Source organism: Leptodactylus fuscus, chromosome 2 (genome assembly GCF_031893055.1).
Source record: "Leptodactylus fuscus isolate aLepFus1 chromosome 2, aLepFus1.hap2, whole genome shotgun sequence".
Taxonomy (NCBI): domain Eukaryota; kingdom Metazoa; phylum Chordata; class Amphibia; order Anura; family Leptodactylidae; genus Leptodactylus; species Leptodactylus fuscus.
Genome location: NC_134266.1, coordinates 166404635 through 166476723, shown reverse-complemented (window position 1 = coordinate 166476723; position 72089 = coordinate 166404635).

The following is a 72089-nucleotide window of genomic DNA, read 5'->3' as shown; positions in this document are numbered from 1 at the left end:
ACCAGAATGGAAACTGCTGTGGACGGATCTTAGACTCCGCCTCCTCCAGCAGAACCAGTGTTGATTGGCCGAATGCTTGTAGACTGGCCAATCAACGCTGGTCAATGCATTCCTATGGGAAAAAGTCAGCTCCGGTATATCGCAAGCTGACAGGGGATCCCTACATAATAAAGGTACTTGATGCCCCCAGACATGCTTCCCCTGCTGTCCCAGTTGCTTTCCAGGGTGTTGGCATCATTTCCTGGGGTGTGATAGTGGACTTGGTGACTCTCCTGAGTCAAATGGTGGGATCCCCTGTAGCGAAGCATTTTCTCCCATAGACTATAATGGGGTTTGATATTCGTTTGAATAGTCGAATATTGAGTGGCTATTCAAAACGAATCTCAAACATTTTACTGTTTGCTCATCTCTAGTCATTAGTATTCTTAAAAATGTGTTTACTCTAAACAGTCACAACTGGTAGTACTGATTGACTATGACAGACATGTCTCCATCTGGAAACACCCAGTTGTCAATGTATCCATAGATTTCAAGCAAATGTAACAAAACATTAGTATGATACAGATAATTTTTCCAGATATGACACTGTCAATTAAATACTTGTTGATGGGCTCCCCCATAATTACTAGCTGACAGATGGGGGTGAGGCGTCACTCATTACTAGTAAGTACTCTGCAGTATCGACTAGCCTTCAGTTGTGCGATTCCTTACAGCTGGTTTATGTCTGTGTGGGCTTGTACTGTGATTTTGGCCATGACCCTGTCCAGCAATGATTGTCATGTCGCCCTGGAACTCTTGAAGTAATGCAAATAAGTGCGGTCTTGTTGTAACCTGGAGTTTGCCACAACCACAAGAATGAAGCCATAGCTTAAGCCTTAGGTGTACATTGACTACATCAGGAGTTTAAAGCCTCGGACCAACATATTAAGGTGGTTTAGGTATAATATTAACCTCACTGGATGTATTATGGCGAATAGAACCATCAGTGCCAAAAAACAACATTAATATTAAGCAGAATATTGATTCATCTCATCAATTATTTACTGTTAATTGAAGATAAATAACTCAAGCATGACCCAATGTCTTCACAGAGGTCCCTCTGGTTCCTCCAGAAATGACACTATTGAATACCAACAATAATAATTTATTTATTTTTTTTTAATCTGAAGCTTACAAATTTATCTTGTGGAATAATAAGTGATTGATGAACTGTTGGCATTCCTACCTTATTTGTGGCTGTCATAGATGCCCAAATAAAGTTTCTAAGATTTGGAATGTAATAAAGATCAATACTTTAATAGCACAATATTAGCTTTGATGGTTGATAGGTAATTTAGGGAATTTCAATGGTGTGAATGATGCCTTTTATGGCTACTTTTTTAATCTAATTGTTATAACCAGAATAAACAAGGCTTTCAAATATAAGCTGTATTTTTCTCCTTCTCTTGCATTTTCCAAGGATAATACTCCTATGAATTTTACATTACTTGCTTATTCTTTCCACCATTACGTTTGCACCACAACAAATGCAAATAACTAGAATTTAATTTACAATTGAGATTTTTAAGATGTTTAATAAAATTATTAATGAGAAGGATCTGTTTACAAATACTTAATTCCACACATTGCCATTTCTATACTGTCCAGTGGTTTGCTGTTTTCTTGGAGTATATAATGTTTAATGTGACATCTACAATAACCTGTATAGAATGACTGATGATGTGCCTGGGCTGAATATGTATATTTCATATGTTTACGTTCCTTTTCGACAGGTTTAATAAAGGATGTCACAACATATAAAGAAATCCATTTTCTCTGAATCCATTCGCAGTGTAAAGTCTCATCAATTTTAAAATAACATGGTGCCAGTCTGTTCAGGATATTTAAAGACTTGGGTAAGTCATCTGTAGCCTGGTACAGGACATCTTTTAATAACACTGTTATTAGTTTTTAGTTTCCATGTTATTGCTATTGTGGGGGAGGTATGCTCAGCGGTAGCAGCAACGGACCCAGACAGTCAGAGACAGACACCAAAATCAGGTTCAACAGGGTTTTAAACCTGTGCATTTATTTTGCAAAAATAAAAGGAGTTGACAAACAAAATAAACAGGCCTTAACTTCAGGCAAAAATAGTCAACACAAATACCTGCCCGGCTGGGCGACTAACTAAACAGCAGCACTGTAGCTATACGTGTGGCTTGCTTCAGCCACACGGAAAAAAAACCAAAACAACCAAAACAGTATCTGTGGCACACAATGGTCTCACCAGATATCAGCATGTGTGGACAGGACCTGGCTCCACCACTCTCCCTGAAGAGCTGGTCAGGTAGTCTTGTCAGGCTTTATAGGCCTGTAATGAAGCCCAGCTCCCGCCTGTGCGTGAGAGCTCCTTCCTGCAGTGGCATAAGAAGGGTTAAATTCACAGGTGAGGTTTTGATACAGCCACATGAAGACCTCACTTACTACACATAAGAGAGGAATTAGGAGAGATATATATCGTCTCTCCAGAACTTTCCCTGTCACTTTCTCACACAATATATTGTGCTTTCCATAGTGAATATATATATATATATATATATATATATATATATATATATATATATTGATGTATGGGGGATTCAGAAGCTCTGGTTTCTTTCCCAACAGCAGTCTTTATTGCAGCAGACAAGCTTAAAGGTACAGGTAGTGCTGCTCTGCAGCTCAGCTTGTCAAAACAAACACATGAAAATAAAGACCTACTCTTGTCCAGCAGCTTACTAAACAATTTCTGACAATTTTTGACCTCCTAACAAAACAGGGTTTACACGTAAACAAGGGGTACACATACCTGGCACTTTAACAGCGTCCTTTTGGCAGAGTTTTTCTCAGGCTGGTTGACTGTGTCAGTCTTTCAGTCTCTCTCCTCTCTCTCTCAGTAACCAGCAAACCTGTGCTACTTACAGAGCTCTGTTGGTCTATTCCCAAGACTGGAATGGATTGCCCTGCAGGACTGGCCCGAACTTTACTCCAGTCCGGGACCTACAAGCTAAACACCTGTGCATACTGCAACAGGCTTGGGGAAAAATAGCGGTTCTCCCACACTATACCCCTCTCTACTTCACAATATGATGAGATAATAGTTTAATAGTCCCACAGTGGGCAAATATATATATATGTAACTATATAGATGAAAGTGATTTACTGTAAAATACATTAAGCACAATATCATAATAATATACATAATAACAGGGTCGGGCTGGCCCACCGGGGAACCGGTGAATCCCCCGGTGGGCCCCGAGCCCTGACTATCAGTGCTCACTTTCCCAATGCTGATGCATTGGCCAGGGACCTGATCGGGATGTCAGGGGCTGGGTTGGGCCCCTGTCCAATACATTTGCATTGACAAAATGAGCACTGATAGTGTCTAGGGCCGGATCGATAACCTCGGGGCCTCAGAAGTAATGACTAAAGATGGCCGACTGCCGACAGTTTCCCAGGGCCCTAACACACAGGGGCTGTATACATGTAGGACTTTGTGTCTGGTTAAAAAAAAACGGTTTCAGCCTATAGCACTGTACTGAGAGAGCATGGAGAAACGCCTCCTCTCTTCCTGATAGTGCTCGTCCATAGACGAGTACTGGAGAGGGGTTCCTCACCGCTCAGCGTCATCTCCAGGCAGTAAGCAACGCCCCCTCTCACAGTACAACGCAATAGACGCTACAGTGAAGAAGGGCGTTACTGACTGACTGTCAGAAACACCCTTCACAGCTCTTCACTGGGGGCACAGAACGGGAAAGCCGACAGTGCACTGAATTCAGCACACTGTTGGCTTTCTAGCGGTATATAAAACTGCATGTGCCCCAAGTGATGAAAGGTCCTCTTTAAGGATTAGGCGCAACAGCGAGATGCAGCTAAAAACACTGTGGAAAAAAAATAGCAGTGAATCTCAATTTATTTTTTCCACAGTGTTTTTTATTGCGTTTTGTCCTGAGCACCCTGTTATCCTCCCATCTGTGTCTGTTCGGTCTCATGGCCTCATTTCTAGAAATCCTGTACCTAAATAGTCTCAGCGATCATATGAGGTGCAGGACTCCCAGCAAGGAGGTGCCGGCATGAGACTAAATGGACACTGGCGGCGGACAACGGAACAACGGGGACAAGTGAAGGCGCTTTTTATTTTATTTTTATTTTATACCTCCCGCCCAGCACATGAGTTTCTCCAATTCCTGGACAAATCGTGAAAGGATTTATCCTTCTTTATAATATTTATGGTGTGTCCTTAGGATAGGCCATCAATATTATATCTGTGATGATGCAACAGCCAGGATCTCTGCAGATCAGCTCTTCGAGGACAGCGTACAGCTAAAGGTAATGGTAACATTTCTAGGAGCCATGCTGATCACTTTCCATACAGTATGTAACAGTAGGTTTAGGTAGTGCGTTATTGCACATCGTATGATGGGTGATCAGCATGGCTCCCAAGATGTTATTACCTTTAGCCGCTCTGTCTTGGTATCGCTGGTCTGCAGGGATCCTGATGGTGGGCCCCTAGAAACAATTCCACTGGTGGGCCCTGAACATCCCAGTCCGACACTGCATAATAATATTAACATGTATAAAGGATATTGCATCTTACAGGCAAAAAGCATTGCCCAAGTTAACACATATGCTAGATAGAGTCATAAACTATTTCCGTAACCAGTCATTGTTAACCCCTTAGGGATGCTACCTATTTTGGATTTAGGATGATTTTTTTTTTTTTTATCTCTGCATTCCAGAAGTCATAATTTTATTATCAATCTGGGTAACCCTGGATGTTAGCGCATTGTATTCGAATATTCCACATAAAAAAGGCCTATGGGCAATATCGGAACATTTAAAAGAAGATGTTACTTTGTCAAAGTTACAGAGAACATTTATTCTAGAGAGTATACTATTTATTTTGCAACACAATGTGTTTATGTTTGAAAAAAACATATACCAACAATATAAAGGCACTGCAATGGGTACCAAATTTGCACCCAGTTTTGCGAATCTGTATATGGGTGAATTTGAGAAGGAATACATTTATTCCCAACATCAATGGTCACAGGACATCATTTTTTATGTACGATATATTGATGATCTATTGTTTATATGGAATAATACATCTGAAGCCCTGTGCAATTTTATTGATTATTTAAATAATAATACCTGGGGACTCAGCTTCACGAGCAATTTTGCAAAATCACAAATTGAATATTTAGATTTAGTACTTAGCACTATAGACAAAAAAATCATCACAAAAACCTATTTTAAGAAAGTAGATGGTAACAGTCTACTTGATTTTTATAGTGACCACTACCACAAATGGAAAGAAAATGTACCTTTTTCACAGTTTAAAAGACTAAGGAGAAATTGCTCCCTTACTAAAGATTATGAGGAACAAGGGGAGATAATGAAAAAACGCTTTGCAGAAAAACGGTATCCCCCAAGTCTAATAAAAGGGGCTGAATTAAGAGCAAAAAAGTTAACACAAGCGGAGTGTTTGGTATCTAACCCCAATAAAGATGAGGATGGGATAGATAAAGAAAAATGGCAAATGAACTATTTGACCACATACAATAGAGCACATAATACTATTAAAAAAGTGTTAGGAAAACATTGGTACATTCTAAAAAACGATCCCATTTTGGGTAAATTTATACCAAAAGAACCAAGAATTACTTACCGCAGAGCTAAAACACTAAAAAATATTTTAGCACCAAGCAAACTGCGGTCTCCTAGAAAAGAGGATTCCTCTCCTATTACGGATATCAGAAAGGGTGTTTTCAGATGCGGCAAAAGTCGCTGCAAATGTTGCAAATCCATTAGACATAATACAACTAGCATTACCAGCTTTAGCACGAAAGAAAACTTTCCGATAAAACAATTCCTCACATGTGAATCCAGCTTTGTTATATATTTAATCTCCTGCAGTTGCGGCCTACAATATGTGGGTCGTACCACTCTATCTTTGAGAGTAAGAATTAACGGACATAGACACAATGTACAAAAAGGTTATCAGAAACATAGTCTATCAAGACATGCTTATGACAACCATAATTGCAATTTCGAACATTTTCAGGTATCAATAGTTGAACAAATTCCTGATTCTGAAATTAATCGATTTGAAAAGCTGAAAAGAAAAGAAATGTTCTGGATTTTTAAACTTAATACGCTTAATCCCAGGGGTTTAAACGAAGCAAAGGAATTGGTCAGTAACTAATATTATCTTTTATTTCTATAATGGTATCCTTCACAGTACTTTATTTTGTACCTAACAACATCATAATCAATAATTACTTTGAATTTCCCATTAATAGTTTTCCATCTTTTGTATACTAGAATCTTTAGATATAGATTATATCCTTGGTACTGTTTAGTTACCTACTATTATTGTATATAAATCTACTTTGGTATTAAAGTTGCTACATCGTCATTAAGTTTACCGTGTATAAATTAACTAATAACATCCCTATCGGTCCACCCTACATATATATTTTCTTTGTAAAGAGTCAAATGTAATTGTTTTACTCAATCTTAGTATTAGGTAATATAGGTATTTTGTTATTTCATTTTAGGTAGTAGAAAACTTAGTCCAATCATGTTAGGTCACTTAGCATATCAATATTAAAAACACAAATATAGACCATCTAATACTTACTCTTTATAGTTGGTTCTAAGTCCCTACGTGCATGCGCGATGTAGATTTAGCCCGTGCAAGTGCGTTCACTCCACAGTAGCTGTGAATTTCTTGTTGTCGCGGTGCACATAATATGCGCACGCGCGATGGAGAACCTTTCTGCGCATGCGCACCCGGCTAATACTGGCCGTGAACTCCTTTCGATACTACGAATACGACAATGGTTTGCTGGAGATGCGCATGCGCGTTGTAGATTTTTTCTGCGCATGCGCACCCAGCTCCTATTGACCGTGAGTCCCCTTCCCCACTGGGTATATGGTGAGGAGAGACACCACGCATGCGTGGAGTGCCGACCTCGCGATGGCAGCGAGGCTTGGAACCAAGCGTGTGGTGTTTTCGCGGCTTTTCTGTAGGATTTAAAAGATGCTGACCAGCGTGCAACCAACATTGCATGCTGTTCAGCAGAATAATTCAAGGTATTTATATGTATATCTTAATCTACTCTATCCTAGGTTATATTTCAATTGATGTTGTAATAGTCTTGACTGACTTTGCTTATATCTTTTTTACTGGTATATATGTGTTCATACATATGTTTTTAAGGATGGTGAAAACTACCTAATATATGGAAGTCTTTTTATTGTCTGAAAAGTTTTTTATATGACATATGTTCTTTAAGGGCAATTTAGTCCATCTAGATAATTGGTCCTACCTGTTACATCTAACTAGTCAATATTTCTAAGTGTGATGAATATGACAATATATGGACCAAAAGGTTAATTAGAACTACCTTTGAATTGTTTTTTTAGGAAAAGTTCTTTTTATGATTCTATTTATAACTTTTCACTTGTTATAAAAAATTTTTTAGTGTAAAATATATATTTTCTGTATGTATCTTTTTTAGATCTGATGAAGGGGTAGAATCCTGTGTGACTCCAAACAAACCCCGAAACGCGTTATCTGAATAAACTACAATAATTGTTTTAAATTGGTCCGAGTGAGCGCGTTCTACTTTATCTCTGGTATATCCAGTACCCACTATTATCAATCTGGGAAAAGGTTAAACATTACTTCACCCTATCTACTCTTTCCAGGGCTTTTTGGTGGATGTTACCTCCCCTTTTATATTCCTGGGTTGTCCTCACTACTCTCTTCTTTGTTCCTTGCTCAAGAGAAGCTCATCTGCATCATGGCAGAGGAAGCTCAACTCCTTTAGGGCCCTTGTTTAGGTGGAAGATACTGGCTGGCTGGCTGACCGTTCTTCTAGAGAAGCACCAAGCTCCTCCTAGATGATTAATGAATCTGAAAAAGAGGAAACAAAAAAAATGATTTAATAAAAATTTTAAACATGATCAGCAAAAACTGTGAATGTAATAATCCCTATTAAGACTCTTAGATTCTAAAGTTACAGACACTGTGCCTGGTGATACACCTCTGTCCACCATGTCTCTACTTCATCTTCTGGTCACTTCTCAGAGACTGGCTTCTGTACTAGCTCCTCTAGTATTGACATGTCATGTGAGAGCCGTCATTGCAAAGGAGATTCCAAGTAATCTCAGAGATTCCAAGGTGGTTGTACTTCACCTTCGGCCCCACCTGCAATACCTGACCTCAGTCCTAGGCCTTCCCCAGTCATCACTCTTACCCCTGGTTCACATTAGTGTTTGTATAACATCCGTGGAGGCATGGAAACCCCCTGAATGGAATACAAGCGCTGGATGTAGATGCTGATTCCAGGTTGTGTAGCGCCCCACAGAGTGGGTCACTACAAATGTCATCTTATGTGATCTATACTGTGTACTGTGAAGGTATAGTGAGATCCAGTCACCCTGTTAGCATACACAAAGTTCCACAGCCATTATCTCTTTAAGAAAAGGGGTGGAGCTACAGACTGGAAGAGGGTCTCTCTCTTTTCAGTTCCTGTGCAGGAGTGCAAGAGAGAGGAGCAGGTGTGTTGAGGTGCAGTGTGTGCTGCAGCCTCATGGTGTGATAGCACAGGAGGCCGGAGACCTGCAGAGGTGAGATGAGACCTCACAGGCACGGAGCTGCAGTTATAGGACCATCAATTCCTAACTAGTGTGAGGAACACTAAGAACATTGAGAAACTCACTGGACTGAGGCCTAGTGAATGCAAGATTCCTGGAGGCTCAGTAACATACAGAGTTGGGGTGAGTGTATCCAGCATCCCAAGGAACTCGCGTTACCTGCTGTCCAGAAGGGGGATCTACCCAGTTGTACTTAACTTCTGAGCTCCTGGAACCCAGGACCAGAGGAAATCTATTAGAGAGTTTGAGCAGCAGTGGAAGGCTGAATCATACTGGTGGTAAAAGGGAAGACTGGCATCTCACTATACTGGAGCAAGGTGAATCCTCCTGTAACATCTGTTATCTCCTGCTGACTACAGAAGTAAACTGTAAGTGTTTGGTTAACCCCTGTCTGGACTGTGTTCTTTCATCGCTCCTCTGTTACTCCTCCTGGAAACATCCCTTCTTCACCTATATCATCTGGCCCTGGGACCTGCCCTGGTTGGGGAGGGTATAACATCTGGCACTGCATCACCACCTATTCCCAGAGGCCCTATCTACAGTGCCCGGCTTCACCTCAAGCTGAAACCCCAACTGGCGTCACGACAAACTTTTATTTTTCTTTATTTTTCTTTCATCCATTTTTGCTTAAAGCTCCCCTTTTTCAAGGCGCTGCCGCCCCCGTGTCAGGCCTGCTCGCACCGTGAATCTACATAGGCCGAGCTGGGGCGACTCAGTTGCAAATCAAAATTTTAACAGCAGACCTCACCATCCCTTGTGATGGGGTAGTTTGAGCACCCTAAACCCACAGAAGGTCAGACTCACCAGCACCAGTCAATGTAAGGGTTGGTTCACATTTGCTTTTGTATTCTGTCCATGGAGAGCGCATGTAGACCCCCCGAACGGAATACAAGCGCAATTGCAAGAGCTGTGCTGTGAAAGTGCACTGACCCCATAGACTATAATGGGGTCCTTATGCTTGCTGCACACTGCCCACATGAATGATTCATGCGGGCAGTATGCAGCAAGCACACAGGGGAGGATAGAAACTATTCTGAATAAAGGTGTGTAATTTTTAGAAAACAAAGCTGAGCTTGGATTTGTGAGGTTAATCTCCAAATATTGAAGGGATTTTTTTGCCGTTTGTATGAAAATTGGCTCTCTATAGTGGCACGGGTGGCTTTCTCCAGGCCTATATTTAATATTTGTGAATAATTGGAGTTTACTCTGTAATAGGACACACTTCCAAACTTGTGAAGGGCTAATTGAATAGGGGGAGAGAACTGGCCATATTTGTAATAGAGAGAACAATAAATGTCAGCACATAAGGCAATCTTGTAAGAGCTAGAGTCTACCAAAATGCCATGGATGTTAGGATAATTGCGGATAGATTCCACCAGCGGATCTATGACCAGGGAATATATTATCAGGGATAGAGAGGACATACCTGTTGAGTACCATTGCTAATATGGAAACGGTTAGCAAGAAAATCAGAGAAAAGCACGTATGCAGAAGATGCAGAATATAAAGTCATGGTTGCTGATTGTATTTGTCCAGATAAAACAAATTTATTTAAAATACCTGTGATCTTCTCCCAATGAACTCTGTCAAACACCTTCTCCGCATCTAAAGCAAGGAGCAGGGAAGGCGCTGGAAAAGTTTCAGTTCACTGAATAAGGTTCATAACCCTTCATGTTCCATCAGGGGTCTGTTTCCCCACTACAAATCCTACTTGGTCAGATCACACTAGCCGAAGTAAGAGCCTATGTAGCTAGTACTTTGGTGTAGATTTTAATGTCACTATTTAGAAAAGAGATAAGGCGGAAATAAGGGAGAGTAGATGGATCCTTGCCCAGTTTCAGCAGTCACTATTGTTGCCTTTAGTATTATGGCGGAGAACTGGCCATCAATAGCAACTTTACAAAAAGGAGCTATAAGATGTGGGGATAGAATATCAGAAAAAGGTTTGTAGTAAGTATTAGATTATCTATCTATATTCACCCTGATTTGATGCTCTAAATGTCTTTTCTGTTTTAGGTGGCTGCTCTACGGTATAGCACATTGGACAAAGCTACATTTACTGGGCGGAGCATTGAGTGATTTCACTCCCTGGTGCTCATTTGTTGGGTTTTTTACATGCTGACAAATTCTGGAGAGGAGTTTGGGGTCTGCAATGGTTGGTTTCTATAAGTCGCAACTCCCTGGTACCCACGATCTTGATTGGTACATAAAAAGGGGGGGAATGACCTTTGTCAAGTTTTTTTCAACACAGCTGGAGTGATTTGGTCGGAAATTATCCCTAAAGTGGTGTGGCACAGAGCACACTAACCAGCTGCGGAGGAAAGAGGTAGGTGGTTATTGAATATCCAGATTTTGTGCTTTGTGAGTCCCAGGAGGGGAGTGTTGTGTTGTCAGTTGGAGGGCAATAATTTATATGCTAGAGTATACCCCAAATGTTTATAATAAATGCTATGGCCAACCCCAGTGTCAACCCAATGTTGGTGTCAGTCTCCTTTATTTTATTATCTATGGTTATCTGTTACTTAGTTGACTTCACGATGGTGCTACAAATTACAACAGAAGTAATGATATATCAATGCTGTCTTCAGGGACCACAGTTGTAAAATCATAGGTCCCTGGACTGCGGACATCGCCCTTTTAAATGTTAAAAGCAGTGAGGTTTCAGTCTGGGAAAGGGTTAAGCATTACCGATCCCTTTCTCCTCATTCCTGGACTTTTTGGTGGGCTTGACCTCCCCTTTTTATATCCTGGGTGGTCCCCCAAAGGCCTCCTCTTTGTTCCTTACTCAAGAGAAGCTCCCTCCCTCCCTTTTGTTTAACATTCTTTTTTTCATACTTGCAGTTTAAGTTACCACATTTTCACCCTATGGGTGACCCCGGCATAACTGTAATATTATTCTGTTTAATAAAGTTATGTCTGTTTAAATATTTATATGCAAGAATACAGCTAAAATCTTTATGATAAATGATGTGGCCAACCCCCAGCGTCAACCCAATGTTGGTGTCAGTGCCCTTTCTTTTATTATTCATGGTTATCTGTTAGTTTACTTCAGGCAGATGCTACAAGCCACAACAGAAATAATGATTTATGCATACATCCTTTCTGTCGTGATAACTTAGGTCCAAATTCAGCACAAGTCCATCTGGTTTTGCGGCTGGGGCTGGCAAAACTGTTTTGGTGTCCAAAATCTCCCAGAGCTGGGTGAGACTTATTCTACTATTATTAGGCCATATTAGGTATCCAAGATTTTCTTGCACTGAATACATGTCCACAGTTGTGCTTTTGGTATAGACTATGAAATGCATCTGAACTTTATATTATTCTACACTATGTGATCAAAAGTATCCGGACAGCTGGCTGAAAATGACTTACAAGTTTGTGGCGCCCTCCATCGGTAATGCTGGAATTCAATATGGTGTTGGCCCACTCTTAGCCTTGATGACAGTTTCCGCTCTTGCAGGCATACGTTCAATCAGGTGCTGGAAGGTTTCTTGGGAAATGGCAGCCCATTCTTCACGGAATGCTGTACTGAGGAGAGGTATCGATGTAGGTTGGTGAGGCCTGGCACTAAGCCATGACACTTCTCGCTGCCATGCTATGTACTTGATCTATTCCGATGAAGATCTAACGACCGAAACGTCGAAACATTGATTGATCTAGTTTGCCTTTTTCAATTTTTTCTTTGCACTGTGTCAATGGCGTTTGTTCTATTGTAAAATAAATCATTACACTTTCCCAATGCAAATATAGTGTGTGCAGCAAAATTTATTTCTACTAAAACCTCAATGTAGGCCTGTGCTATGATAGTGCCACGCAAAACAACAAGGGGTGCAAGCCCCTCCATGAAAAACACGACCACACCATAACACCACCGCCTCCGAATTTTACTGTTGGTACTACACACACTGGCAGATGACGTTCACCACGCATTCGCCATACCCACACCCTGCCATCGGATCGCCACATTGTGTACCGTGATTCGTCACTCCACACATCATTTTTCCACTGTTCAGTCGTCCAATGTTTACGCTCCTTACACCAAGCGAGGCATCGTTTGGCATTGACCTGCGTGAAGTGTGGCACCCAATCACCTAACCACGTTTGAAGTCTGTGAGTTCCACGGAGGGCCCCATTCTGCTCTCTCACGATGTCTAATGTCTACTGAGGTCGTTGATATGGAGTACCTGGCAGTAGATGGCAGCACAATGCACCTAATATGAAATATGTATGTCTTTGGAGGTGTCTGGATACTTTTGATCACATAGTGTATCTGCCTTTATCTTCTGGGTCAATTACTTTGACTTGGAGTTTAGAGAACTTCTCTTTCAAAGAAATGTGGGAGTCTACCAGCTGGTTGTAAACCTCAGCAAAGGCAACCATTTGTTTCCAATACTGTTTGTGACACCCTGTCTTCAGAACAGATGTGGCAGAAGCAGTAGGGTCAATTGAGAAAGCAAGGCTTTCATCATTACTGCCTGCTGAGGTTGGATTTTGTACAGATGTTTAATTGGGATTATGGTAGAAGTAATAAATCCCACAACAGGAAGATATAGAAGCAGAAAGTCTCACAAATTAAATTGGAATTTCAAGGGAGACATGCTTTCCTGTAGGAAAGTATGTGTGGCTGCATTGTCTGATTTAGGAGAAGAGGTCAAGTGAAACTATGCTGGCATATATGGAGACTGACCTTCTATTGGGTCTTGTGTGTTAGTTTAGATGTAACAACCAGCGGAAGCTTTGGTGGCATGTTTTTCCTCAATGGCTGGATCTCAGCTTCTAGTGAGAACATGAGTTGCTACATTGCATGGGTGGGTGGGGGTTGAAATGCAAAAATGCTACAGTCACAATTGAAGCAGGGCTGTATAATAATATGCTCCCAGTTGCCATGAGAGCTTACCTGTGAGATTATCATACAACGTTTACAGGGACACAAAACTGCCGTTTGCTAGAGAAAGATACAACAGCTAAAACAACATGTCACCAGTTTTCTAAGTAAATATATTTCTAAAAAGCTGCTATTGACAATGAATTCTCACCAGATGTTGGTAACAACCCATCCAATCCACACAGGCAAAGAAACCAAACCACAGATTAAAGGGGTTGTCCAGGCTAAAATATTTTTTTTTTTTAACTGGGCTGCGGAGGTAAAGAAAAAAAAAACAAAAAAAAACCATACCTGTCCTTGGTGCTCCAGTCTTGCAGCTCGTTGTCTCCCGGCAGAAGTCCCCACTGCACATGACCACTGAAGCCAATCAGAGGACTAAGGAAGTCACCCAGGGAGAGTCACTATCGGTGCAGCTTCAGTGGAATGTTACGGTACATTTCACTATTCATTCTTTCTTCAATTATATGAAGCTTGCCAGTGCCATATGTTGAAAAGAGCCCCACGCTATGATGTTCCCACCTTCGAAGTTCACTGTTTGTATGGTAATTTTTGGGTGATATGCAGCGCCTTTAGGCCTCCAAACATGGTGTGCATTATGTCATACAAAGAGTTCAATTTTTATTTCATCTGACCAGACCATATTCTAACAGTATTTCACAGGCTTCTCTAAATGTTGTTGGGAAAACGTTGAACTTTTTGTTCAGCAATGGAGTTTTGTGTGGTGAGTGTGCATCCAGCCACCTTTGCAATAAGTTTGTAAAATGTCTTGAGACAGCTCTTTGGTTTTACCCATTATGAGATGTTTCTTGTGCAGCACCTTAGTAATGAGACCTTTTATTGGCCATCAGTTGACCTTCTGATATTATTTGTCACTAAGTGACGGGATTTCATTCCAATTACTGATAGATTCCAGCTGGTGTTATGGCTTTCCATGGCTTTTTGGATCTCTATTTCTTCATGTGTTCAATGTTTTTTCCCTGCGTCTTTTCTCATTAATACACATAACTTAATTTATGGACAACTATGGTTTGATTCTTCTGCGGATTTCATGTCAATATCATCTTAAGAAATATATTTACTTAGAAAATGTTTGACATGTTCAATGGTTATTTCACCCCATGTATATACTTATATGGAGCAATATTGGGTTAAAGATCAGAAACTTTTAGTAAGTAACATTTATATATTGAAAATATATCCAAATAACCCATGTATACATCCTTGTTATAACTCAATTGTATAGAGGCACAACATCCACACATGGAAGGTCCAGTTGTGCTCTTATGTAGCTTTGATTTTTATGTGTGTTCCATATTTTATTGTTGGAGATTTTCACTATGAGATTTTTTTAAGACAGGCATAATTCAGAAGCACCAATGGAACTCTGTGAGAGTCACTAATTTTCTATTTTCATTAACACAGGATGTGAGAGTTCTAATACAGTCCTATGAATTCTCCTTATAGAAACCTTGTTCTAAGCAGTTGCTTGATGACATGACCGTAACAATACATTTTTCAATCTCATCCTGACTATAATTTTCATGCAAGTAAAATCCTGTGTATTTTTTACTTTTCCCTAAACTGGAAAGGACTGGTATTGTAACCCACAGAGAAACATTTGATATGTTAGATTACAAAGTGGCTGCCAGACTTGTAGTGTCCATTGAGGAATCTATAAAATGTTTACATGCATGTATATGTCTATGAGAGCCAGTATTGAATGTGTCCCCGAGGTTACCCTCCTAACTTATGGAATTTGAAGTGTGCTAGGTCAGTATATGAGGTAAAAATTATATGAACCCCATAGCTACAACCCTTCCTGGAACCTCTGTTTAGACAGGACAACTCTTAGAATATACATCCTGCAGTTTAAAAATTGTAGAAATTTATGGATTTGGTAGATATAGCACACTGTTAGGGTGGAAGATTACCCCAGAAAGGAGTACACATCAGGAGTTAACAGGAGACTTTCAATGGGAGAACCATCATTGAGCTCAATCCAAGCCCCAGTACATTTCTACCACAAACACTGTAAGGTTAAGTTCACACGGGGTATTTTTGTCAGGGTTTTCGCCTCAAAACCCTGACCAAAAAGATGGCTCCCATTGAAATCAATGGGAGCTGCTCAGGTCTTTTTTCCGGGAGCTGTTTCTTCGGGTTCCCAGAAAAAAGAAGTGATATGCTCATTCTTCAGGCCGAGTTGCTTCGCGATTCGGCCTGAAGACCCGCCCTCCTCTGGACTAGGCCCATTCATTAGGCCTAATCCGGAGCAGAGTGCGCGGCTGGATGCCGGTGTAGTGCACTGGCTTTCACTCGTGGCTACCCAGTTTTTGGTATCGGCCTCAGGTTCTGATAAAAAAAAAAAAACCCTGTGTGAACTTACCCTAAGTTGTCTTGTTCTACAAAAATTTGGAGGGTTGCTTGACTAAGGCTTCACATCTGCGCATGCTCCCTGTTCAGGGATTCCTAACAACATTCCACTTGAAAAATGCATAGAAAAGTCCTATAAGCCCTTTTGTCCCAATTGAGGTGAGGGGTTGTTTACCCAGGTGTACCCGACTGAAGGGGATCTCCAGTAAAATCAGAAAAAGAACTGGCTGAACACAGACAGAAGAGGTGGAAAACCATTCCTGTTTCTGTTCATCCAAACACAATTGCTAAGTAGAGTTGGTTGGTTGGTGATTATGTGAAGACATCAGTGTTAGAAATGGCAACCCTATAGGATACTAGGATATTATTTAAACTAGGAATGAGGGGAGTACCAAGCAGTCATTATAGTGATAGATAGGGAACAGGGGATGGGCTTTAATGTTGAGTAAAGAAATGGATAGGCAAATATGGCCATAGGAGCTGGAGGTTCTGGTTTGGGAAGAACACTTTGATGTAGTTGGTGTGGTTGGATGTGGAGTAGAGATGTGGCTAGATTCCACACGATTGAGCTGTTAAATGGGTTATGCTATTATGGACACATCCCCTTTTCACAGGACAAGGGATAACTATTCAATCACTGGAGACCCAATCTCCAGTTCCCCCAGTGATCAGGAAGATGAGGAACTGATAGTACCCCTATGGCCTCCTTGTGAATGTAGTGCAGATTATAGGCTGCAGCGGTGTATATTGTATGTATTCTGTATGAGAAGATTTATGATGCACAATATTTGGTTTGATCACCCTTTGAGTTCAAGACAGCATCAATTCATCTTAGGTACACTTGCATAGAGTTTTTGAGAGGCTGTTTGGGGGGCCATATCATCACTTCCAGGACTCTTCCTCGAAAGGGTCATCACGCAAAATGTTCATGTGATTTAGATTTCTCTTTTGTTTATTCACTTTATTACCTACAGTAGTAATAATATACTTTTAATACTTCTACTTTTGAAAGCATTCTTACTTTGTAGCATTTTTTCCACACCTGCCCAAAATGTTTGCAAAGTGCCGTACAGTACAGTGCCGTATGTCAGAATTTTCTTCTATCGGTCTAGAGGTTCCAAGACTTTTTTTTAATGCTCTATGGGAAATAAGAGCTTAAAAGTCAAACTTCACAGTTGGGTGCTAGGACAGAAAGTTTCCACATATCCTTTCCCTTTTCACCTATGGTTTACACTGCAGATAAAGTCCAGTAAGACTCTAAGTTGTGTAGTAAGTGTTTAAATTCTTTTTCAGTGATAGTAGTCTCTCCTTCATTACTGCACAACTGTCTCCTAGAGAAGTCACTGAAACCTGAGTCAGACTAAACCTTAAGCAATTCAAATCAATTTATGAAGCCAAATGTCATTACTAAGTAAACAAATGACTCAAACAACTAGTCATCCCTAAAAGATAAAACCGTATTGATTCTGTATGAATAATAACAGTAATTCATTTCAAATTACTTAAAGTATCTATAAAAGAAGACAACCCATCCTTTGTTGCTTGCATTTGTCATCATGTAATAACACTAATTATTATACATAATACTCATCTCTTTCAAGTCAGCATTCAGTGGAGGCATCTTTTGCCGTATTTCCAGCCTGATGTCCATATGGATGGATTTGTTTTAGCAGTTAGGGATACATTAATTTCATGCCATTCTTCTTCAACTTAGTTGCACCCCAGGATCTTGATTTTGAAGTGTAGTTATGGGCTAAATATACACTATCCATTTTCTGTTTTCCGGTGATGTTCCTTTTCTGGAAAGGGTAAACAGAAAGTCACCTATTATAGAATCATACTGTTAGGACTTGAACCCAGGCTGCAGCTCTTCCAACTGAGCTATTCAGCCTCCTAGACAGCTCCTGTGCTGATCTGAGCCTAGTTCCCAGTACTTCTAGTTTCAGTTCCCACCTCTTTGGTTTGCTCCAATCTGTTCTCTGATTGAACTTCCTATATAAACCCAGCCTTGCACTTCCTGCCTTGTGAGATTATTGTTTTCTGCTGTAATCTAGCTGTTCTCTCCCTCCTGCTCTGCTGCAAACACTGAAGCTCATCTTGTGCATCGACCACTGGCTTGCTCCTGACTTCGGTATTTGCCTTCTCCTCCAACACTGACGCCCATCTTGTGCACTGACCTCTGGCTTTCTCCTGACTACATTACCAGCCTTGCAAGTAAATCACTTTCCTATTAGTAGCAACTTAACATTCCGAACCAGACCCAGACCGTTACACATACTTATCTGGACATTATGGCCACAGGACATCACTTCTTGGCCCATGCCTGTGCAATAGAACCAAGTTCTGATCAGCACTCAAGCCCTATTGTGTAGGCTGTCGGCTAGGCCTACGTGTTAGCGAGCCAGGAGTTGTCTGGGCCAAGGCTAGCTTGGGAACAGCTGACCACCACCCGCAGGCAGGGCCTAGCTAGCCGCCGTAGTGTCAGGGAAAGTCTCCTTCCCCTGTTGCCTTAGCGGTGCAGTCTGCAGTCCAGATTCTGGGTCTGGGCATAGACATGAACGTAACACTCATGTAGCATTATCACTCTGATTTTACTTAGTATTTAAGGACCTTGTAAATTTAACTGGCACGAGTTAATTCTTAAGTCTTTGCTTCCATTCAAAATCCAGGTCAGTTTATTGGAGCTGGATGTATCTCAAGAGGCACATCAGGAGAGCTCTGGAACCATGATTTCATGGTCCTCATCAAATTCTGTTAACACCCACATCAGTCAAGGCTGAAGAAAGATCGGTATGGATCCATGCATTCCATTACAATCCAACCGCCTCTCCATGCCTTGAGGATGTTGATGATGACTATCCTAATTCCACAACTGGGGAGTAGAACAGTAGAACCCGGAATTTGTGATAATTTTATACTCAAAAGCCTTGTAATGCTGGCTAAAATAACCAATGCTACTAACTGCTGGGTTTGCACTGCTATGAAAATAACCATATCAGCAATTCCATGGATTGTAGTTCCAAACAGTGAATGTGACAAAGGTCCTATTACTCCTGTGACTAAGCATAATTTCAGTGTTGAAACTAAAAACTGAGCCGTTTCTGTTTTCACTCCTCCAGCGCATGGAAGTGTATGCCTAACCATTAAACCTGGGAAACTCTACATCACTGCGAGTAAATGAATGGAATGATCACTATTGTAAGAGCAATGACACCTAACTGGAATGGCACCTTTACCATAAAAGATTGTGTTTCTCAGTAAACTTGGGAAATTTCCACTTCCTGAGCAAAACAAAGAGATGGCAGAAAGTACACAAAGATGCTCTGTTTGTTAAGGCATGATTACCATTGTCAATTCCAATGTGATATAACCTAAAGGACTATAACTAGCATGTGGGAAAAATGCATATCAATGGGCACCTGCAAATTCTGAGGGTACTTGTTTCTTTGCAAGAGTCTCACCTGCTATCTCAGTGGTTAAGGTTCAAGTAACATTTTCAGGTTATGACTATAAATATGAGTATAGACAATAAACTGTTATTCAGCACTGGAGAATATGCATGGGCCTGGTTTCCTGCATCTACAGGATGGAGAATTGAGACAATCAAGAGATTGAACATCTATTTATCCCTTATAGATAGATGCAGTGATCAATCATATGCTCCGAGCACCCCTACATCATCAGACTGGATCTGCATTGCTACTCTTTCTTGTTTACTGTTCACTCCTTCTCCTCTTCTTTCCTTCATTGTTCTGTTGGTGCAAATGAAATCTTGCCCATGCACTGTAGGCTCAACCACTTCAGCTGCAGGCCTGAGCCTACAGCGCATACTCCGGACTCCATCTTGGACATCTTCTTTGACAAGCGCATGTGCAATATGCTGCTGTACAAGGAAGCAAAGAAGAGAAGGAATGAACAGCAAGCAAGAAGGGGCAGTGATGCTGGTCCAGGAGGATGACGCGGGGGTACTCAGAGCACAAAGGGAATATCCCCTGTGCTCCCAGAAGACTTATTTACATGAGAAGATAACAAGTTTTTCTTGAAATTGGCTGCAGCTATCAGAAAACAAAAGCTATGCCTACAATAGCCTTTCCAAAGGCTACAAGAAGATAGGTTTAGTTAAAAATATAAAATTCCAATGGTAGACACCCTTTCAAGAAAAGACTCGTAACATAGCTGAGAATGACTGGAATTCATTCAAAACTTTAGGAAAAAATCTTGGAGGTTGGGTCTCAGGGCTCCTGTTGCTATTAGTGCAGATTATTGTAGGCATTATAATTAGAGATGAGCGAACACTAAAATGTTCGAGGTTCGAAATTCGATTCGAACAGCCGCTCACTGTTCGAGTGTTCGAATGGGTTTCGAACCCAATTATAGTCTATGGGGAACATATACTCGTTAAGGGGGAAACCCAAATCCGTGTCTGGAGGGTCACCAAGTCCACTATGACACCCCAGGAAATGATACCAACACCCTGGAATGACACTGGGACAGCAGGGGAAGCATGTCTGGGGGCATAAAAGTCACTTTATTTCATGGAAATCCCTGTCAGTTTGCGATTTTCGCAAGCTAACTTTTCCCCATAGAAATGCATTGGCCAGTGCTGATTGGACAGAGTACGGAACTCGACCAATCAGCGCTGGCTCTGCTGGAGGAGGCAGAGTCTAAGATCGCTCCACACCAGTCTCCATTCAGGTCCGACCTTAGACTCCGCCTCCTCCGGCAGAGCCAGCGCTGATTGGCCGAATTCCGTACTCTGGCCAATCAGTGCTGGCCAATGCATTCTATTGGCGTGATGAAGCAGTGCTGAATGTGTGTGCTTAGCTCAACTACGCTCTGCTACATCAGAACCAAGGGTGCACTTGAACCCTTGTGCACACTCTGCTTCATCAAGCTAATAGAATGCATTGGCCAGCGCTGATTGAAGCAGAGCTGAATCTGTGTGCTTAGCTCAACTACTCCACCGGTGTAGTTGAGCTAAACACACACATTCAGCACTGCTTCATCACGCCAATACAATGCATTAGCCAGTGCTGATTGGCCAGAGTACGGAATTTGGCCAATCAGCGCTGGCTCGGCTGGAGGAGGCGGAGTCTAAGGTCGGACCAGAATGGAGACTGGTGTGGAGCGATCTTAGACTCCACCTCCTCCAGCAGAGCCAGCGCTGATTGGCCGAATTCCGTACTCTGGCCAATCAGCGCTGGCCAGTGCATTCTATTGGCATGATGAAGCAGTGCTGAATGTGTGTGCTTAGCTCAACTACGCCGGTGGAGTCGTTGAGCTAAGCACACAGATTCAGCTCTGCTTCAATCAGCACTGGCCAATGCATTCTATTGGCGTGATGAAGCAGTGCTGAATGTGTGTGTTTAGCTCAACTACGCCGGTGGAGCAGAGTACGGAATTCGGCCAATCAGCGCTGGCTCTGCTGTAGGAGGCGGAGTCTAAGGTCGGACCAGAATGGAGACTGGTGTGGAGCGATCTTAGACTCCACCTCCTCCAGCAGAGCCAGCGCTGATTGGCCAAAGTACGGAATTCGGCCAATCAGCGCTGGCCAATGCATCCCTATGGGAAAAAGTTTATCTCACAAAAATCACAATTACACACCCGATAGAGCCCCAAAAAGTTATTTTTAATAACATTCCCCCCTAAATAAAGGTTATCCCTAGCTATCCCTGCCTGTATAGCTATCCCTGTCTCATAGTCACAAAGTTCACATTCTCATATGACCCGGATTTGAAATCCACTATTCGTCTAAAATGGAGGTCACCTGATTTCGGCAGCCAATGACTTTTTCTAATTTTTTTCAATGCCCCCGGTGTCGTAGTTCCTGTCCCACCTCCCCTGCGCTGTTATTGGTGCAAAAAAGGCGCCAGGGAAGGTGGGAGGGGAATCGAATTTTGGCGCACTTTACCACGCGGTGTTCGATTCGATTCGAACATGGCGAACACCCTGATATCCGATCGAACATGTGTTCGATAGAACACTGTTCGCTCATCTCTAATTATAATCATTGCACTGCTAGCTAAGATTATCATTGCTTGTGTGCCTAAGTTACTCATGAAATGCTCTTTTATCATCTCATATTCCAAAAAGACATACTGATAGGGAAAAAATGTACATTGTGAGCTCTATGTGGGCTCACAATCAACATTAAAAAAATAATAGAATAAAATAAAAAAATGCTTATTTACGCGCAAGGCTTCAAGAAACAAAATAAACCAGAATGTAACATCTGTAACCCTGTTGAGTATTAAATTCCTGAAAATTCCCTCATCAACTCAGAAGCAGAAAAAGTGGAAATGTTCCAAGAAGAGTATGAGCAATATGAAATTTGGTTTCTACTGTGATGCATGGAAAGGGGAAGGCTAGGAATGTCAGGAGGTACCAGAGGACGGCACTTCCCACCTTAAGGCAACTTGTTCTTGTAGAATGGAACGTAAGCTAAGGCTTTGCTAGTGCAAGTAATAGAACAGGTATAGACATAAAATTGAACAAAAGGGTAATGATAATCAATCATATTTAAGTAAATAATTGGTTAAGATAAATAAGTTGATACATAGTTGATACAGTTATAATAAAATCATAAGGGAATTTAAAAAATCATCTATTAATGTCCCAATTTAATGTCTAGGATAATACAGACATGAAATATTTCTCAGAATATTATATGAAGCAACTTGTTGTTATAAAATTATGTTTGGAAAGAAGAACAATATGTATCCTTATGGTTATACTTTGTTTGTATAAGAGCCAGGTACCCGCAGAACCTATAGCATATATGTATTATGCATTTTGATGTACAAGAAACATGGATTGGAAACAGTGGTGTAAATACCGGAGTAGCAGTTCCACAGGGCCATTAGGGAACCTGGAGGTAAGCTAACATAAAAAACACTGTTACTTACCTCTCCTGTGCTCCGGCAGTCTTCAGCCTATTTGGTGACATCCTCACGTGCTAGTTACGCCCCTGCCTGGAGAGACCACTTCCCTGAGCTGCTTTGAAACATACTGAGTTGTTTCTCTCTGCTCTCCAGCCATAAAGAGAGGGGACTCTAGAATTCAGATGGGGAAATTGAAAAACCCCAGCAGCTGTTAGAAGTGAATTTTCTTGTTGATGCATTGCAATGGGTGAAATCCCCAGCAAAAATCTTAAAGTATTTTGTTTAAAAATAAGGCAGTACCAAATAATAGTATACCACATCCACCCAGGATTTACTGGAGGACTGAAGCCACCCTATCCCTCATTAGTAACAATGGCAGATCACTGCTCTGGGTCTTCCCTTTAGGAGAGTACAGCTAGTCAACAGCATGCTACTTAAGGAAAGGATTTTTCTGTTCACAGTTTGATTGGTCAATCAAAAGACAGGCTCTTCCAGTGGAAGCCCACCAACATCAAATCCGGAACATGCTTGTACAGTAGATACTTATAGTGTAACAAATTGGGGTAAGAGGAATAGTAAAGGGAACTGAGCACTAATGCCTCACTGTCATGGAAATTGTCTACATGCTGGTGGGGCCCTGCAATAAATATTGGTAGAGTGATCACAAAGAATGTTCCCTATGCATGCCAATAAGTTAGCAGCCTATAGCAATACAATTTTTGTTATAATGCCTTTTTCGGGAATATCAGAGTCACAGTTTTTCACATTTTATAACCATTTTATAGACTGAATAATAATAAAAGTATTATGAATATTTTCACTGGCACATCTTACTGAAACCTTCATCCTCTTCAAATACACTGTTTTTTACATATTATTTGAAGAGCTTATTTCAAAGGCTTAACAATCATACACAAGTGTTTGCAGCTGTTTATCTTTGATGTTTTTTCACAATAATAAAATTACAGTCTTTTAAGGCCCTATATGTTCTGTGTGATGTGGATCTGCGTGACAAACAAAATAAATCGAACAAATTAAATAGTACAGCAAAAAAAAAAATTAAAGCAGTTTCTTACAAAGGTGTAACTTTAAAAAGGAAGTAAAAAAACACTGTGTCTGTGCAAAAAACAAAAAAACAAAAACAGTTTCTCGGCAGAGAGGTTGCATACGCATACCAGTGCTTTGCTTTAAAAACCCACTGAAATGAACGGGTTTTTAAACTGACCGCCGTCAGACCGTTCCCAAGGTGTTTTTCCTGGAATTTCAACGGAATCATGACGGGCAGACAACAGTGCAAGTGTGAACACCCCCATAAAAAGGAATCCAAAAAGTATCCAAAAGAAAATATTAAGGAAAAGATTATATATATTCACTTGTATTCACTTGCGTTTGTATCAAAATGTCACAAGGCTACATCCCTCTGAACAGACACATGTAGCACTGTCTGATCCTGATAATGTCTGACAGACATTTGTGATGCAGTAGTGTAGGTGACAAAGTATAATGTAGAGGAACCTACCACTTGATCCAAGGTTGCTCATGGAAAACATTGCATATTGCCAAGTAAGTGTCTTAACAGTGTCAGTGTGGGATGCTCACATATCGTAGTATTTTTCTGTTGTTTGTGATGGCCCCAGACTGCATCCTTCTACCTATGCCTCTGATTGCACCCCTTTATTAAAAGAAGTTGGAGTGAAACTGTGCTGGTCACACTGTGGCCTGGGACTATAGTGTTGTTGTGTCACATAGTCACCAAACATACTCAGCCATGGGCACTTGGACAATCTGTGATATAGTGGTTTATCAACCATGATGACCCAAAGAGACACAGAGTAACATTCGTATTCACTTACTGCTGCAACCTTCTTGGAGGAGATAAGAGGATGGGAGTTGTAGTGGTGGATGATGTGCCACCAGCTAGACCGAGTACACTCCACTAAGCAATCCAGACCTGCTCCTGGGTTGGACATCGTTGAGGAGGGTCCTGCAGCACTACCTGATGGTGGTGGTAGTAGTTTTCCCCAGGGCGCTTCCAGTGGGAGAGGGACCTCTCCTCTCTGAACCTGTGTAATGTTGGTCAGAAGGGCCCTGATGGTTATGCAGGCAGACTCAGGATGCCAGTAGTGCAATTGAACGCAGTAACAGTTTATTCAGAAACTGGAACAGAAGAAACAGCAGCTTCCAAATGAGAGTAGTAGTATCACAGTGCCCAATTCTCAAGCCTTGTTATAGGAGGGTGCCCAGGGATGTTACAGGCTCTGTGGTAAAGTTCTCCAACTACTCCTTCTCTTGTGCCACTCCCAGATATGGATTCTGGGGATAGTAGTGATACAGGGAGTCCTAACAGGGATCTGGTTCCCTTCTGGTTAGTCAGGAATGAGTTCCTCCTGTCAGTGTTCTCCACTATTCCACATGGCACAGCATGCAAATGTTCAGACAGTGGTATTCCCTTTCAGGGCTGTCTCTAGATGAGCCTGGGGCAATGATCCTAGGGGCTGTATGGCTAGCCATTGATGTCCAGCGCTGGTAACCTCTCTGTACAGTCCAGCACAGGATCACTACTACTACTGAACTGAGGCTTCAACCAACACCCTGAATACTTAGATCTCCTACAACCCTGCCCAGTAGCCTGTGATTGACCAGGGCTGAACCAAGGGAAAGGTTTCAACAATGAGGGGGAAAATAGCAAAGCAAAAGCTGCAAACAATGTACATAGAACACAGAACATAAAGGACCGGACATACCACAGGCACAATAGACAAACACTTAAGGCCTCGTTCACATTTGCATTGGTATTCCATCCGGGGAAGTCTGCATAGTTTACAATCTACTTTCCTGTCTGCATGACAGTCTATGGGGTCCATGTGCTTTCCCTGGCACACCGCTTGTAGTTGTGTTCAGTATTCCGTTCAGGGGGTCCTCATGCGGGCTCCCCGAATGGAATATCAAATGCAGATGTGAACGAAGGGTAAAGCAGTAGCACTGCAGGATGCTGTATTACTGTTGCAACCCAGCATAAGCTACCTAGGCCGGGCAAATTGTGGTAGGATGTAGCTGCTCGGAGACTCATAGCAAGATGGGAAAAAGCGGGTTTTCATTAATCTGATGGAGTATTGCATGGTTTTTGGCTTCGATCAAAGACTGTTCATAAAATTGTTGCGTCACTACTGGAAGAAAATAAAAGTTACTATTTCAAATACAACAGATCTCGTTCCACAAGGAAGCCACACCAGTGGAAACACTTTATTGTACAGTTTTACACTAGTTTTTCACTAGTGCATCTATATTATTTCTACAAAAACTAAAAATGATGAATTCACTTGTATAGCTTTTCATCAGAAACAAAAATTATTAATTATTATTATTATTAACCACAGGTGAACCAGTGATTCCACAACTACCGGAGGTAACTGTAGGTCATATTTTGTGTACAGTACCTAGAATCTACACGTATAAGAAAAGTACATGTTAGTCAGTACAAATAACACTTTTGACAGTTCAATCTATGTTAATCATAATAAAAAAGCAAACATGGTAATCCTGCTGCATTTTCTTTCAGTCACAATCTAATTGAGAATGATGGTACAATGAAAGGAGAGCTATAATTATCATTTTCTTCTCTGTGACATTTCCAATGCATGGGTTGAAATTATCATTGCATTCCAGAGAAGGGTTGGCTGCACTTCAGTAGCTGCACATTTGTTCACTTCCATCACTTGTGAGTCAGAAAGAAATATACAAGCACACCAAAGAAGTGAAATTCAGCACCCATTTAATAGCTTGATTATTTCACCCTTTCTGCCTGTTATTCATATTTCAGTTATCAAAATGATGCTTTTTATGCAAAACTGATTTATATATAAATGAAGAATAATACTGCTTTATGTATTGTTCCTGAAGAAATATATGAACATCTATAGAAATGTAGTGCTCTGTATAGTAAAAGGGAAAGAGTTTTCCAGCAGCATAATATATACTATACTATATTATACCAGAACAGGGGTCCTCAAACTATGGACCTCTGTCTCCGTTAGAGAGCGATCGCTACTTTCAGCTGTGTGTGCAAATCCACACTGCACCACTGTGGCCTATACTGACTGCAGAATGTGACCTCTGCCCTGACACAGGCACGATGATGTAAGGCATCAGCTCCTGCAGTCAGAAGAATAAGGATGTGTGGCGGCTCTTCATGGGTAAGTATAATAATGTGTGTGTGTGTGCACGCGTGTGTACTGAGGAGCATATAATACAGTGTGGGGGTTTACTGAGGAGCATATAATACTGTGTGTTTAGGGAGGGGTGTACTGAAGAGCATATAATACTGTGTGGGGGGTACTGAGGAGCATATAATACTGTGGGGGGCGTACTGAAGAGAATATAACACAGTGTGTGCAGGGCGTACTGAGGAGCATATAGTACTGTGTGGAGGGGTTGGGGTGTAATGAAGAACATATAATACTGTGGGGGGGTTGGGGTATACTGAGGAGCATATAATACTGTGGGGCAGTGTACTGAGGAGCATATAACACTGTGGGGGGGCGTGCTATGAGGCATATAATATTGTGGAGGGGGCCTGCTGTGGAGTGCATAATACTGTGGGGGGAGCTACTGTAGAGCGTATAACTTTAAAAAAAATTTAAACTATACTTCGGCCCTCCAATGGTCTGAAGGACAGTCAACTGGCCTCCTGTTTAAAAAGTTTGAGGACCCATGTACTAGAATAATAGTATTTTAGAGAGCGAGCATCTGATAGCTGTTCTGTTTTTCAGTTTTTGATGGTTGAATGGCATCTCTTCTGCATCTGTTTTTAACTGTCAGTATAAAAAATAATTGAGTTTCTTTTTTGATCTATTTTTAATGAATGCAAAACAGATGTCAATCCATTTAACATAAGTTAAAAATACATCCATTGATTTTTATTGTGTCCATGTTTCCAGGAAACAGACAAAGATACAACAGGTCAGTTTTTTTGTTGGCTGTAGGGTTGAACGATCGTGTTCGGAAAAGATCGGATTCTGATCGGCGATCAAGAAAATTTCACGATCGTGATCGGAATTCCGAACATGATCTTTTTAGGTGGGATGGAGATCGGTACTATTTCCCACAATGCTTTGCTTAGCCTTCACACGGAGTATACGCTCCGCTGATTCTGAGCAGAGTGAATACTCAGTGTGAAGGCTCCACTGCGGTTCCATAGGAATGAATGGAAGCAGTCAGCACACAGGCTTAACCCCCTGCATGCCAGCTGCCTCCATTCATTCTAATGGGAGACTAAACTAACATCTCTAGTAGCTACTTACCTGCAGAGATGGCTGCTCCGGTGTTCTTTTTCCCTCACTGCCGCTCCACGCTGCTCTTCTCGCCTCGCTGCCCCGCCTCCCAGGTTAGTGTTTAAAGAGCTAGGAAGGTGGGGCTTGTGGCTTAGGAGAGTGTGGGCGGGTACAGGGCGGGGAGACGTGACGTCTCCCCTCCCAGTACCCGCTCACACTCTTCTAAGCCGCACACACTCTCCTAACCTGGGAGGCAGGGGGCAGCGAGGCGAGAAGAGCAGCGTGGAGCGGCAGCGAGGCGAAAAAGAACACCGGAGCAGCCATCTCTGCAGGTAAGTGGACACCAGGGGGGAATAAGTAGCCAGCAAAAAAATCCTCTGACTACTTAGTGATTTGCTGCACAGCGTGGATTCTAACAATTAAAGCGCTCAATTGTTAGATTCTATGCTGTATAGTGAATAGGATTGCTTTTAAAATCCGATCTCCGAGTAATAAAAAAAATCCCATTGACTTGCATTGGGATCGAGATCAGGTTCGAATGAAAAATGATCGGAAATCGGATTTTAAAATCGATCCTTAAAAGTCAAAATCGGCTCAACCCTAGTTGGCAGTGAAAAACAGACCATCAAAAATGGACCTGTGAATAGATACATTGGATTTAATGTGTCCTCAAAACTGTCATGTGATGGACATTGTAAAAACAGTCATCACATTTCTGTATTTCACTGTCATGTGAATAAACCCTAAAATATAATGCATGGAGACACTATTCTGCGAATGTCTAATATTTCACAATATTCTGTCTGCTGCTCAAAATGAAATCTGTGCCTCCTCCAACAGTAGGGAACCAGGAGAGCCAAGAATGAAAAAAGACTGTGGGCAGAATAGGGCAGAATGGGTGGAAGTGAGGAGTTCAGCACATGTGCAGAGTACAAGATGTCACACAATCAAAGGATAAACCCCAGAAGCATATTTATGGGACTTTAAAACATTGCAAGACATTTCAGCTAAGACAATACATTAGTACATGACTATTCATACTGCCTTTAAAGGGATTCTACCACTAAAACACTTTTTTTTCTAGTTACCACGTCGGAATAGCCTTTAAAAAGGCTATTTGTCTCTTACCTGTGGAAGTGCTCTCCGCCGCGCCGTTCGTTCAAAATACCGGTTTGTACCGGTATGCTAATGAGTTCTCTCGCAGCGATGGGGGCGTCCCCATCGCAGGAGCAGCGATGGGGGCGTCCCCATTGCAGCTCGAAAACTGACCACAGCGCCGCCTCTCTGGTCTTCGGTGTCCTCCCCTTGCTTCTTCAGCGTACTGTCGGACGCCTGCGCAGTATGCTCTGTTCGACGAAGATTGCCGAACGTACTGCGCATGCGCGAAATTGCGGTCCCAGCCATAGTGCGGGCACCGAACTTCCACCGAACCATTGAAAGCGGATCACTGGAGAGGCATGGTAAGATTGCTAGTGAATGTAAACTACTGTAAGAGGGCCCTTGATTGAATTCAAACCAAGCTAATTAACCATTCAGTAAATAATTGAGCTACTAATTAATCTTGCTATACTTAGAATTGTGGTAGAAATCTTAAGGGACAAGTATAAGAAACAATTCATGAATTTAAACAAGTCTACATTTAGCTGAATGTGAAGGAGAAAGTTTCATGAGTGCAGAGCAAAACTCTCCAGCAAAGAGGAATCTTATTTAGCCCGCATGCCACGTTTTTCATGGCTGGTACACTGACCCATTCATTTCTATGGCTCCATACATATGACATTGTATTTCCACGATGCGTTGTATGGGGCCATGAGTAAAACTCATGTTAGGTCACTGGCCCCAACAAATGGGGCTGTGAAAGCACGGTTGGCACATATATGACATCCGTGTGCCATTAAATCACAGCCTGGAGACATGCAAACATGTGCATGTCACCTAAGGGGGAGTTCACACGGAGTAACGTGCCGCGTGATGTGGCACGTAAACGACGTCTGAGATTTTGCGGGCCGTATACGCTCCCATTGATTTCAATGGGAGCGTGGATCGTAAACGCCACGTTATTGTGCGGCCGTGATTTTGCTGCATGTTGTAAATGTTCAGCCAGTGACAATGTAGTATCTGTAAACTCTAACATATATAGATAAGTATAGTTTATTGACACTTTCTGTTTTAATTTGTAATACATAAATTGTTGGATGTACAGCAAATGCACAAAATCAGTACTGGCAACTCATGGATCTTTGACATGGGGCAATAATTAGCCAAATGATTGGTCATGTGTATTTTTCTTCTGTGCCGATACCCTGTATAAACATATCCAGTGATGGAAGTACAAAATTGTCCTATTTATAGCATAGTGGCACAGACAAGAAATGTGACGCATGATACACATATAACTCATATAACTCAACAATTCAGCAGAAAAATGTGATGAATCCGATTCAAAATCCATGACTTACATGTGGATTTTGTTGCAGGATTTGTTGTGGATTTACCACAAAATTTAGCTTACACATTGCAAAGTGTGAAATCTGCAGAATAAATTGACATACTCATAATCAGTTACATGTGATTAAGCTTTTCTTAAATCCTATTTACTTTGCTGAAACTGTAAAACATTGTATTTTTCATACAAAATGTGGCCTCTCTGCGGAAAAAAACCTACGTCGGGTTTTTCTGTCCGCTTGAAAAGTCGGACATCTTTACAAGCGGACAGTGAAGGAAGGGCACGGAGTGCAAAAAAACGCTCCCGATCGCCATTTAAATGAATGACAAGTGTCACGGACACAGCTAGTGTCTGCTCCTAATGTCCGTACCAGATTTTGAACGGACACTAGGAGCGGACACTACCTGTCAGACACTGACAGTAGTGTGAACGCCCCCTAACACATTTCTGTACATAGACCCTGGTAAGCTGAGTTCATCTGCACTAATAGCCACAGTACCATGGAGGAGTCAGTGCAGGACAGCAGGGAGTGATAGAAAAATGACAGACACTGCCTCTCCTTCCCTTTCTCCTCTTGTCATGGACCTGCCGCTGAGTAACACGTTCTGTGGGCTTCAGAGTCCAAACAGATCCCATTGTAATACCAACAGCAGACAGCATCACTGAGTGCTGCCACCTACTGGTCCTCTCAAACAGATGAGATGATAATTAGAGATGAGCGAGTAGTACTTGATCGAGCAGTGGCGGATCCAGGGTTTGCGGGGCCCTGGGCAATTGACTTTGGCGGGGCCCTACTTACTGGGGGTCTCGCACTTCTAACCTGTACTTCCCAACTGTTGAAGACTAGAAAGAGGGAACAAAATGTGCGGCGCGCACAGCGCGCCGCAGCAAATTAGGCCCCGCCCACTTTTATGTTGACTCCACCCATTCTCATTCAATTTTCATGTGATTCCACACAGTATAATCCTCCTACAGTCACCCGTAAATTATATCTCCCCCCCATTTTCATATACACCCTTCATCTACCCCTAGTTTCATGTCCCCCCCTTTATCTCTGTCCCCAGTTTCATGCCATTCTCCCCCTTTATCTGCCCACAGTTTAATTTCCCCCCTGTCTCTGCCCCAGTGTCATGCCGTTCTCCCCCCTTCATCTGCCCCAATGTCATGCCATTCCCCCCCTTCATCTGCCCTAGTGTCATGCCGTTCTCCCCCTCCATCTGCCCCAGTGTCATGCTGCTCTCCCCCCCTTCATCTGCCCCAGTGTCATGCTGTTCTCCCCCCCTCCATCAGCCCCAGTGTCATGCCATTCTCCCCCCTCCATCTGCCCCAGTGTCATGCCATTCTCCCCCCTCCATCTGCCCTAGTGTCATTCTGTTCTTCCCCCCTTCATCTGCCCAAGTGTCATGCCATTCTCCCCCCTCCATCTGCCCCAGTGTCATGCTGTTCTCTCCCCCTCTATCTGCCCCAGTGTCATGCCATTCTCCCCCCTCCATCTGCCCCAGTGTCATGCCATTCTCCCCCCTCCATCTGCCCCAGTGTCATGCCATTCTCCCCCCTCCATCTGCCCCAGTGTCATGCTGTTCTTCCCCCCTTCATCTGCCCCAGTGCCATGCCATTCACCCCCTCCATCTGCCCCAGTGTCATGCCATTCTCCCCCCTCCATCTGCCCCAGTGTCATGCCATTCTCCCCCCTCCATCTGCCCCAGTGTCATGCCATTCTCCCCCCTCCATCTTCCCCAGTGTCATGCTGTTCTTCCCCCCTTCATCTGCCCCAGTGCCATGCCATTCTCCCCCCTTCATCTGCCCTAGTGTCATGCTGTTCTTCCCCCCTTCATCTGCCCCAGTGTCATGCCATTTTCCCCCCTCCATCTGCCCCAGTGTCATGCTGTTCTCTCCCCCTCTTCATCTGCCCCAGTGTCATGCTGTTCTCCCCCTCCATCTGCCCCAGTGTCATGCCGTTCTCCCCCTCCATCTGCCCCAGTGTCATGCCGTTCTCCCCCTCCATCTGCCCCAGTGTCATGCCGTTTTCTCCCTCCATCTGCCCCAGTGCCATGCCGTTCTCCCTCCTCCATCTGCCCCAGTGTCATGCCGTTCTCACACACACATACACACACTCACGCACACACTCACCATTCCTCGTTCCCTCGCAGCTCTCTCCCTCATACACATATTGTAGCCGCGATGTGATGACATCATCACATCGCGGCTACAAATGCCGGAGGCCCAGAGCTCAGCGTTAAAGCAGGAGCTGAGCTGTGACAGCTCCGGCTTTAAACGCCTATGCATTCAGCTCATCGGCGTCCTACCGCCGATGAGCTGAAATACATAGGCGTTTAAAGCAGGAGCTGTGAGCTCAGCTCCTGCTTTAACGCTGAGCTCAGTTGGAGTCGGGACATGCCGACCGGGACCATTTTGTTAGGTCCCGGCCGCGCCGCGGGGCCCCGCTAAGTGCGGGGCCCTGGGCGATTGCCCGGCTCGCCCGGCCCTGGATGCGCCCCTGTGATCGAGTAGGTATTCGATCGAATACTACGGTATTCGAAATACTCGTACTCGATCGAGTACCACTTGCTATTCGAATGTAAAAGTTTGATGCAGAACCAGCATTGATTGGCCAAATGCTATACAGTCGGCCAATCAACGCTGGTTCTTCTCCTACCTTTAGAAGTCTTCTCTGTGCAGCTTCCCCGCGGCGTTTTCCGGCTCTGAACTCACGCTGCCAGGCATTGGGCCTGGGCAGAGCCGACTGCGCATGTCTGCTTGTAGTGCGGGCATGCGCAGTCGGCTCTGCCCAGGCCCGATGCCTGGCAGAGTGAATTCAGAGCCAGAAGATGCCGCTGGGACGCTGCAAGGAGAAGACTGCTCAGAGGATCCATCCCGACCCTCACTCGTGGACGTGGTAAGTATAATTTGATCGAATGTTGCCTACCCCTGAAATGAGCATTTTCCCCCCATAGACTATAATAGGGTTCGATATTCGATTCGAGTAGTCGAATATTGAGGGGCTACTCGAAACGAATATCGAACCTCGAACATTTTACTGTTCGCTCATCTCTAATGATAATAACTGAAGCTTTTGGATGTTTGCTCCCCTTCCCTTTGGGCCCCTGTGCAGCTAAAGTGGCTGCACAAGTGGTATGTCTAACACTGCCCTCGTGAACAAGCTATGTGCTGCAACAATAATGGAAGCTGCATTAGAGGGGGAATATTAGAGATTGTACAACTAATGTATGAAAAACGTTCAATCATACCCTATCAATATGTAAAAGTGTAGCAGAGAATTAATAGGAGGTTAAAGATGAAATTACAACTGCACTGTAATAAGTGGATTGGCATCTACTGAAGGATACAAAGAGTTGGAGTTGGTGGAAGTGATGAAAGGTCCTCTTACATGTCTATTGTACTACCTCAGTTAGTACAAAGAGTAGAGACAAACAGAAGAGTCTGAGGGGCTTGTGATACCACCAACAAACTCAAGTTAAGATAATGTTGTGCCTGTTGTGAGGAAAAGAATTAAAGTGGTTTCTTTATGAACTGCCTTCATGGCTTGTTTAATGAAAACAACTCCATATGCCTTATTATCTTTTGGACCCTTTAAGGGTAAGTTCACATGGAGTATTTTGGTCAGGATTTGGAGGCTGTATTTGCCTCAAAATCCTGACCAAAAAGACATCTCCCATTGAAATCAGGAGTTTTCTCCAGGAGCCGGCTCATTCTTCAGGCCGTTTCGTCTCGTGATTCGGCCTGAAGACACTCCCTCCTCCCGACTAGGCCCATTCCTTGGGCCTAATCCGGAGCGGAGTGCATGGCTGGATGCCGGTGCTGTGCATTGGCTTTCAGTCATGGCTACGTGGTTTTTGGACCGTAACCTGAGGCAGCCTCCGCCCTCTGAACTTAACCTTAGAGTCTTCTCCCTAGCTGTCCATCACATGGGAACTACCTTTTATCTGAATAGCTGCCCTGCAATACTGTTATATCCCTGGCTTACACCAGTGATGTTCAAATGGAAATTTCTGTAATGAGATGAACCTTTTAAATTAAAAACCAATATGCATAAACCTTCATACCACATCCTCCCAGCTATTTTTCTTTTTTTAGTTTTTGTTTTGTCACCCCTGCATTTCTATAATTATTTTTTCTGTTTTTCTAGCCATATGAAAACTTGGTTTGGAGGGACGAATTATATTTTTAACCCCTTCCCAATATCTACTGTACACATACTACAATCTTATTGCAAACATTTCACTTTGTATTTGCCTTGGTCACACATGAACAAGGCATCTAAAGAGTGTCAGCATGTAGGCTGCTCCATTTTTGCTGGGATCAAGGCCCCTTTGATCATGATCCAGAGTAGCAATCCAATACCTTGACAGCCAGGATCCTATTGAAGACTCGTAGGCTTGCCATTACTGAGCATTTATTACACATAGACATGGACAGCGTGTAATACAAGTGAATGGATTTTATAATATACTGCAATGCATTAGTAATGCAGTATTTTTTTTTTTTTTTTTTTTATTAAATGTAGATTGTGAGCCCCACATAGAGCTCACAATGTACATTTTTCCCTATCAGTATGTCTTTTTTTGGAATATGGGATGGAAATCCATGCAAACACGGGGAGAACATACAAACTCCTTGCAGATGTTTTTTTGCCCATGGCAGGATTTGAACACCAGGACTCCAGCGCTGCAAGGCTGCAGTGCTAACCACTGAGCCACCGTGTGGCCCCTAGTAATGCAGTATATTTTATGGTTGATCAAGTCCCTCAGGGATTCAAATAGTAAAAATATAAAAAAAAGTTAAAGTTTTAAAAAAATATTTAGAAACAGAATTGACCCCATTTCCTTAGATCACATATGAAAATACACAAAAACTGCAGAAAAGTCTGCAACAAAAAAGCAGCTGTTCTACAATGTGCAGCCTTAGCCTAAAGCATTACAGAAATTATATAAATTTGGTATCACATCAACGTCATTTTTACCACATATAAATTTTAAAACAAAATCCACAAAAAATGGTGCAATTACAGTTTTTTTCTAATTCTGCTTTTTATTGTACAGAATCATTAAAAGTACCCTCATGAAGCACAATTTGTCTCACAAAAACTAAGCCCTCATATCAAAAAAATAAAATAGTTGTGGCTGATGGAAAGCGAGCCATAAAAAATGCAAATGCAAAAAAATAAAAATGTCTGATGTGAAGGGTGGAAGGGTCTCTGAAATGTATTGAGAGACTGTTAAAAATAAATACTTGAGGGTGTTATGGTAAAAAAAATAAGCAAATGTAACAAGTTAATATATATGTATATACAGATTATATATGTATAGATTTTTCACATGTAAAAGGGGAGTGTTTAGAATTTTTTTAATTTGTGGGTTTTTTGTGAATTTTTTAAACTATATTACTTTTCTACTTTACTATTACAACCTAAAGATTTCATGTCCTGATCACTTGTTACATAATAATACACTGTATAATAAAATTTTAGCTGTCCACCTCTCCCGTTGTTCTGGTCTTAAAAAGTACAAAAACAAGAAATACTATATATGCAATATTGCTAATTGAATAATTTAAATACATGACACTTATATTATTTTATGATAATTAATCTAAACATAACAATATTACATATAAATGTCAGAAAACAGCCAGCCAAAAAAACATTTTCAGAAGTGTTTGTAAAGAAGGTGGAGACATAGGAGATATAGGAACAGCAGTTCTGAGTCATTTATCTGCTGCCTATAAAGCCTCGGCATAGCTTCCATTCCTCTATCTACTTCGCTTCTGTTTCCAGTAACTGTACTGTTAATAGATTGACAGACAGCAACAGCATATTGAAAAAGAGGAGACAGAAAGGAGAGGGTATACTTGACAACTGACTATTACAAGGCCATTCATTCTTTTAGTGTGAGAACATGAACAGAGAACGGCTGAAGCTCTTCATAAAGATGTAGCAGTGCATAGATGGCAATGCAACAGTACTGTATGCCACTCGGCACTGCTCATGGCCATCCTGTGTTATTTGTGATTTTCCATCGAACTCCAGACAAGAATACTACATTATGTACTGAAACACTCTCATGGCTTTTCAACATGTGTTAGACTACAAGAAATGCACTATAAGATCCTGACAAGACTGTGTAAAACCCGAGTGGCTATATACCTATACAAGCTAGCAGCCTCAAATAAATGTTGGTAATGCCACAATGGTCAAGGGTCATTCCTCCATATCTGGTGGTTCTGTGATGTAATAAAGCCCTACTGGACTGAGATGCAGACAATTATTCAAAAAGTCACCGCCACATCATTAGTTCTGAATCCTGCTTTGATCTGTCTCTCTGTTCCACAGCCAGGTTTTACCAATTCCAAATCAAATTTGATGACCCACCTACTAGAAGCTGAGAAAGCCTTGATACCCTTCCACTGGCTACAACCATCCACCACACCTATTACCGAATGGCTGGGCAAAGTTGATCAGAAAGCAAGGTTTGAAGAGCTTTTCAGATGGTCTAGAGCAGGGGTGCTCACACTTTGTCAGCATGTGAGCTACTTTATAACATGACCAAGTCGAAAGATCTACTACCAACTTCTTGTGGGCGGGGCAGGGGAGGGCCTGTGGGTGGGGTGTGTCGGTGGGCGGGGGCGGGCATGTGGGCGGGGCCAGGTGGAGCGTGAGAGCAGGAGACAGCGGCGTTCTGTGGCTGCCCAGGGATCCCCGCTGTCTGCTTGTTCACAGCGCAGGCTGAGAGTTATCTCTGGACACTGGCAGGCTGGGGCTGCAGTGCCAGAAGTATCCCCCCTGCTTAAGCCAGTATATGTCCGGGCCTGTCTGAAGTTTGCTAGAGAGCATTTGGATGATCCAGAAGAGAATTAGGAGAATGTCATATGGTCAGATGAAACCAAGCTAGAACTGTTTGGTAGAAATATCTGGTTGTTATCTTTACTCATCTACCCTGGGCCACCACTTCTTAGGGAGCCTTCACATGGAGTTTACACTCTAATCATTCTGAATGTAAAACTCGTTCAGAATGACCGGCGTAAAAACAGATCCTATTGATTTCTATGGGTGACGGCACATGCGCGCTACCCATTGAAATCAATGGGAGGCTTTCTTACCTATTGCTTTCAATGTGATACGTGCGTATGCCGTCACCCATAGAAATCAATGGGATCTGTTTTTACGCCGCTCATTCTGAACGAGTTTTACGTTCAGAATGAGTGGAGCATAAACTCCGTGTGAATGCTCCCTTATACTCTGGAGTCTCCTCAGACCCCAGAGTATAATAATAGCCTTTCCAGTTTGTCTGAACCAGTTTGGTCTAAGGCCTGGTCCACATCTGAGTTCGGGCCATTCCATTTGCTTAACCACATGAAATATACAGAGAGAAAAGTCCTGTAAGCAGCACTTTTCTTTCCACATTTTTCGTGCGTAAACCACACGGACCCCTTTATAGTCTATGGGGTCCGCAGGTTTAATTAGGTAACCGCTTTTTTTTAAGCAGATAGATTTCCCTATAGGACTCCCCGAACAGAAACCCAAATGCACATGTGAACCGGGCCTAAAACTAACTTGAGGGCTGAACCTCCCAAATATTCGTCAAAACGAATCTCGTGTGTTTTGCTCATCTCTGTAGGCAACGTGATTTCTGTGTAGCTGCATATTCTGCAGAGATGTTTAGAAACATTTATACAGAGTCTAAAGATGGCTTCATAAATTTGAGGAGTAAAACATATTCAGATTATGTATGTATGCAGTTATGAATGAGGGAAGTGAATTTCTTCCATCAGAACATTTAGACCAGCATTACACATACATGTACAGTGATATTTCTATAAAATTGCTTCCATCTGCCACCTAGTGGTATTTTAGATACACAAACATCTTGCAGAATCAAGTTAAGCTTGTTATATAGATACATTATTTATACTAAAATCTAGAATAAAATAGTTTTCAATATAAAAAGGATACTAGGAGATACACATAAGCTGAGTACAATAATTGATCCCTTGCACAAACTTTATATCTACTGACTTAGGGGGCATTCACACTAGCGTCGTTGTCCAACAGCTAGTTTCTGATGCTAATGTCCGCGCAAAAGACAAATTGAGAAAACAAATCCTGAAATCACATTGTATGATTTGCAAAGAATTGTAGCCCTGCACCAGGCTGGGAAGCCTGAATCTGCAATAGGAAAGCAGCTTGGTGTAAAGAAGTCAACTGTGGGAGCAATAATTAGAAAATGGAAGACAAACAAGACCACTGATAATCTCCCTCGATCTGGGGCTCCATGGTTGATCTTACCCCATGGAGCAAAAATCCCAGAACCTCACGAGGGGACCTAGTGAATGACTTGAAGAGAGCTGAGACCATTGTAACAAAGGTTACCATCAGTAACACACTACTCCGCCAGGGACTCAGATCCTGCAGTGCCAGACGTGTCCCACTGCTTAAACCAGTATATGTCTGGGCCCGTCTGAAGTTTGCTAGAGAGAATTTGGATGATCCAGAAGAGTATTAGGAGAATGTCATATGGTCAGATGAAACCAAAGTAGAGCTGTTTGGTAGAAATACAACTCGTCATGTTTGGAGGAAAAAGAATACTGAAACATCTATCCATGCTAAAAATAACCTTCACCGTGGCCAAACTGCAGACAGCTCTCTCTTTTTACAAGTTTCCTAGATGACTCCCACAACCTTCCGTCCCAAGTATTAGAACACATTTCGATCATTCCTAAAGATGGCAAAGACACGATTAAGCGTGGAATTTATCATCCAATTTCCATACCAAACGTAGATTATTTAATTTTGCACTTTGTTTCTAGCAGATTGATAGAAATCCTTATTACTCAATCTAATTAGCCCGCAGCAAACTGATTTTGTATCGGGCTGGAAAGATAAACACAATACCTTATTCATTCTACACCTGATTCAGTGTGCTCGGTTGAAGACTACCCCCAAGGTACTACTTTAAACTGATGCAAAGAAGGCCTTTGATCAGTTAGACTGGACTTTCATGTCACTGATTCTAGAGTGCCTCTTGGGTTTCTTACACAAGATTATGTCCCTATACTCTTGACTTAGTGCAAGAGTTAAAGCTAGTGGCTGTCTTTCAGGTGCAATTAATATTAGAAATGGCATCAGACATGTCCCTTGTCCCTTTACTATTTATTTTATTTTTAATCAGTTTTTATTGAAAATTTTTCATATGTAACAGGGAAGGCAATACAATGAGTTTACTATTTGTTTTAACAATCAAAACCCTGATCTTGAACTTGAGACAGGAACCGATGCTAGAAGGATTCAAATTCGGCAATACACACCACAAACTTTTCCAATCCCATTTTCCTCATACTTTTTTGCCTCCTTATGAAGACTTTTTTTTCTAAATATGTCTGGCAAAGTTCCTACCCTAGACTGGCTTACCATACCTTGACTAAACCTAGCAAAATCTGATGGCATAGGACTCCCTGACCTTCAAACCTTCTACCACACTAACTAGCTTTCTAGATCCCTTGACTGGTTCACTTGTCTGTTACCTAAACTGTACAGTATGTCGGGAGAGGAGTCCACAGTATGCCTCCACCTGACCATAATAATCTGGCTCAAAAATAAAAATGCCAAACAGGTCTTGGCCAACAATCTCTTAACCATAGGGTCTACAACTCGTCGCAATCGTGTAGCCACCTAATTTCCCTTCCCCAGACATATGAGATAAACAAAAAGCTAGAGTGCCTGGAAAAATTCTTCTTTTACCCAAAAACAAAGGAAGTCTTAGACTTAGACTAACAAACATATTTCTATTACTTTGCTACTGTTATGGTCCAGTTTAAAGAGGATCTTTCATGTCCTCAGAGATGGGCAGTATTTTATAGTATTAGTAAGCTGATACTATGCTGAATTCAGTGCACTGTTAGATTTGATGATATGTGCTGGTTGATATTGCTGCCATTAGTTTCTGCACCAACATCCACTGTCAGAAAGATGAGCCTTGCCACTCAGTGTCATTGCTGGGAGATTAGGACCGCCCTTTACCCCCAACAGTATTCTTTCATAGCCTTGTACTGTTGGGTGGTATTCCTGATAGCCAATCGATGACACTAGGCTGCAAGGCTCACCTTTCTAACAGTGGAGGGATATCAGTGGCAAAACTACTGATATTTGGGTACCCGAGTGCTTACAGGAAAAGCTGACAGTGTACCTGATTTGGAACATAGCCATTGACAATCCTACTAATGTTATAAATGTGAAAATTTGCTTGTTTGTGTGTATGGATGTTTGAATGAAATTTAGCACATAGGTAACCTCGATTAAAATATAGGCTATTTTTTATCCCGGTAAATGACATGGCTTCACGACTGTTTTGAATTTATGTTCACATACTATATTACACTGCTCCTGCAGCAGCCTTATCTCAGGTTCCAGGTCTGTTATCTCTCTGTGTAAACACACGCTAACCCTCAGTGTACATACATTTGCATATTATCTGATCTGCTCCAGGTAGTGCTGACACACTGACATGAGCAATCACCTTTACTGATCCTCAGTTTCTGATAAAGCCAGGACTGTTATCTCTCTGTGTAAACACACAATAACCCTCAGGGGATTGTGTACATGGATTAGCATATTATCTGGTCTGCTCCAGGCAGTGCTGACAAACTGACATGGACAAACACCTTTAATCCATATTGGCAGTTTGCCAATTTTAAACATGCCTGGAAAAAGAAAATCGAATTTGTTGCAAACAAAGATAGCTATAAAGTTAGCCAGAAGTCAACAGCGTTCTACTCAAGCTGAGTTGAGGGGGATCATCGACACACTCATTATATGGTGTCCCAGCGAGCTGCTGAGATGCCGTAACAATCAAGGGCACAGCGTGAGGAATGAGTTGAGCAGCAGGCCAGCTTCACAGCTGTCAAAATGCCAGAGCATCAACACCAACAATACGCTCATTATATGGCTTCAAAGCAAGCTGCTGAGAAACCGTAACAATCACAGGCACAGCACGAGGAACGAGTTCAGCAGCAGTCCAGCTTGACAGCTGTCGAAATGCCAGAGCAGGTGAATCATCAACAGCAGCAATTTTCTGAATATAGGCGGATCATCGACACCAACAACCCGCAGATTCAGTTGCGAGCCAAGGCTAGTAGAAAATATATAATTTAATAAGCAGCATTGAGGAGAAAGGTGTGCACCTGACAATAACTAACCGGCAATTCCAAGAGTCCCAAACTATGTGGAAGAATTGGCAGTCAGGGGTATGAGCCACATCCCCAAATCACGTTCCCCACTCTTGTATATGAATACAATGGCAATAGAATCACCTCTACAAGGTACTGGGATTTATAACCAACTCACTGCTGACATAGCCCCTTTAACTCTTATTTTAAAGAAAATGCAGAAAGATATAGAAGCTTTTTAACAATTAGCTAGGAAAGGGAAGAAATATTTGGAAGATATGGTCATCTATAGCAAGTTTACATAGGGGCCTTTGATTAATAGAAATGTACAGATACAGTATATCCCCCATTACATTTTCTCTTACTGGACATGTTACGTTAAGCCCCTTTTCTCAAAGCAACATGGTCACATTATGTATAATTAACCTCTTACTGACATCTGCCATAATAGTGTAGACAGATGTTGGGACTTTAAAGGGATTCTACCATTAAAAAACTATTTTTTTCTAGGTAACACGTCGGAATAGCCTTTAAAAAGGCTATTTGTCTCCTACCTTTGGAAGTTCTCTCCGCCGCGCCGTTCGTTCGAAATACTGGTTTGTACCGGTATGCTAATTAGTTCTCTCACAGCGATGGGGGCGTCCCCCAGCGCAGGAGATCCGATGGGGGCGTCCCCATTGCTGCTCGAAAACTGACTGCAGCGCCGCCTCTATGTTCTTCTGTATCCTCCCCTTCCTTTTTCAGCTTGATGTTGGACGCCTGCGCAGTACGCTCTGTTCGGCGAACTTTGCCGATCGTACTGCGCATGCTAGCGGCCATAGTGCCGACACCACAATTTTGCGCATGCACAGTACGTTGCTCGAAGTCTTCGCCGAACAGAGCGTACTGCGCAGGCATCCGAAATCAAGCTGAAGAAGGAAGGGGAGGATACAGAAGAACATAGAGGCGGTGCTGCAGTCGGTTTTCGAGCAGCAAAGGGGACGCCCCCATCGGCTACTGGATATCTCATATTTTATACATGGGAGACTAGGTGGCAGAGGGATTTTGTCTCATACATTTCTGTGAACAGAAAGGAAGGAGTAAAAATCGAAAATGCAAAAACAAAAAATAGAAGGGGTTAACATTTCTAAACTTCTGCAAATACCTATGGCATTAAGAAAGCAAAACCCTCTGCATCTAATACATATAAAGTGTTCCTTACAACATAAACTAAGGGGCGGCATTCTTTTTTAAGTGGTCGCTATGTATTGGATTTTTGCAATAGCTAATAATTTATTCACCCATCCACACACTTTGACCAAACTCTGCTGGTGCTTCTTTGTTGCGTCAAAGCATTAAAGAACATCAGGATGTTCAGTGTCTGTTGCAGCATGCCCCTTGGTGGCGACAATGGAGGATGGCCTGGAAAGGAGTGTGGATGGACGAGTAAATAATCCAAAAGGTAATGGTCTAACATATTACTGTGTGCAGGCCAAATACTATGTGGAGGCCAAAAATTGAGTTATATTATATGTTAGGAGCTACTAAAAGGAGGTAATATATTGTATGGGCCAGAAAAGGGGCATTATACAATGTGGGGGCTAGTAAAGGAGATTATTTGATCTGAAAATAGGAGGGCATGTCCACAATTTTAATTTGCAAGCAAAGATTTCCAAATCGGGTATTTTTATTTATTTTTTTGGTGTGGGGGGCACTTTTCTATAGTCCCCTTTAGGCAGCAAGTGAGGCTAGCTTCACCCCTGCCCTTTGATCTCCAGTCTTAGTTACGTTCTGTCCTCTTATCAATGTGCCAACTAAAAAATGATTTCCACATCACTGTTTTCACAAGTATACTATCCTGCAGTCTGACAAATACTGCAGGCAAGTTTTTCTTCAGTTTACTTTTATCATTCATTTCTAGGTTAAGTGTTCTTTTAAAATCAATTTTCCATGTTTTTGAATTATGCATTGTAAATTTACATAAATATTGCTAAATGTTTCCTTATAGTCATTAGCACTGACAGTTTACTTCTGCTGTTTTTGCATTTACATTTGAGTCACGGCAGTTAAGCACCTGTCTGTACATTTTGTATGAAGTTTCAGACCAAATCTTTGATATTTTATACTGTAATTTGCAGGCGGTAACTGTCATCAATTTAGAATACTGTCACTCTCCTCCCATCTACCTTGGATGCCTTTTCATCAGCAAACAATAAACTTACTCACTGTAGGTTTTCAAGAACTAAGAGATAATTAAAAATCAGAAACATTTGCCCTACTCCTGATCCACAAACAGCCACTGGAACTTGTTAGGCTTAGTTCACAATTGTGTGGCTTATTTGGGCACCGGAAAAACACACTTCCTATTTAGGAAGCTTTTTAGGAAGCTTTTTTTGGACCTTGCCGTGCTTTTTGGAGCTTTTTTTGGACCTTTTTTTTTTTGTAAAAAGTAATATACAACTGGCTCGACCATTTTACAAAGTATGTTACAGGGATAAACAACATACCTTGGTTATATATGTCATTTTTGTAGATTCTGAGAGAAATACATTTGAAAGGATATGCAAATATACTTAAAGGGGCTCTATCAGCAAAATCCTGCAGATAGAGCCCCACATATGCGTGCATAGCCTTTAAAAAGGCTATTCAGGCACCGTAAAAGTTAAATTAAACTACCCCCCCATTTTAAAATAATAACTTAAAAAAGAATGTGCTCTACTTACGGAACGTGCACGCTGGGCGGGCATTCAGGGTGCGCTGTCTTCTTCTTCCCCGCCGCGCTTGCTCGCGGACACTGATAAAAAAAAATAGCCCGGGCGCATGCGCAGTAGCACGCGGCTTCTACTACGGCTACTGCGCATGCGCCCGGGCTATTTTTTTTTATCAGTGTCTGCGAGCAAGCGCCGGAGGAGGACGGGACCCGAAGACGTCAGAGGAAGAAGAGGCGGGGAAGAAGATGAAGACGCACCCAGAATGCCTGCCCAGGGTGCACGTTCCGTAAGTAGAGAACATTCTTTTTTAAGTTATTATTTTAAAACGGGGGGGTAGTTTAATTTAACTTTTACGGTGCCTGAATAGCCTTTTTAAAGGCTATGCACGCATATGTAGGGCTCTATCTGCAGGATTTTGCTGATAGAGCCCCTTTAATGTACTCAGGGCATTCCTTCAGCTTCAGTGATGCTCTGGCAGCTGAAGGCCTACCCCTAGTGCACCAAATGCCTTCGAATATCACTTAAACTGTTTCTCCAAATCTAGAAAGGTGACATATATAACAAGAGTATGTTGTTTTTCACTGTAATTTGTTGTGTAACGTGGTGGAAACAGTTTAATATGCTTGAGGGAGGTGGTAGGCCTCCATTATGGAGCAGTGCACTGAAAAATATGTTGCTTCCTCATGCTGTCCTGCTAATGACCAGTTCATACAGTTCCCAGCACCAATGCAGCAGTGCTTTATAGGTAGTTTCAAAAACAGTAAACTTTGTGGTAGCTGCATGGGACACTACTGGCAACATTAATTAGCTTTTTTACTTAAAGAGGCTGGCCACTTTCACACCAATATTAAAAATACCAATGTTATGATTTGTTTAATAAAAAGCTATACAATTTTCCAATATACTTTCTGTATCAATTCCTCACAGTTTTCTAGATTTCGGCTTGCTGTCATTCATTCTATTGCTTCAAGAGGATAAAATTTTGACTATGGTCAAGTGATGAGTACGCAGGTCCACAGCTTGTTACAAGGCAGATGTTTGATTACTGTGCTGTGACTATAACGAGTTGCAACCGTTTGTACATCACATGACCATGGACCATATATCACATGACCATGGACCATAAATCATTTGACCATGGTAAGAATTTTATTTATTAGGAAGAAGTAGAATGAATTGATACAGAAAGTATATTCTAAAATTGCATATTTTTTTTATTATAAAAACAATAACATTTCTCTCTCAATATTAGTCTGAAAGTGGCCAACCCCTTTAACTGACCGAGACTTGGACAACTGCATCCTTCTGCTTTCTTGTGAGTAACATCAGTAGCAATAAACTGGGTAAACTGGATGGTTGCCTCCCCACGTGCTGATCACATTTCCTGAGGCAGTCCTCTACTTGTAAGATCCATAAATATTGTACCAAAATGTCAAAATTTACTTCATTGCTTTGCAATAAAATATCCAATCTTCTACATTTATTTGGCGTTTGAAGTTATTCTTTTCTTCAGAAATAATGCATTAGAAGCTACACTTTAGGAAATTAAGGTTTTAATATTGTTTAATAATGAATAATAATAATAGAATATAATTGTCTGAGGACACATACTGTATTCCCATGCCTTGTACCAGTGCTGCATATAGCAGCCCACTACCTTATGATCCAGTCTAAAATATTCAGGTGTTTGGGCATAAAAAACTACAAGCTATGCTCAATACTTTTCTCTTTCATATTTGTTATGTTTGGGTAATCTAATGACATATCCAAAAGATTTACAGTCATCCTAAAGAGTAACTGTGTTTCAATTATAGTGAATAAAAGACACTTTGGGGAAAATTTATCAAGACTAATGTTTCTTTTGCCAATCTTATTTAAAGGGGTTGTCTAGGAAAAAATGGACAACCCTTTTAACGTTTAAATCAGCTGGGGGCAGATAAAAAATCAGCGGCCTCAGGAAAAGGATCTATGACGTCACAGGTAGTGACATTGAAGACCCTACACTGATTGGTCACGTGACCGCTGAGGCAAATCAACTGCTTCCGTGGCCCTCTGGAAGACACCGCTGGATCAGAAGAACCAGGATGCGTGGGAGGACACCGAAGCAATGTGGACAGGTGAGTATGATTTATTTTTTATTTTTTCACTGCCCCCAGTTGATTTAAACTTTAAAAGGGATCTGCATTTTTGCCTTGATAGCCCCTTTAACCGGTTAAGGACCAGGCCCAAAAGTATGTTAAAGACCAGGCCTTTTTTTTCAAAACTGACATGTGTCACTTTAAATGGCAATAACTTTGAGACAGTTTAACTTACACAAGTGGTTTTGAGATTGTTTTCTTGTAACACATTATACTTCATGTTAGTGGTAAATATTAATCAATATTTTTGTATTTATTTATAAAAAAAAACTAGGAAATTTGATGGAAATTTGGAAAAAATTGCAATTTTCAAAATGTGAAATTCTCTGCTTTTCAGGCAGATAGTTATACCACCCAAATACATGAATAAATATTATCTCCCATATCTCTGCTCTATATCGGCATCATCTTTTGATTGTCTTTTAATTTATTTTGGACGTTACAAGGCTTACAAGTGTAACAGCGATTTTCTAGATTTGCAAGAAAATTCCCCAAACCAATTTTTTAGGGACCGCTTCAGTTCTGTAAGGAATTATAAAGGCCTGTATAATAGAAACCCCCATAAATCACCCCATTTTCAAAACTACACCCCTCAAATTATTCAAAACAGCATTTGGGATGTTTGTTAACCCTTTAAGTTTTTCATAAGAATGAAAATAATATGGAAGTGAAATTTAGACATTTCATTTTTTTTCATTAATACATTCATTTAGACCTAAAATTAACACATTCACAAAGGGTTAAAGGAGAAAATGCATCTCACATTTTGTTATGCAATTTCTCCCGTACACAGAAATACCCCACATGTGGGCCTAAACTGATTTTTGGGTACACAGCAGTGCATGGAAGGGAAGGAGCGACACTGGGTGTGTGAACAGCAGATTTTGCTGGAATAATTTTCAAGCACCATGCCTCATTTGCAGAGCCCCTAGAGTATCAAAACAATGGAAACCCTCCAAAAGTGACCCCATTTTAGAATCTACACCCCTCACAGAATTCATCAAGGGGTATAGTCAGCATTTTGACCCTACAGTTGTTTCACAGATTTTACTAACATTGGGATGTGTAAATGAAAAATTACTAAAATGTCACTTTATCCCCAAAGTTTTAATTTTCACAAGGGGATAAAGGAGTAAAAGCCCCCCACAGTTTGTTAAACAATTTCTCCTGAACACGGCAATACCCCATGTGTGGCCATATTCTGCTGTATGGGAACATGGCGGGGCTTGGAATGGAAAGAGCGCTATTTGGCTTTTGGATGGCAGATTTTGCTGGAATAATTTTAGGTGCCATGTCTCATTTGCAGAGCCCCTAGAGTACCAATACAGTGGAAACCCCCTAAAAATGACCCCATTTTGGAAACTACACCCCCCACAGAACATATGAAAGGGTATAGTGAGCATTTTGACCCTACAGCTGTTTCACAGATTTTATTAACATTGGGGCATGAAAATGAAAAATTACTTTTTTTCCAACAAACTGTCAATTTAGCTCCAAATTTTTCATTTTCACAAGAGGATAAAGGGGAAAAAGCTCCATAAAGTTCGTTAAACAATTTCTCCTGAACACAGAAATGCCCCATATGTGGTCATAATCTGCTGTATGGGAACATGGTGGGGCTCAGAATGGAAAGAGCGCTATTTGGCTTTTGAAGGACAGATTTTGCTGGAATATTTTTCAAGTCCCATGTCGCATTTGCAGAGCCCCTAAAGTACCAATACAGTGGAAACCCCCTAAAAGTGACCCCATTTTGGACACTACACCACTCATAGAATTTATCTAGGGGTATAGTGAGCATTTTGGCCTCACAGCTGTTTCACAGATTTTATTAACATTGGGACGTAAAAATGAAAAATTACTTTTTTTCCCAATGAATCGTCCATTTAGCGCCATATTTTTAATTTTGCAAGTAGTTAAAGAATTAAAAGCTCCCCACAGTTTGTTACAAAATTTCTCCTGAACACGGCAATACCCCATATGTGGCCATAATCTGCTGTATGGGTACATGGTGGGGCTCAGAATGGAAAGAGTGCTATTTGGATTTTGGAGGGCAGATGTGGCTGGAATAGTTTTCAGGTGCCATGTCGCATTTGCTGAGCCCCTAAAGTACCAATACAGTGGAAACCCCTCAAAAGTGACCCCATTTTAGAAACTACACCTGTCAAGGAATGAATCAAGGGGTATTATCATTTTGTGCCTAAAATGCTTCCAAAAAATGAATGTCCAAAATGAAAATTGAAATTTTGAAAGAAATATGCCATTTCGGTGCCCAATACGTTGCACCCACTTTGTGTTGTCAGAGACCTGCACTCCTAAAACTATTAAGGGGCCATCCCGAGGGGCAAAAAAATATATATGTGGGTGTAAACTGCTGCTTGGGCATACAGCAGGGCTCAGAAGAGAAGGAGCACTGTGCTTTTTAGCTTTTGGGGTACAGATTTAGAGGGACTTTCTGGGGGCCATGTTCCTTTTGGAGAGACCTGGAGGTAACTGTAAACCCCATTTTGTAGGGGCAAGTTTAGGGTCTCTGCAAAAGTGTCATGGCATCCAAAAACCAAACCATCTGTGCTCCAAAAACCCAATAACCCTTCTGTGTCCGTCTGTGCCCTAATATCAGTTTATAACCACATATGACATTACGTACGTTATCCCGGGTACACCAGTGTCATACATGTGGCATAAACTGTAGTTTGGGCACACAGCAGGGCGCAGAAGGGAAGGAGCGCTATTTTGGTTTCTGGAGCACAGTTTGGTTTTTGGAGGTCACTTTTGCAAAGCCCCTGAATTGTCAATAAAGTGGAATCCGCAGACATGTCACCCCATTTTGGACACTAGCCCACTGATGGGATTTATCAAATGGTGTAGCGAGCATTTTTCACCCTTGAGTGTTGCACTTATTTAGTTTCCAGAAATGAAATCGCAACTGATAATGAGAAGTTAAAAATGAAAAATTTCCAGAGATTCGCCATTTCAGTGCCCGATATGTTGTGCCCAATTTATGTCAGCAGAGACACTCCAAAAACTGGTAAGTGGGTATCCCAGGCACAACAGCTTTCAGAGCGTTCATCTCTGATACAAGTCGGGCACAATATATTAGGCACTGAAATGACGGATTCCTGGAAAAATAGTCATTTTCACCTCTCACAATCAGCTTTGTATTCATTTATGGATAATAAGTTATAGCAACACTTGGGGGTTAAAAATGCTGTCTGTAACCCTGGATAAATCCTTCAGGGGTGTAGTTTCCAAAATAGGGTCTCATATCAGAGGATTCCACTTTACTGGCGTTTCAGCTCTGCAAAAGTGTCATGGCATCCAAAAACCAAACCGTCTGCGCTCAAAAACCCAATAACCCTTCTTCCCTTCTGTGTCCGGCTGTGCCCTAATATCAGTTTATTCCCACATATGACATTACGTCCATTATCGCGGGTACACCAGTATCATACATGTGTCATACATGTGGCATAAACTGCAGTTTGGGCGCACAGCAGGGCGCAGAAGGGAAGGAGCGCGATGAGGCTTTTGGAGTACAGATTCAGATGTTTGGTATCTGGACGCCATGTCATGTTTGTAGAGCCTGTAAAGTACCAGAAAAGTGGATTCCCCAAAGGAGTTACCCCATTTTGAAAACTGCACCCCTCAAAGAATTTATCAGGGGATGTAGTGAGTATTACTATCCCAGACGTGACTGCACGGCGGATGGCGAAGAAGGAATATATAAGCTGTGCGGAGGACATTGCAGACACCAAATTCCCTACTATGTCCCAGTAGCTCCTATGATTGGGGGAGTCACTCTGGGGTCATTTTGGGGGTCACTTCTGGTGTCTTTCCCTTGTAAGCTGTAAATCTGGGGTGTCTCCTGAAGTACACTGACACAGCTTATACATTCCCTTCCTGACACCGCCAGTTGTATTCTAATAATTTGGCGAGTTTGGGTTTTTATGACTTCACATTGGTAGATGCTATATTTTCTTTATTCTTTTGGTGACGCGGCCATATAAGGGCTTGTTGTTTGCGAGATGTGATGTATTTTGTAATGACACCATTTTTGGGTGCCTACAACATACTGAATACATTTTATTAACTCTTTCTTGCTGGATTTTAAAAAAAAATAAAATAAAAATCAATCAATCTTGGCATTGAGTTGTACCCTTTAAATTTTGCGCCATGCAGCGTACAGTATAAGCAACATGTAGCCTTTATTCTGCGGGTCGGTACGGTTACGGCGATACCTCATTTATAGTATTTTTTTATGCGATACTAAGTCTGCAGAACAAAAACACATTTGGGGACATAAATCAGTGATTTTTGCATCGCCATCTTATGAGAGGCGTAACATTTTTATTTTTCGGTTGACAGTGTTGGTTGAGGGCTTATTTTTTGCGGGACAACCTGCGCTTTTTATTGGTACTGTTGTGGGGTTCATATGATTTTTTGATCACTTTTTATAGCATATTTTGTAAGGTGATATGGTGAAAAATCATTACTTCCGGCGGGTTTTTTCCGTTTTTTTTTTCCAGATGTACACCGTATACATTAAATATTATTTCAGTTTTATTGTACAGGTTGTTACGGACGCGGCGATACCAAATATGCATTGTTTTTATTAATTTTTAGTACTTTTTTTATATAGTTCATTTTGTATAGAGAAAAAGGGATTTTTGGTCTTTATAACTTTATTACTTTTTTCATACATTTTTTTTTTTTAACTTTTTTTTAACTTTTTCATGTGTCCATTTAGGACACTTGAATCAGTTGATGCTTTGATGAAAGCATCAACTGATTCTGCACAATAGCAGACAGGACACGAGCAGGACACAAGCCTGCTCGTGTCCTGCAAGCTGCAGATGAAGTGAGACACATCGCTCACTTCCTCCATCGCCTGGCAGGATCACCAGGTATGTGGGGGCTCCGGTAGTCTGGGGTCACTGGCCAGACCCCAGACTACCTTTTACTGACATCGGCACCCCCAGATCTCGCCGCGGCGGGTGCCGCTCAGGTTCAATCTTCGGCGGATCCCTTTCGATCGCGCCGTGATGTTTCACGGCACGATCGAAAGGGTTAAAACGTTCAGTCGGAACTGAGTCCGACTGAACGTTGTTGAGGGGGTGGTTAGGTGTTAGTAACACCTAATACCTGCCCTCCCCCCGCCCCACCCCCTGCCTAGTGAGTCTCTGAAGACCGGCCGTAAATTTACAATCGGCTGGTCTTAGAGACCAGGACTGCTGGCCGTAAATTTACGGCCAGCGGTCCTTAACCGGTTAAGAGACCATGTCCTCTTAATAAATCAGACATACTATCATGCGCTAATTTTGTGGTGCCTTGGTATATTATACCAAGGCATGATGTACTGATTCATTGCCATTTTCTCATATTCGTGACACCATAACTAAACCACCATGTAGTTTGCACCCGTTTCGAAATGCCATTTAATCCTTCTAGCATATTCAGAACATTTTGTAGAATCCACATCACAATGACTATTTTGAAGGTGAAAGTATCCTCGCCATTATTAACAATAGATGCTTTGTTTTTAGTATGCTAAGCACATTTATTCTTCATGTCAGGATAGCTGAGAAAATACTGTGAAATCGAAACTCATTTATCATTTTTGTTATGCATGTTGAAGTCTCATCCTCCATAGCAGAATCTTGTTTAATATCTGACATAATCAGTTTATATCTAGTTATTTCTATAAAGTGAAGGGCTGATACTCATTTATTTTTAGCTTACATATTTTCATACAAGAGCCCAAAAGATGCTGTGAATTATTTATGTTCATGGACTATTTTTGAGCAAGATACAAGGTAATAAAGCAAACAACAGTTAATAGAATTCAATTTAGTACTTCTGTTTCATACAAGCACTATATGTGTTATGGCAGGGATCAGAAAAAAATAATGGAACCTGTTGTGGAACCCAGTGGGTAACATTAACATGAACAATTAGATGAAAGCTTTAGCGATTACTACTGTCGTTGGCTGCTTTATATCATGTGGTCAAACGGTTACTTAGGGTCACTGAAACCTAATAAATAATTCCTTCAAGACAATTAAACTACATTTACAGATCTACATTTCTAAGCTCTCATACTCATAAAGCACATGGTTTTAAGTAAATGTGTAATTTTTCCTTAAAAGGCTCTAAAAATCTTAAATGCATTAAAAATAATCTTATCTGCTTATTCAACATGTTGAAGTTCTTTACACTTACTATATTGTACAGAAGAATATGATGCTGTTATGTGAATGGTCAAAAATATTCTAAAGCTTGCTAAGGAAATACCCAGTCAGGGAAACATTACATTATCACAAACGATATTACATATATGGGAGGATTTCAGTGTTTGTATTTAAGTGAGGAGCCTTGTGATCTCAAAGGCCTTCTCACACCTCACCTCCGTGCCTAGTTTGAGAAAAAAATCGATGCAGGACCCTCTTTAGTGCTTTACCTTGTATTGTCAGAGTGTTCTCATCTTGTTCGTGGTGGTGAAGAGAGCTTGTAATGGCTTGCAACATCGCCACTGTACATGCTGGGTCTTGGAGAAGGTTGGGGTTAGTCCAAAGCCAGTCATCTGATCAAGAATCATTAAGGTTAGTACAAGGGTCCCATGTGAGCAGATGGTCAACTATAAGGAACTAGTCTAGTCAACTATGAGTGCTAGGGACTTAGAAATAGGTGTAATTTCTCAACTGGGGATAAAGGATCCTCCAGACATTGAAAAGCCTCATATCAGTGTGCTTAGATGTCAGGGCCCCCCAGAGGTGACAAAGGGATGGGGGACTTGCTGGACATGGAGTCTAATGCTGCATCCATGGTTAGGTTCAGGTCTCCTGCCATGACCATCGATCTTTTTGTGAACTTAGCTAAAGCAGAGAGGAAGGAATGACAGACCTGGGCTTGACTCTGGTTAGGGAGGTAGAAATTAGTGATGGTGAATAATTTCTCATTGATATATTTAGCAGTAAGTGCCTATCCTGGGTGTCACAGTGCTGGGAGTTGACCATGGCTTGGAGGGATTTGTGTAATCCACCACTGAAACCCTTTAATTGTACAAGGTTGGAAGTGTGGAACCAGCAAGGAAAATATCTGTTTACCATCGTGGATACGTGACTTCTTGCAGTAATAGAATATGAACGCTTAGCTTGTGCATATTATAGAGTACTTTGGACTTCTTTATGGGAAAGGCCTAAAGTCTGGTCAAATCTCTATGTTTCTACTACACCAAACGGTCTGTTCCGGTGCATCAGCTATTTTTATTGCGGGTAGAAAAGGGATTGTTGGGGTCTGTGATCTTCCCTGGGATTTCTGAGACATAGGTGCAGTGTAGAGCCAGTGATATCAGCTAATATTTTGGGCAAATAACCCTAAAGTGACCTGGAGCTCTCACTGGGTGCTGCCACTCAGCACCATATCCAGGCAAGTGTCAGGTTTATGAGGTTATAAGGTTGCAGGTTTTCAGAAAATAATACAAAATATCAACAAAGAAAAATCTTGGCCTATTTTAGACTCATTAAACATTAAACAACACTAGCTAGCAGCTGGAGAGCTTCCTGCCTAACTGGCATAACTAGTGGGGGGGGGGGGCACAGGGGGCGGTTGCCCCGGGCCTACTGAGGCCCACCTCGGGACCACCATTAGTACATGCTTTATTTTGAACTAATTGGTGTCTGATCTAGTTAAAACTCATTCTGCAACTAACTGTCTTGTAAAATGCAAGCCACTTTAGGCCTGTGGTTTACAAAACACCAAGACCAGAAACAGAACATGTCTGTTCTTGGCACAGTCGGGCGCAATGACATCATAGCATCGTGCCTCCTGTGTTTAGACTTAATTCTGCACAACCCCTTAAGGCTAAGACCCCACTTTGGGGAAAAGCAGCTTTTCTTGTTGCAGTTTTTTGAGCCAAACCCTGGGGTAGATTGAGCAGAAGGGAGAAGTATAAAAACTTCCATTATAAATCCCAATACTTTTGTAGCCATTATTGGCTTTGGTTCAAAAAAAGCAACAAAATCTGAAAAAAAATAGCTGCTTTTCCACAACATGGAGCCTTAGCCTTAAAGATAGCCTTTAATGTCCTCTAACATTGGTGGTGTTATATACTGCTGCAAACCAGAATGCCTGGTATTTGCTGCAGTTACAAAAATATCCCTGCACTGTCAAAGGGGCCAGCCTCACAGCTCAACGTCATGGCTGGGCAGTGAGGAAAACCCCTGATCGTACACTTTTATAATTTTGAGAACTACACACACAGGTAATTGTCCTCACCACACATAATTAATTAAGTAATAGTATCAGTCAGTGTCTCTCTATTTTTGCCTGTTTCCTCAAAAGTATATTTTATTTTCCACAAAAACACATACAATATACCTGTAATGTTTTTTTTGTTTCAATAATTTTTATTAAAGGTTTTCACAGAACAAAAATCATCACATACGAGTAATGTATAAAAGATAAGACTATGAGGAAAGTATACATAAGAACATGTGCGACCACCCTGGGAGAACCGTGCAGGAGGCTGGACTGTCACGGTGACCTTATAGGCACCAGAACTCCCAGGAGAGGTGCACAGAGTAATAGGCAGAGTCAGTTAGATGTGACGCCAGTTGGAGTATTGAGACACCCGCTGGTCCCTGGGCTGAGATGGTGATGTGGGTGCCAGTGCTCTACTCCAACAAAGAGCATTAGCCCAGGGCTTAGCTGTAAGGAAGGCAATGTCCAGGCCAGGATCAGTAGAAGTGCTCACTGCTTTATTGTAACAGGCATCTGCTGGTCACTTGTCCTGTAGCAGTGAGCTGTGGCACAGGGGCTTGTAGCTGGCTGACTCCTTCCCATGTATTAGCAGAGAGTCTAAGATGGCTGCAGGTCCAGATTATGGTTTACTGCAGGAGTTCAGCTACCTTGTAGAGGTCGGTGCAGGCTGCCAGGGTTATAGCTCTGCTTAGCCTGATATAATCCTGTCCTCTTACTGATAGTGATGGGGGCGCTGTCACACAGCTTCTCTGTCCTGCTACTGCTGTGGAAATCCTCACAACACAGTGTCTGAAACACAAGATGGCCACTGCCACACTTCTCCTTACTTCTTCTTCCCTGGCTCTTACAGAATACTACTTCCTCTCCCTGCTATGACTATTTCCTGTTCCAGCTACAGATCCACTCACTATAGTGTGTGTTGCTATGGAGACCACAGCTCACTAGGACAAGTGATACCAGAGAACAATAGCTTAACAACATTACACAAATGAATACAGAATAAACATGGCAACACATACAAACAATCATAACATGTAAGGCACTTATATGGCCAAATAACCATTAGTAACTCCTGTGAGGGGGTTACATCCCTCCCTTCTTGAATGTAGCACGTCCTCGGGCTACCAATAACACAGAAAACAGTCAATGGCTTAAATATCCCATAGTCCAAAGTAAATGGAATAAACGTAATAAACATAGAGGTAGAACTTTGGGCAGTCCAAGCATGGTGTCGCCACTATGGCACCAGGTATATGGCTTATTTGTTGAAGTGAAGATAAACAACAGTCTCCAAGGCAGATGATCAGCTGAAATGCACAGTCTACTATGGCTGATCCTGGAATGCTCCTTTAAGGGCTGTAGCGAACTGAGGGTTTACCCTTGTTTACCCTTTGGGATCTCCTTTGAGAAATTGTTTCAGGCTTTGAGGCCTCCTCTCTCTCAACAGGGAGTACCTGAGTATCCGGAGTCTCTGATACAAAGTCCTCTAAGGAAATGGAGTCACTTGTTTCCCTTGACACAGAAGGAGTCTCTCTTTGCAACGGTGTAACCGTAGGTTTCACAAAGAAGTATAAATTAGGGGAAGCCAGAGCAAGTCCTAATTCTTTACCATATTGGCCAGGAATGGGTATACAGGGTAATGTCCGTCTTGGTTGTGACAGAGCATGTGGAGTAGCCGGTAACCGACGGGTCACTCTAGTACTTGTATAAGAGGAGGGACAGACTTTGAGATCATCTCGAGACACTAGCTGGGATGGACCTTCTCCATCCTCTGGAACAATTTTACACACTTTAGGGTTATCATGTGGTGCCTCTTGGACAACATAGGCTTTGTCTTCCCAACGATCCTCTAACTTATGATGCCTAACATGTCGCCTTTTTAGGACCTTATCTCCAGGTTTCAAGGGTTGAGCATTTGCTCCTTTGTCATACTGGAGAGCCTGTTTGTGTCTAGCCTGGTCCAGAGATTTACACACAAGTTCCTGAAGTTCTCTATTAACCCTTAGTCTTTCTGCTACCCAAGTGTCATTTGGTAAAGGTGGGGACCTAACCTCTGTAATCACTCCCATTTGGTGATCAGCGGGGAGCTGTCCTAACTGTCCTCTAAGGAGGTATGCAGGAGTGTACCCTGTGGAATCCTGTCTGGTGTTATTATAGATCTCAGTGATCTCTGGCAATAGCTCTGGCCACTCAGATCGTTTTTCACGGGCAACTGTTCTCAGCATGTTGATAATGATTTGATTGGCTTTTTCACAAAGCCCATTACCCTGGGGATGGTAAGCTGTAGTGCGGATCTTTTGACACCCATAGAGGTTGCAGAACTCTTGAAAAAGTTCTGACTCAAATGCAGGTCCTTGATCAGTAAGGATCTTTTCAGGATAACCGTAGGGTCGTCCAAAATGTCTTTGGAATTCCCGAGCTGCTGTTTTACCAGTGAGATCTTTTACTGGGACTACAACCATGAATTTTGAAAAATGATCAATCATTGTTAGTGCATAAGTGTAACCTGACCGACTTGGAGTCAACTTGACGTGGTCAAGCGCTACCAACTCTAGTGGTCTGACTGTGACAATGCCCTGTAGAGGGGCCCGTTGGTTAGATCCTCTCCGCAAAGCACATTGTGCACAATCCCGGCACCACTGTTCAATTTGAGGGCGCATTCCCACCCAGTAGAAACGATCCTTAATGGTTCGTTCTGTCTTTTGGGCATTGAAATGTCCTGACTGATTATGATACGCATCCAAGATCAAAGGAGCGTCTTGTCTTGGTATCACAATCTGAAACACTCGCTCATGGGTACGAGGATTTACATAACGGCGGACCAGTTTTCCCTGCAGATAGGTTAAACGACCGCGCTCTCGCCAAAGATTTTGAAGTTCAGGGCTTGCATTGTTATCTGGACCTATTGAATTAGAATCTTTTAAAAGGTCTTTTAATCTTTGCAATGTTGGATCTTGTTTTTGGACTTGTTCCCAATCCATATGATGGAGGGACTCAACTTGCACGGTCTGAAGGGTACAATATTTGGTCCGGACATTTTGATTAACACGTTGAGTGACTTTGTCATAGAAGTCAGGGAGTTCAACTTCTTCCCATATGTCAGGGTCATCTAGGTCATTAGTTGACTCTTGGGGTAACCGAGATAAAATGTCAGCATTAACATTCTCCCTCCCTGCACGGAATTTTAAGGTAAACTGATAATTGGCAAGACGTGAAGCCCAACGCTGCTCAATTGCTCCCAATTTGGCAGTGCTAAGATGGGTCAGAGGATTATTATCTGTGTATGCAACAAAAGGAGTGGCGGTGAGATAATGATGGAATTTTTCGGTAACCGCCCAAACCAAGGCCAGAAACTCCAACTTAAAGGAGCTATAGTTAGAGTCATTACGTTCAGTTGCCCGAAGCGAACGACTGGCAAATGCAATGGGTCTAATCAAACCTTCTTGTTTCTGGGAAAGGACAGCACCAAGTCCAGTTTTACTTGCGTCTGTTTGCAGAATGAACGGTTTACTGTAATCAGGGTAAGCAAGGACATTTGGACCGACTAAGGCCGCTTTTAACTCCTCAAATGCTTTTTGCATTTCAGGAGTCCATTGGATAGTTGGACTCTTACCAGATCGGGTGGTAGACTGACCTATCAGTACAGCCTGTAAGGGTGCAGCAATCCGGGCAAAGTTTTTTACAAATCGGCGGTAATAACCGGCGAACCCAAGGAATCTACGGATGTCTTTTACCGTTTCAGGACTTGGCCAGTCGCGTATCCGTTCAGTGTACTGAGGATCTGGCGACACCCCATCAGCGCTCACAATGTGTCCCAGGTATTGGATTTCAGATTTTAGGAGATGGCATTTGGAAGGTTTGAGTTTCAGACCATAGCGATCCAAAGACTCAAACACTCTCGCAAGGTGATCCAAATGCTCTGCATATGTTCTGGAGTAAACAATTATATCATCCAGATATAACAGGACAGACTCAAAGTTTAGATGACCTAAACAGAACTCCATGAGCCGTTGGAATGTGGCAGGCGCATTGCACAACCCAAATGGCATCCGGTCAAATTCAAACAGACCCATTGGTGTTGTGAAGGCAGTTTTTTCAGCATCAGCTGGGGACATAGGGACCTGCCAGTATCCACTGGTAAGGTCCAGGACAGAGAAGTAGGCTGCAGACTGAAGGGCTGCAAGGGACTCCTCTATCCGGGGCAGCGGATACGCATCCTTGTGGGTGATATCATTCAATTTGCGGTAATCCACGCAAAGGCGAATGGTACCGTCCTTCTTTTTGACAAGTACTAAGGGAGCAGCCCAAGGGCTTCGGCTGTCCCTTATGACACCAGAATCCTTCATGTTTTGGAGTAAGCCTTTTACTTGTTGGTATTGTGCTGGGGGAATGGGCCTATGTCTTTCCTTGATGGGAGGATGATCACCAGTTTGAATTGTGTGTTCCACTGCAGTGACATGCCCAAAGTCCATAGGGGACTTGCTGAAAATGTGTTCGAATTCGTGAACTACCCGCAATACCCCTTGCAGCTGAGATGAAGGTGTCTCAGGGGTTCCAAGGTGAATCTCTTGCCACCATTCTTTTTGCTCCCCAGTGGGGTTACATGTGGGTTGTGAATTGGTGGTCTGAGCTCCACAATGGACTCTCTGGAGGCAATCAGCATCCTGAACTCTGGATAATTTGGCAACCACTGTATACCGTGGTAGTGTAACTTCAGAATCCCCAAAATTCAACAATTGTACAGGGACTCGTCCATGGGTCACCTTAGCCAAACTACGGGCAGCAATAACTGTACGATCCGTAGGCATTGACTCGATGAGCACGGAGTAATCCCTGCCTTTGACACCAAACCTGGCCCGGCACCAGACCATCATCACATGACCAGGTGGTAAGATGATGGGTCTAGCGTCAGTCACCCTAGCTTTTCCGATCTCACCTTGGGAAAGTTGGACCTGTTGTTGTTGGACCAAAACCTTAATGGCCTTATGGTAGATGTGTCTCTCTTTTGGAGCGGCTATTTGAAGAGTGTCAGACAAGGCAGAAATGGCTTCATCAAAACAATTAACTAGGACATTGGTCCCAATGATGATGGAGGGAGTGTCTCTGTCTTTGGCAACGTCCACAATGACAATCCCTTGATCCTTCAGTTCGGTTTTGCCAATCTTAAGGGTGGCTAGGAAGTATCCTACCTGTTTAAGTTCTTGTCCATTGCTGGCAATTAGAGTCACATGCTCATGAGGATTGCATGGTTGTAGCTGATCTCGAGACCAATATTTTTCAAACTGGGCAAGGGGCATGGTAGTCATCTGTGATCCCGTATCCAAGAGAGCAGTCAGTGGGATGTTGTTCATATTGATGGAAAGGATAGGGCGGTCTCCAATGAAATGTCGGCCCCATTCAGGTGATAGTGGACCATGGTGGTGGTTGTCTCCTGGGGGTAGGTCCTCTGCCCCAGGACGGCCTAGTTTAAAGGCTGGCATTCTCGTTCAACATGTCCTGGTAAATGACAACTTCGACAGATGGGCCTTCCGGATGAATCAAACTGGTCCGTGACCCTGCGACCGGGTCGGAATAACGGTCTGCGTGAATACTGACGTGGCGAAGGTCGCTGCCAGTGCCGGGATGAGGGAGACCTCGGTGGTGTCAGCTGAAGGTCATCCACTTTTTTGCAAAGCTTAATTAGATTCTTTGAAAGTTCAGTGATTTGTCCTTGGAGTTCAAGGTTGGAGTCAGAAGGTTGGATCTGTGTGCACTGAGAAATGGGTTGTTGGATTACACAGGGCGGAGGTGCTGTAGAAGCTGAGGGCACATTATGCTGCTCCTCTGGCATTGTGTCCACTTTAAGGATTTGGATGGCTGTCTCTTTAAATAGGTTGAAGGGTCGGTCGGGGTCTTGAGAGTTAAGCATACGTAGTTGCATTTTAACTGCATCAGGTGTAGCACCCTCGATGAATTGCTCCTTCAGCGTGCAATCATAATTGTGAAGCTCATGAGGATCTAGTTGCGCAACCTGGCGGAGAGCTTCATCCAAGCTCAGAGCATAGTCTCTAAGACTTTCACCTGCGTTCTGCTTGCGGCTAAAGAACCGAGCTTTTAGTTCTGACAGAGTCTTAGTTTCAAATATGGCGCGCAGTTTATCAAAAATTTGCTTAACAGTTTGTTTCTCCTTAACATCCCAGGACTTAACTTCACGGAGGGCTGCTCCTCCCATCTGACCCATTAACATAGCAACCTTCTGCTCAGCAGTGAGGGGATAAACTTTGAAAGTCGCTTGCATCTTTTCTTTAAAGTCCTTTAGGGTATTTGGCTCGCCTACATAGAGTGGCAGCCATGGCACGCCTGGGTAATAAGGCATTGTGATTGGCATTACTGCAGCTGTGGGGGCTGAAACACTACACCCCTCTTCCTCATCTTCACTACTGGACCCTTGGTGTTTAAAACTGACAAAATCCCTTTTTTCTTTGTTCCTAAACATACTGGAGGTACGTGGCTCACCTGATGTTGCCTGTGCTGTAGATTCAGGTATAGCGTGCGATGCAGGGCCAAGATGGCGATATTGCACAGTGTCGCAGTCACGGATCCTTTTTCCTGCCAGCAGCTCAAGTGCCTCCCTTCTTTTTTTCAATGGCACAGCAATCCTGTTCGTGACGCCAACTGCGACCACCCTGGGAGAACCGTGCAGGAGGCTGGACTGTCACGGTGACCTTATAGGCACCAGAACTCCCAGGAGAGGTGCACAGAGTAATAGGCAGAGTCAGTTAGATGTGACGCCAGTTGGAGTATTGAGACACCCGCTGGTCCCTGGGCTGAGATGGTGATGTGGGTGCCAGTGCTCTACTCCAACAAAGAGCATTAGCCCAGGGCTTAGCTGTAAGGAAGGCAATGTCCAGGCCAGGATCAGTAGAAGTGCTCACTGCTTTATTGTAACAGGCATCTGCTGGTCACTTGTCCTGTAGCAGTGAGCTGTGGCACAGGGGCTTGTAGCTGGCTGACTCCTTCCCATGTATTAGCAGAGAGTCTAAGATGGCTGCAGGTCCAGATTATGGTTTACTGCAGGAGTTCAGCTACCTTGTAGAGGTCGGTGCAGGCTGCCAGGGTTATAGCTCTGCTTAGCCTGATATAATCCTGTCCTCTTACTGATAGTGATGGGGGCGCTGTCACACAGCTTCTCTGTCCTGCTACTGCTGTGGAAATCCTCACAACACAGTGTCTGAAACACAAGATGGCCACTGCCACACTTCTCCTTACTTCTTCTTCCCTGGCTGCTTACAGAATACTACTTCCTCTCCCTGCTATGACTATTTCCTGTTCCAGCTACAGATCCACTCACTATAGTGTGTGTTGCTATGGAGACCACAGCTCACTAGGACAAGTGATACCAGAGAACAATAGCTTAACAACATTACACAAATGAATACAGAATAAACATGGCAACACATACAAACAATCATAACATGTAAGGCACTTATATGGCCAAATAACCATTAGTAACTCCTGTGAGGGGGTTACACATGTACGTCAGATGCATACAAATTCAAAACAACATCAAAGAATATGGCACTGCAAAGCATAAAGAGTATGGGCAGACGATATCCATAAAAATCAATCTGTAGATAAAAATACACTAACATGAGGGAGGAGGATTGCTGGTACAGGAACCATGAATGATTTGCTGCAGACAGGGTATGAATCTGCAGCCTAAAACTATTACTTATAGTATGTGGACAACGACCAAATTTCCCAGGTACGTAGAAAGGAAGCATAAGAAAGTCTGCCTAATGACAGTATCTTCTCATTCATGTAGGTGGTATTTATCATCTCAAGACAGAGATGGGCGTGATCAAAGTCGATTTCCATCTATGAAAGATCAGAATTTTAGCCATAGTCAAAATTTTACAAACAATACATCTGTGGGGGGCGTAGTATCATAGGCAATCTCAATGATAGGATTCCCACCACAGGTGATGGAGTGACATTGCAATGGCATACGTCCGAGATCAAAGCAAATACGGATTACCAGTAGGAGGTGGACATTGCCAAATAACGTGGAACAGTATCCCTACTCCTCCACAGTTTCTCCAACATATGGCAGAGGTATAGGGGTACATATATTGTAATGCTGAAGGTATGTAATACCAACGTAGAGCCACTTTTGTTGCTGTTTCAATATGTGAGCTACAATGTAGGGAACTGTGGATCAAATGAAAGGCTTGACACCATTCTTCCGGAGAAAAAGTTAACTGAAGATCTCATTCCCAATAACTATAAGGTGGAGATTTGCAGAAGGCGGTTGTATTATCAAGTAAGTCATACAGAAAATGTAGCCCTTTCATTTTAGTGGATATACAAGCTATTGTTTTATTACAATAGGGTATATGGGGTAGGGGAGTTTTGGATGACAAATGAGTTATTCTGAGAAATTTGTAATAGTGGGATTGTCAGGATTTGAACCCAGGGACTTCCGTGTCCCAGGCGGTAGCTCTTCAAACTGAGCTATTCAGCCTCCTGGATAGCTCCATTGCTGATCTAAGCCTAGTTCCCGCTAGCTCTAATTCCAGTTCCCGCCTCTCTGGTTTGCTCCACCCTGTTCTCTGATTGTACATCCTATATAAACCCAGCCTTGCACTTCCTGCCTTGTGAGATTATTGTGCTCTGCATGAAATCAAGCTGCTGCTGACGCTCATCTCATCTGGTGTATTGACTACTGGCTTGCTCCTGACTATGGTATTTGCCTTCTCCTCCAACTCTGATGCTCATCTCGTGTACTGACTACTGGCTTGCTCCTGACTACGGTATTTGCCTTCTCCTCCAACTCTGACGCTCATCTCATGTACTGACTACTGGCTTGCTCCTGACTACGGTATTTGCCTTCTCCTTCAACTCTGACGCTCATCTCATGTATCGACCACTGGCTAGCTCGTGACTGCGTTACCAGCCTTGCAACTAAGTCACCCTCCAGGTGGTAGCAACCTTAGACTCCAAACCAGACCCAAACCGTTACAGGGATGGTGGAATATGGAGTTTCATTTGCAACTCAATAAAGGAGAGTAGATGGCCCGTCGAATCATACAGGTGGGATAGGAACAGAATACCAGAGGTTTCCCAAGAAGACAAATTCAAATCAGGCATCATCCAAGATAACAATGAAGTAGGGTGTTTGACGCAGTCCAATACATGTGAGGAGAAGCCTCAGCATGCATTTGGGAACAGGCAGACAAAGAAGCCATCATCATCAGAGATAATGTGGTAGGTTAGGTAATATTCCAAAAGGCAGATAACAACTAAGTTTCCCTTGTGGAACATGAGACTGTTCGATGTGGACCCATGGAACAGATAAGTCCACATTCCTCCATCCGGGACACTGGGCTAATAAAGTGGCTAAGTAATAATTGCGAATTATTGGGACGCCCAGTCCCCCCACCCCCTGCTAATTTGTGTTTAAATAAGGGTCCTCTATTAATTCTGGGTCATTTTCCATTCCACATGTATCGGGAAATCAGTCTCTGTAGAGATTCAAAGTAAGACATAGGGATTGATATCGGTAATGTGCGAAACAGGTAGAGAAGTTTGGGTATAAGAAACTTTTTGAAGGCGGCCACACGGCCTATCCAAGATACCTCAACACGCGACATCCTATCACAGTCATCTTGCAAGTTTTTAAGTAAAGGGAGTAATAATTACTGCTGAAGAATGACCTGGGAGAAGAGGTTATTTGCACACCCAAGTATTGGAGTGAATCCTGCCGCCAGTCAAAACAATACTTTAATTGCAGGGTCTGGAGGGGGCAGAGATTTTGAAAGATTCAGTTTATAATAGGACAAAAGACCAGAATTATCAATCAAATGCATAAGGCGGTGAAGGGAGGAACGTGGATCAGTCAATGTGAGAATTGTATCATCTGCATAAAGGGATATCAATTGGGAGCAGTCTCCCACTTCAACACTGTGCACAGCTGGGTCCTCTCTAATTGCTTGAGCCAGGGGTTCCATCGATAGAACCAATATCAATGGCGACAGTGGACACCCTTGATGGTTTCCATTGGTAATGCTAAATATGTCAGAAAAAGTGCCATTAGTAAATACTTTGGCTGATGGGTTTGAGTACAAAGCCTCATTTGCTCCCATAATGGCTCCAGAGAAGCCCATCTTATGTAACACCAAGAAGGTATACGACCAACAAATGCAGTCGAACGCCTTCTCGGTGTCCAAGGCCAGCATGACCGCCTCTGTTTTGTCCAAAGTGAGTCAGTGGGTCCGAATAAATATCTAAAGGTTGGAAAGTCACAGTGTCTCTAATGCCCAGAAGGACTCCCCTGCTTTTAGAACAGTAGTGAGAGTGAAAGATGTGCGGATAAGAAGGATGTTTAACACGTATAGCATCCTTCTCAATCAAGTGGGTTTCCTGGATCGCCAGAATGTCACAGTGTTGATCTCGGACCTCAGGCCACAAAGCAGCATGTTTCTGAGGAGAGTTCAACCCTCTGACATTCATAGATAATACATTAATAACCATGAGGAATAAACAAGTGTGCTACATATGTCATCTCACCTGTACCATAAAATGTAAAAACCTGTGACCAGCAATCCTCGCACCACCCGAATGCCATAACTGCAGTATCAGTGCCTAAATATAAGAATAAAACAGAAAAACAAGAGTAAAACATATATAAGAGACCTATGAAGTCACAACAGTAGTTGGTCATTGCTGCACTGAGGTTGGTAGTAGGAAACAAGTAGTACAGTGGACCAGCAGCTGTGGCAAGACGTGGGGGTAACAGTCTGACAGCGGCCACACAGAGTCAAGCAGACTCAGCCTTTATCCATGTGAGTCCATGGCAAGGTTCTTGCATGATCTGCGTACGGAGGTCCATTCATCTGATACTGGTTCTGGTGGAGGTTTTTTGAGAAGATCAGTCACCTGAATTTTTCATTGACACAATAAAGATTTGCCATCTTCCAATGATCTGATCACATGAGTAGTATTGTCCTTGACAATCAAAAGCGTATTGGAAAGCCCCATTTATATAAGATATTGTTTTGACGCAAAGCAATTGTAATTGGGAGAAGTTGGCGTCTCAGTTGTAGAGTAGTGGCAGATAGATCCGAGAATACAGATATCTCCTGAAAGGGGTCAGGCAGGGATTCCAGATTACGGGAGGATAGGAGTATCAATTCTTTTGTGCGGTAAAAATGCATTCTAGCCAATACATCCCTGGGAACAGAGTCTGGTAAATGCGATGGCTTTGGGACCCTATGGGCCCTATCAATTGTAACATCCAGAGCTTCTTGGTCAGGAAGTAGCGTGTTTATCAATTTTTGCAGGAAAGGAGATAGGTCTTTAGAGGCTATGGATTCCGGTATACCTCTGAATTTCAGGTTGTTTCTGCAAGATCTATCCTCTAGATCAGCCACTTTGGTGCAAAGAAAGGATACTTCCTTCTCCACTTCATAATGAGCGTCTATTAAGTTGTTGTGTGATGCGGCAAATTCCGCCATTTTAGTTTCAACATGGGTAGTACGTTCCTTCATCTCACTTAAATCACGGTCAAGCTGGGTAACCATACAAGACATGTCAGCACGTAGTGAATTGCAAAAGGCTGTAAGCATTAGTTTCATAGATACTTCAGTGAGCAAATTTGTAGAGGCAGGGATAGCAGCCAAAAAATCTTCCTGAGGACAAGAGTCCACAGTCTCCTCCTCATTAGGTGCATGGATGGTAAACTTAGGCCGCCTTTTAAAAGGGCTATCAGATGGAGAAGCAGGCGAGCCTGCATCCTGTGGTAAAGAAGGAGAGGCGCCATGTTGTGAGGCCGATCGTCTCAGGCTGGTTTCAGGTGGAATTTAGACCTGATTTTAAGGAGGAATTTGCCTCAAATTCAGTGTCAATTTGCTCTGTGTGGACATATTGGTATTTCTATCAATGTTTCTAATCATTCTAATCCTAAAAAGAAAATGGTGAGCATTATACATTGCGCCAAAACATCTTAAGGGTGAAAAATGTATAATGAAGTAGTTAGCTGGCACCACGGTTGCTTAAGACGTTGGTCTGGGGGCACGCTGTTAATCACACATCCAAATTATGAGATAAAGAAGTACAGCTGCGGCACTCATTTCCAGGCTTCCAAATGCTTGCCATGCGATCTCTGCACTGAACATGCAAACAGGAAAGTAGATTGTGAACTACTTTCCTCTCCACATGTTCCCTATGGAGATCGAGTGGCAAGCACACGGACCCCATTATAGTCTATGGGGATCTGTGTGCTTTTAAGGCACAGCTCTTGCAAATGCGATTGGCATTCCATTGGGGAGGGGGTCCCCATGCGGAATACCAACGCAGATGTGAATCAATCCTAAAGCATGTGAAAACAGGTGTATCTGGGTACATACAAGCAGCAGCGATGGGCCGTTTCATGTTTAAGCGCTTCTACAACCTGTAAACACTCCGTTTACAAGGAGGTTTTAGAAAGACTTTAGTTCTCCTTATTACTGGGACCCGGCAGTCTGACAATAATATGACACTTTTCCCCTTGTCCTTAATGGCACAACCCCTTTAATAGAGGAATCATTCTAGAATAAAATTATCTTCCAAACACCCTTTCAGCAGTAAATGTTTCATGCAAGTTATGTTATTACTATTTGTTGGTCGCTGTCAGTGAAAAGTACAAAGTGGCGTTGCTAAGCACTCAGCCTCTCTAGGCAGATTTATCCACTTTTATTTGAAACGTTTTTACTTGTTGTTAGGCAGATTTTGCTTTTCCATGAATAAGTAGATACTGTGGTTTAATTTCTGTCCTTGTACACAAATTCACAGGCATTGGGTAATTTTTAAAAGTAATGATAGTTGTTTTAACTTTGTGCTCTATGCATTTGCTTTATATAAGAAATCACTTGTCTATACAATTTGCATATTTCACTTTTCTTTCTTTCAAGTTAATTGCATTTTCAAAAGTAGAATATGATTGTTATTTTCTAAAATCAAGCTTGATAAAAGCTGAACGTTTAACATATCATCTTACATGTTTTTATCCTCCTGACTAGTATTCTCAGCTTCTAAAAATCATATACCACTACTCAAATAAAAGTACCCCCAGAGCATACACTGCATTACAGTCCATATCCTTCATTCTTCCATCCTTCATACTGCAATGACATGTTAAAATACAAACTTGACATTATAACCATCTCCTGTCGGTGCCCCCACATTGTAATTATTCCCCTTTTTGTGACACAGGGTCCCCCTTAATCCCTTCTTGACTGATATCCTGCTATTGTCATTAAAGGGCTAATTTCTCCTTTCTGACAGTGGAAGACAGTGTAACGTAAATCTCACTTCACCTCACCAGTTGGCAGAAGTAATACATTTACAATACACAGACAACTTGCTATATACACACACATATATCTGTGTGCATATGCATATACATATTTACATATCTAAAAATATCTGTATGCATATTTACCTATATATGTTTGTGTGTATATTTATCTATACATATGTGTAGTGTGTATGTGTGTATATATGTCACCGGCAACGTATGAAATCTGGCATTCTATAGAATGCCTAGGAATTGTATAGAATGCCGAAAAATAGCCAGCAATGTATGAAACGATTCATCATTTCACACATTGGCTAGACATTCTATAGAATGCCAAATGAGAAAGCGGAAAGGTATGAAATACAGTAGGTGACATCTCTGATTGCTTAGTTCATTCCGGCAAGGCACTAGCACATCCCCAATCGCTTTTTTGTTCCCGGCAAGGCAGTAGCACATCTCCGATTGCGTTTTGTTCTGGCAAGGCACTAGCACATCTCCAATTGTACTTCGTTCAATCCAGTATGGCACTAGCACATCTCCGATCACGCTTCATTCCCTCAAGGAACTAGCACATCTCCGATCGCACTTAGTTCGTTCCGACAAGGCACTAGCAAATCTCTGATCGTGTTTCATTCCGGCAAGCAAGGCAAATGACTTTGAACCCGCTGGCCCACGTGTACGGGCGCGCGATATGACGGTCACTGCTACCTCAGGCTTAGAGAAAGATTTAGATTTTGAACCTGTGCGCGCTGCCTCAGGCTTAGAATTAGTTATTTGTTTGTGAGTGTCCATGAAAATAGAGGAGGAGGAGGAGCAAGCTGTAGTATTGGAGAAGGACATGAGACAAACCTTCAACCAAATACTAAAACATTATATCATTAGAATCCCTTTTTGACTTATCACCACGTCGGAATAGCCTTAAGAAAGGCTATTCTTCCCCTACCTTTAGAATTCTTCTCCGCGCCGCTGTTCCGTTGATATTCCCGGATTTCGATGTATACAAAAGATTCTACAGACAGCACAATGGGTGGTCCCCCTGCACTCAAACAGCACAGGGGGAATCTCTCGTGCTGCCTGAAGACTCTCGAGTGACGCCCTCCATCTTCTTCTCAATGACGCATCTTCGCCATGTCTTCATCCGAAAGCACTGACTGTGTAAGGATTGGAGTCAGGGGCAGGCAGTGCAAGGTGACACAGATGGGAAAGCAACACTGTGCAACTAATGACAAAAGGGGTCGCAGGTCCTGCAGCTATAACTATGCTGTAATATCTGAGATGAGGCAGACCCATGCACTTCCTAATTGAAGTGCGCCTACCAAGGCTCCTGACACTTCTATCCGGCAGCTAGGATAAGGGGAGAGGAGGCCCTGAAAGTCCTAGGGACTGGAGTCACGGGGGTCACTCCTAAACAGAAAGCACAGTGTAACTGCAATGCAAAACAAAAGACTAAAACAGCATGGAACCAGGGAGGACCACAAGTCCCAGCAAGACACAGAAGAGAAGGCGAGGTCAGACGAGCAAGAGGTCGAGCCAGGAGATGTAATAAAGGTACCAAATCAAAAGACAAGGGATAGTCAAAAATACAAGCCGGGCAGATTAACCAAGAAAACAGACCGAATATTAACAGACAGAGAATCAGACTGAGCAGGGGGACCAGGAACCACAAAGTGAATGGCTGGCAAGGATCCATGCCTGGGTGGGGTTTAAATAGCAGCAGAGAACACACCTGATGGCTAATGACATGGACTGAAGGTAAGGAAAAGATTAACCCTTAATGACCTAAGCACACCCAATAGAACTCCTAACACGTCTCCCAGGGAGACGCCGCGCAGCAAGGAGACCGCGGCGACTCCGTATCCTGACAGTACCCTCCCTTTGAGGAGGGGCCTCCGGACCCTCAAGAGGACCCCCTGGCTTAGTAGGGCAAGAACGGAAAAACTTCTCCACCAATCTAGGAGTGTGAAGGTCTCTGGCTGCCACCCAAACACGCTCCTCCGGTCCATACCCCTTCCAATGTATGAGGAACTGAAGGGAATTCCGCACTCTGCGTGAATCAATGACCCGTTCCACCTCATACTCTAGTTCCCCCTGAACGATCACTGGTTCGGGTGGGGAACGAGTGACCATTGCCGGAACATACTTTTTGAGTAGGGACTTATGAAAAACTGGGTGAATATGGAGGGACCTAGGAAGTGATAATTTGAATGACACAGGGTTGATTATTTCAGAAATGGGATATGGACCAATAAAACGCGGGGCAAACTTAGAAGATGGAACACGAAGTTGGAGATTTTTAGTGGATAACCAGACCTTGTCACCCACCACAAAGTCAGGTCCAGGGCGGCGCTTTCTGTTGGCGAAATTTACTTGATTAGCCTGGGCTTTTCTCAACGATGCCAGGCTTTCAGCCCATACTGTACAGAGAGATTTAGCAACGTCCTCTACTGAGGAAAAGGCGAATTCATTGCCTGTTCCTGAAGAGAATCTGGGTTGAAAACCATAGTTAATGTGGAAAGGAGATGACTGAGTCGAGGAGTTGACATGATTATTTAGTGCAAACTCAGCCATGGGCAAATATTCACTCCATTTATCTTGGCAATCAGACACAAAGCACCTCAAATACTGTTCCAAAGATTGATTCAATCTCTCTGTTTGACCATTAGTCTATGGGTGGAAGGCTGAGGAGAAAGAAAGAGAGACTACCAACCTGTTACAAAAGGCTTTCCAAAACCTGGACACAAACTGTACGCCCCTGTCTGACACCACATTAGAAGGAATACCATGCAGACGTAAAATGTGACGGATAAACAACCAGGCCAACAATTTAGCTGAAGGCAATTTTTTCAAGGCAACAAAGTGGGACATCTTAGAAAAACGATCTACTACAACCCAAATTACCGATTTCCCTTTAGAGGAAGGGAGATCAGTAATAAAATCCATGGAGATGTGTGACCAGGGTCTATTGGGTAGCGGGAGTGGATGTAAAAGACCCGCTGGAAGTTGATGGGGCACCTTAGATCTGGCGCAGGTCTCGCAAGAATGAACAAACTTTTTAACATCCCGTTGCCAAGATGGCCACCAATACGTACGTGATAACAGATTCCCAGTACCAGTAATGCCTGGATGACCTGCCAGAACAGAGGAGTGGATCTCCTCTAAGAGCTCCAAGCGGAGGTGACTAGGGACAAACAATTTACCTGGTGGTAGCGCACTAGGGGCAGCATCCTGAGTGTTAAGGATACGGGTTTCAAGATCCGAGGTCACAACTGCCACTACCACCCCAGGAGCAAGTATATTTTCAGGTTCCCCATCAGAACTACCACTAAGACCAAAACTTCTGGACAAGGCATCTGCTTTAGTATTCTTTGAGCCGGGACGGTAGGTAATTACAAAGTGGAACCTAGTGAAAAATAGAGCCCACCTGGCTTGATGGAGATTTAATCTTTTCGCCTTGTCTAAATATAATAAGTTTTTGTGGTCAGTCAGTACAGTAATTTTATGTCTGGCCCCCTCCAGGAAGTGCCTCCACTCTTCAAAGGCCCACTTAATCGCCAGAAGCTCTCTATTGCCAACATCATAATTGGCCTCGGTAGTGGAGAACCTCCTGGAAAAGTAGGCGATAGGTTGGAGGTTGGTAAATGGTTCAGTGCCCTGAGACAGGATGGCTCCTACACCTACTTCTGAAGCATCAACCTCTACAATAAAGGGCAATTCAGGATCAGGATGGACCAGGACTGGGGCAGAAGTAAAGAGTTGTTTTAAGGTGGCGAATGCTACCTCCGTCTCTGGTGTCCAGGAGGCAGGATCCGCCCCCTTTTTGGTCAAATCGGTGAGAGGTTTAACAATAGAAGAAAAATTTTGGATAAATTTTCGGTAATAGTTGGCGAAACCTAGAAACTTCTGAACTTCTTTTAAGGTAGTAGGTTTCTCCCATTCAAGTACTGCAGATACCTTTCTGGGATCCATACCAATGGT